This window comes from Lotus japonicus, chromosome 6, assembly GCF_012489685.1.
Source record: "Lotus japonicus ecotype B-129 chromosome 6, LjGifu_v1.2".
Classification (NCBI taxonomy): Eukaryota; Viridiplantae; Streptophyta; class Magnoliopsida; order Fabales; family Fabaceae; genus Lotus; species Lotus japonicus.
The window spans coordinates 39,894,488-39,966,245 of NC_080046.1; the positions used below are offsets into that span (position 1 = coordinate 39,894,488).

At 40.2% G+C, this 71,758-nt stretch overlaps 5 protein-coding genes and 1 long non-coding RNA gene across 6 annotated transcripts; 2 read left to right on the forward strand and 4 right to left on the reverse strand.

Moving 5' to 3' along the window:
* Positions 1-8,704: 8,704 nt before the first annotated feature.
* LOC130723549 (probable amino acid permease 7) lies at positions 8,705-13,418 on the reverse strand. The gene is made up of 7 exons (XM_057574651.1): positions 13,176-13,418; positions 12,802-13,038; positions 11,044-11,137; positions 10,666-10,880; positions 10,165-10,298; positions 9,856-10,083; positions 8,705-9,639 (listed from the first exon to the last, which is right to left on the reverse strand). Exons 1-7 carry the CDS (start codon positions 13,240-13,242, stop codon positions 9,238-9,240), a joined length of 1,377 nt encoding a protein of 458 aa, XP_057430634.1. The 5' UTR covers positions 13,243-13,418; the 3' UTR covers positions 8,705-9,237.
* A 2,195-nt stretch (positions 13,419-15,613) lies between these two features.
* On the forward strand, positions 15,614-16,468 carry LOC130725291 (serine/threonine-protein phosphatase 7 long form homolog). The gene has a single exon (XM_057576534.1). It carries the CDS (start codon positions 15,614-15,616, stop codon positions 16,466-16,468), a length of 855 nt encoding a protein of 284 aa, XP_057432517.1.
* Positions 16,414-19,400, reverse strand: LOC130724698 (uncharacterized). The gene is made up of 4 exons (XM_057575982.1): positions 18,044-19,400; positions 17,543-17,965; positions 16,773-17,450; positions 16,414-16,695 (listed from the first exon to the last, which is right to left on the reverse strand). Exons 1-4 carry the CDS (start codon positions 18,765-18,767, stop codon positions 16,517-16,519), a joined length of 2,004 nt encoding a protein of 667 aa, XP_057431965.1. The 5' UTR covers positions 18,768-19,400; the 3' UTR covers positions 16,414-16,516.
* Positions 19,401-27,249: 7,849 nt separating this feature from the next.
* LOC130722338 (uncharacterized) lies at positions 27,250-28,646 on the reverse strand. Its single transcript, XR_009013897.1, has 3 exons — positions 28,562-28,646; positions 27,776-27,846; positions 27,250-27,615 (listed from the first exon to the last, which is right to left on the reverse strand). It is a non-coding gene; the product is annotated as an uncharacterized LOC130722338 (long non-coding RNA).
* Positions 28,647-40,815: 12,169 nt separating this feature from the next.
* LOC130725292 (uncharacterized) lies at positions 40,816-42,747 on the reverse strand. The gene has a single exon (XM_057576535.1). The coding sequence runs from the start codon at positions 42,745-42,747 to the stop codon at positions 40,816-40,818; it is 1,932 nt and encodes a 643-aa protein (XP_057432518.1).
* A 10,065-nt stretch (positions 42,748-52,812) lies between these two features.
* On the forward strand, positions 52,813-54,129 carry LOC130725293 (aspartic proteinase CDR1-like). Its single transcript, XM_057576536.1, has one exon. It carries the CDS (start codon positions 52,813-52,815, stop codon positions 54,127-54,129), a length of 1,317 nt encoding a protein of 438 aa, XP_057432519.1.
* The last annotated feature ends 17,629 nt before the right edge of the window (positions 54,130-71,758 follow it).

The window sequence follows — 71,758 nt, forward strand, 5'->3', positions numbered from 1 at the left end:
CCTTTACAAATCTCGTGGAAGTAAACATCATCCTAAAACTTTTGAATTAAATAAAAAAAAGTATGAAATATACATCTAAAACCAAAGTAATTACATCAACTTTGTTCATCCAAATGAAAGCAGAATAATTGTTCAGTGCTTCCCGAACTCGGTACTCTCAATCCAAAGAAAAAATGGATGTCTCTCAACCCAAACCTATTCCTTGGCCTCTTCCTCTTTATCTTCTTCCTCTTCATCACGAGTGTAGTCGTCATTTGGTAGTGGCTCGTCACGGAGTATCAGCTCCCAAGAATGGGTCGTCGTCGTTATCTTCACGACCATCTACCCCCCACAAATAACAAATAAACAAGTAGCGCAAGGGTCAGGTCGCAAACAAAATAATCACAATCCATATCATAAAGCACAATAATCATTCGTTATGGAATTTAAGTTTTATGACAGTTAGTCAGTTAGACTAGCGCATCCTCACATCACACAACCCACCAAAACTCCTTGGCCAATCACGTACATCCGCATATGTACAATCACGTGGATTCGCAATGATCCACAAACGCAAGTCTCACGGTGACCGCAGTCAACCAAATCACATGGAGCCGCAATGATCCACAAAATCTCCCTCGCGTGCAAGCTACCGTTTGTCTCTAACGACACCATCGTTCTCATGGTACATAGTCTCACCTAGACCTATGTTCCATTAATTCTCATTTCACTTGCAAGCGATTAGTCACATTCTCTTTGTTACCGGCTCTAAAGTCATCCAAGAGTCTTAACAGTTCAACGTCGGATAAAACATAAACAACAAGAAATATAATCAACAGCAGAAGGGATTACAACTGGATGAGCGACCTTCTTAAATAAATCTCAGTCAGGCAATTATGTTAAACAATACCATTGAGCAAAATGTTCATAATTTCAAAGGACAACTAACTAAATAGGAGATGGATACAAGTTTTTCTGAAATTAAATATCACGGTCGTTTTCTAAAAATACAGCAGAAACCACAGTCATTAAAATTTTCTACAGAACTCATTTCGCAAACAATAGTTACGTTCTAGACATATCGGGGAAGAGAATTTAAAATCCTACAACTTTCTAGTTTACCACTTTTTCGTTTGAAAATCGGAACTAGGTGATATTGGACCACGAAGTTTGCTGTCCAACGCAGGATAAACATCAGGTACATCAGTTACTAAAAACGTTCTTCAGGACTCATTACTAAACCACAAATTACATTCTTTATACGCCTGGAAATCTGATTAAAAATCCTACAACTTCTTAGTTCACTGAATGTTCATTTGAACACCATAACTGAGTGATATTGGACCTCGAAGCTCGCTGTCCAACACAGAAAACTGGCAGCGTCCCTTCGGCCTCAAAATTTCTTTACGTATGTTCAAGTCTAGGGTTCCTACTTGGTTCAACCTGATTCAAACTCTAAGCCAAGAATACCTAATAAACATGGTTTTCAAGCATAAAGGTCCAGCAACATTTATGATCATAGAACTCATGCAAGACAATCAATAACACATCTATTCTCATGAAAATTCTCATAGCAAAAACCTAATCATTCTGCCCAACCTAAGACCAGCCCTTACCTTGGTCTTTAGGCTTGAAATAAGGATGAAGATGAAGCGTAGAATTCTGGTTTTTCCCTTCCTCTCTCACGCGTCTCCCTTCTTCTCTCTCTCGCTCGCGTTTCCTTCTCTCTCTCGCACGTACACGGCCGGCGGTGGCTAGAGTGCAAGCGGCGGCGGCAAGGGTGCAAGGAGGAGACTTCTCTCACTTTCTCTCTTCTGTTCTACGTGCTGCAGAGGTGCACAAGGTTTCTATCTTCAGATTTGTGTGAAAAGAAAACCCTTCCCCCCCCCCCCTCAAACCCTCTTAACCCGCGGCCTCCCCCTCTTCATGGGCTAGGGCTTCTTTTTCTTTTCAAGCCCGATCCAAGTCAACTCTAGTAATCAGACCTGAAACCCAAATAAAACCCTCCCCTTTTCTCTAAAATCAAAGGTAAATTCGAAATTAAAAAGTTATTATTTCAACAAAAATCGCTGGCACTGTACAGCCGGACCTTTGCTCACAAATATTCAATTATCTTGAGCTACAGATATCGGATTGACACGAAACCAATTGGAGAATTTAGCTAACTAAGAAAGCTACAACGCGCATGAAGGAAGATTCTCCAGAAAAGGTCGTCAAGACCTCTCAAAAATTCATACAAGGTCACAAACAGATTAGCAATAAAGTCAAACTTCACTACAAACTTCATTTTTATTGAATAAATCCCTTAGCATTACATAGTAAAGGTGAGGGTCTTACATATGACATGATCGTAAAATCCGTTCTGGGAGAAAATCATCATGAAGATCTGCTGGAGGCTTTTGGCAGGCTCGGAAAGCATAACATGAGACTCAATCCAGAAAAGTGTTCTTTCGGGATACAAGGAGGAAAGTTCCTAGGCTTCATGATAACATCGAGAGGAATTGAGATCAACCCGGACAAGTGCAAAGCAATTTAGGAAATGAAGAGTCCAAGCAGTGTGAAAGAGGTGCAGCGTCTGACAGGGCGGATTGCGGCCCTTTCCAGATTCCTCCCTCACTCGGGCGACTAGTCAGCTCTGTTTTTCAAATGCCTTAAGAAAAATACAACTTTTGAGTGGAGTCCAAAGTGCGAGGAAGCTTTCAATCGCCTCAAGGAACTGTTGTCCGCACCGCCACTTCTGTCGAAACCTATCCAAGGCCTCCCCTTACATTTGTATTTCTCTGTCACTGACCATGCAATCAGCTCAGTAATTCTCCAAGAAGTGGAGGGCGAACAAAAAATAGTCTACTTTGTGAGCCATACACTTCAGGGCGCAGAGATCAGGTACTAGAAGATAGAGAAGGCGACGCTCGCCATGCTCGTGACTGCCAGATGCCTAAGGCCTTACTTCCAGAGCTTTCAGGTAAAGGTAAGAACTGATCTACCTTTGAGGCAAGTGTTGCAGAAGCCAGACTTATCGGGAAGGCTCGTCGCGTAGTCAGTAGAACTGTCGGATTATGGTTTGCAGTATGACAAGAGAGGAAAGGTAGGAGCACAAGCTTTAGTGGATTTCGTGGTAGAATTAACACCAGAAGCCGGCGAGAGAGTAAGTACGCAATGGACGTTGTTCGTCGATGGATCGTCGAATGAGAATGGAAGCGGAGCAGGGGTCACGCTGCAAGGACCTGGGGAATTAATACTAGAACAGTCTTTGAGATTTCAGTTAAAAGCAAGCAATAATCAGGCGGAGTACGAAGCGTTAATCGCGGGCTTGAAGTTGGCCATCGAGGTTCAGATCTATAGTTTACTGGTTAGAACAGATTCGTTGCTGGTAGCAAATCAGGTGAACGAGGTATTTCAGGTGAAAGAGCCTGACCTGATAAAATATCTAGAGCGCGTGCGACTCCTAATGGGCCGAGTGCAGGAGGTGGTAGTTGAGTTCGAGCCAAGGGTGAAGAATCAAAGGGCGGATACCCTGGCAAAGCTAGCAAGTACCCGGAAGCCTGGAAATAATCGGAGTGTGATTCCGGAGACACTGGCCAATCCGAGTATAGAGGGGGAGTTGGTGGCCAGTGTCGAGCACCAGGAAACTTGGATGGACCCCATCGTGGACTTTTTGACAGGAGAGCCGGGTGAGGTAGTAAAGTACGCGAAGGAGCAAAGGCGAGAGGCGGAACACTACACGCTGATCGATGGCACGCTTTTTCGAAGATGATTTAGCTCGCCCCTCCTAAGGTGTCTGCCGCCCGGAAAGTACGAGGCCGTCATGGCGGAGGTTCACGAGGGAGTCTGCGCCAGCCACATCGGGGGAAGGTCCTTGGCGTACAAGGTCCTCAGGGCAGGTTTCTATTGGCCTACGATGAGGAAAGATTGCGCGAAATTTGTGAAGAGATGCGAAAAATGCTAGATGTTTGCGGACTTGCCCAAAGCCCCGCCAGAACAGTTGGCTACGATCAGCGCGCTGTGGCCCTTCGCCATGTGGGGAGTCGACTCCGACCGCCAGATCACAAATGAAGTTCATCCTCGTGGCGGTGGATTACTTTACAAAGTGGGTAGAAGCTGAGCCCCTTGCGAGCATCACTGCATGAAAGATCGTAAGTTTCTACTGGAAAAGGATCGTGTGTCGGTTTGGGGTCTCGAGGGCGATCGGCTCGGACAATGGGACGCAGTTTGCAAATAATCAGGCAAGGGAGTTCTGTGAGGAAATGGGCATACAACGAAGATTTTCTTCGGTAGAACACCCTCAGACCAATGGACAGGCGGAGTCAGCGAATAAGGTGATCTTGCGAGGTTTAAAGCATCGACTCTCTAAGGCAAAGGGAGCCTGGCCGAACGAGCTCCCGGTTGTGAATTGGTCCTACAACACGACGCTTCAACCACAAAGGAAACTCCTTTCAGGATGACCTACGGGGCGGATGCCATGCTGCCCGTGGAAATAGACAACGACTCTTGGCGGACAACACCACAGTTTGAGAGCGAGTATTCTTCTAACATGGCTGTGGAACTGGACTTGCTTTCGGAAACGCGGGATGAGGCTCGCGTCAGAGAGGCTGCGATGAAACAGCGGGCTGCGGCAAAGTATGACACGAAAGTCCGCCCAAGGGCGATGTAGGAGGGAGACTTGGTTCTTAAGAATCGGACCGAGAATGTGGGGAACAAGTTGAGTTCAATTTGGGAAGGCCCTTACAGAATCTTGAGAGCGTTGGGGAAAGGGGCTTACCACCTCGAGAGTTTGTATGGGAGGCGAGTGCCGCGATCTTGGAACACATTAAGCCTGAGGTACTACTACAGCTGAGGATTGAGGAAGAGATCGGATTGGGACAGGGGCAATCGACTAAGCAAGACTCATAAAGACCGTGGGATTAAAAACAAAGACATGTTCTTGTTCTCCGTCTCGGGAGTTTGTTGGCTAAAACGCCTAAATTGTAAAAATAAAGACACGTTCTTGTTCTCCATCTCGGGAGTTTGTTAACTATAACGTCTGATTGAAAATACAAAAATTGTATCAAGCGATTTCAATCACACTGAATTGCGGCAAGTGCAAGGTGGGAAAAATTCCCTGAAGGTGGCGATCCCAACACGACCTTGATGTCGAGGGATCGCTCTGGAAAAGCCGATAAGCTTCTTATCCAAACAGCCTCCCCGAAATTTGGGCGAGCGAACCTAACTAGGCTAAGTCTCAGGGAACCCACATGGCCATTGGGACCCGAGCCACCGTAAGTCCTCGCCAAGCAAAACTGGCAAGGCCATACCTAATCTTACGGGAAAAGTGTGTGAACAAAGCTTCAGTTCAAAACTGAGCAAATGTCCTAGTTAAACCCAGCACACCATCAATGTCGTCAAACGTAATTCAGACCCAAGGAGACTGAGAAGGAATCGTGGAAAATTTCAGAAAAGCGTTAAAAACAGACATAGGAAATAAAGTTGAACTAATTAACTTAGAATCGAAAGATACAATTGAAACAAATTCATGATTGAAAGGCAAAAGAAGTACTAGCATTACAATTATTAAAAATAGTTGCATTACAATCACTAAAGATGGTTAACATTATATTTCTTTCTCTTGTTCAACAGCATCCCCGAAGTCAACATGGGCAGCTTCTGGTGGATCTTCTGGACCCTCCAGCCCGATTGGGGTGACCTTTTTAAAGGTTCCCAAGGAGTCAAGGTTAACAGAAGGATGGAGGTGTTTGACTAGGGCCTTGGCGATGAAGAAGCTGCGAACACGCTCTTTGGCCGCCGCCTGGGCAGCTTCCTCTCTTATTTCCTCTTCTAGAGCCTTGGCTTGGGCGTCCTTTTCAGCCGCGAGTTTGCACTTAGACGCTAGATCCGCCTTGGCCTCGGCGAGTGCCTTACCCTTACTCGCTAGTTCCTCATGCAAGGTGGTGATCTCTTTATCTTTGGCGGCCAGGGTTTCCTCTTGTGAGGCAGCAATGATCTCTTTAGCGTTAAGGTCTCGTTGGAGCTCCTCAACCCGGGTCTCAAATCCTTCCCCTTTCTCGTTTGCCGTTATCAGCGTCAGCCTCGCCTCCTTGAGCTTTTGCAGCATCTTTATAACCTTGCCCTCCTCTGTTGTCAATTGGTTAGACAGTTTAGAGCAAGTGTCATTGGCCCGAAGGTTGTCGAAGCGCAGCTTCTCCACCTCCTGGCGGAGCTCGGCAACTTCTGCAAGAGGCCGTGCTCGCTGGGAGGCCGTGCTCGCTGGGCCACTTGGGCAAACAAGCACCCGGCGCGGAGCAGGTTAGACACGACCTCTTGGGTGACATCCTGCGGGTCCTGGCTGGAAGCCTCCCTCAATTTCTCAAGATAGGGGTGAGAAAGGAGGAAACCAAAGGGATCTTGGGAGGAGCTGCTGGAAGGACTCTTCGGGCGGTCTGCACGAAGATTCCCTCCTTCACCACCAGCCCCGGGAAAGTTGGGGGTTGATGGGTCAATGGTAGTCTGGTCGGGCGAGGGAGACGACGCGTGGACAGAGGAAGGTGATTTTTGCCCTTCCAATGTGGTCATGGTGGGAGGGGCATCTGGAGGCGGAGAAGTGCCCATATCACCATGATGAGTGGACATCAATGGGTCGCGAGCGCCATTCAGGGGGGGACCCATGACGGTGGATTCAAGTGCAACGTGTCCTCCATCTGTGCTGATCAAAGGGGTAGCTTGAGGGTTTGGCTCACCCAAATTTTTTCTCTTGGGCGAGCAGGCGCTCACCGGCGAGCATTTCCTTTTTTCCCCAACCTGGGATGAGGAAGACACCTTGGCATTCAGGAAATCCTTCAGGAGCTCGGCAGTAGAGAACTTCATATTCCCTGAAAAAATAAAAGGAAAAGTTGTTAGCAACAGAAAGGTCAAGGGGGGACATGAAAGAACATTTAAAGGGGGAACCTAATCGCGGGATTAGTTTGGAGCCTGTAGGAGCGCCGAGTAATTCAGCACAACTAAGACGGGGAAGTCGGGAGAGGATCTCGAGGGCAAAATTTTCTCTGGAAGACAGTAATGCTTTAGAAGGGCCGGCTACGGGTTTAGGGCCCTTGGTCCAGTAAAACGGGAAGATAGCTTTCCCTTCTCTTTGTGTAAATGACGAAGGGTAAGCTGGGTGAACGACGACCCGGAAGTACCGGCGAGCTAGACGGGGTTCAGGGTCACCCTGGTAAGGGATGAGTCGTTCCCCGCCTAGGCGGGGCGCCAGTACCACCCAGCCATATCCCCCAGGGATCAGGAATCCACTTCAAAGAAAAAGAAGAAGAGGGCAGTTGAAGGAACTACATCGACACTGTTGCAGAGAATTTCAAAACACCTCAAGTAAGCCCAAGCGTGGGGATGAAGTTGGCAAGGGGAAACGCTAACGTCACTCAGCACTTGGCTAAGAAATGGGGAGAATGATAGTTTGATGTCAAGGTCAAGGAACATATATTCATATACGAAAAAGAAATGGGAGTACTTGGGGTTCTTGAGTGCACGGTGTTGCCACGGGCGGTCTTAGCCCCGGCAACCTGTGGTGCGAAGGAGGTTTTCTAACAACGGGGTGCTACAGAGACCGCCAACCCTGCGGGCAAGGTCAGAGATAGAGTCATCAGTGGCAAGTTCCGAGGGTTGGTCAAGGATCCCTTGGTCAGGAGCGTTCTGGACACAACATTAGATGATGATATTCCGGAAAAGTTTTTTCATCAACTTCCCCCTAATGATATTAACGATTCTGTTAGTGAAGAGAAAAGAATGCATGCATATTAAGGAAAATGTTCCGGCAGAGATCGTTCGAACAGTTGAAATTGAATTAAAACAAGGAAAGAGAGCTTCATCACAAAACATATCAAGACGTCAAACATAGATGCAAACTCATACGAGGAACTAAATATGTTAAGATAAGATGTAACAAATTTTTCTCCCACATTCACTATTGGGGAATGATCTTCAACAGAACTACTTGAAACTTTAACTCCGAGAAGCAAAAAGTGTACGATGGACCCTGTTCTTAGCTCTGGAAATTTGTCAACTTCTGCTTTCTCAATAGGTTAATGCCCTTCAAGTGTAGTGCCAGCAAGGAAGGATCATGTTGGGGTTAAATGTGACATTCACCTATAGTATTTAAATAGTTATTTTTTTCTCATAATTTTTATAGTATCTTTTTCAACTAGTAACCATTTACTTTTCTTAATGTGTTATCATTTCTCTCACTTACTCATTTTCTCTGGTTTGGCCTTTGATTTTAAGCATGACAGGCACAACAAGCTTGGCATCCTCAACATGGTATGTCAAGCACATTTGATAGATTGGCGATTGTTGATCAACAAGATCCTCCGCAATCCTATGATGGTAATCCGTTTGGTAGTTCCTTGATTCCCCATGCAGTAGAAAACCCACCTATGCAGTTTTAAGCATGCTCAACACCAATAATCCCAATACTACATGATGCAACTAGTCAACATGGTAGAAGGCCAATAGTGAATTTTACAGGACAACCTATGAGGCAACATTTTCTATTGCATACAACTTCAGTGGGACCAAGCACTTGGATGCCTTCTATGTTAGGAATGGCTCCGACAAGTTATCAAGGACAAACCTTGTGGTGCATTGATTACTTTTTGACAAAAAATACCCTTATTTAATTGAATCTTCTCTCTATTTAATTATTCGGTTATTATAGTTATTTTTCCCGTTAAATTAGCCGAATCTGGTATGAGAAAATTAAATAAAAAATGAAAAGAAAAAACCGTGAAAAGGTCATATAGTACTGAGATTTTTAGCAACATTGTAAGTGAAAGTGGAAGTGTATGTGTAGTTCATTTATTCAGGTAGAGAACCCCTGCCCCAGGTCTTAAGCCAGAAGTGAACTCAAGTTATTCTTCCACCTTCAAAAGTCGGACCTGCTCAACTTTGTTATGCTTCCATGGCAACAATTTGCATCTCAACAACTACTTTTCAGTTTTACAGAGATGAAACTAACTAGTTTCTCAACATATTCTAAGAAACAAATGCAATTTTAAGCTCCAATCACATCTTCCTGCAACAGTCTTATAAGACCTGAATAGACATAACAGAAAAAAACTTTGAACTCATTAATGTTCCAGGCATAACTCTTTATGTGAGTGCTCAAAAAAGGGGTACCTAATCAGCTAATGCCTATGTTTAATACTGGTTTCAATGTAAGGGTAGAAAAATGCTACCATCCATAGTCTGGTTCCTTAGTTTCAACTTGCAATTCTGGGAGAAAGGCTTTGAAGCTTCTCAGCCTAGTTTTGCACTTACTATCCCTTCAATGGATCCAATGAGAGTGAACAATCCAACCATAAAGCCAACGATGCTAAAAGTCCTAAGCATGACCCACTTGCCTGTCCATGCTTGAATATTGCCCTGACTCAAGTACATTTCTACTGGGAAGTATATGGTTAATGGATAGTAGATTATGCCTGCCAAAACTCCCAAAATCTGATTGAAGTAGGGAAAGAGCATTGCAATCAAGGTCGTTGATGCAACATATGCGGTCCGGAAAGTAAGCCTGAGAAGATTTAGTTGAAGATCTGGGAGCACTGGGAGTTTCAAGAGGTATGTGTGGTTCACAAATTCACTGTCTGGGAACTTGAAACGGAGCCAGCTCTCAACATTTGCAAAAAGTGGCTGGCTATACACCTGCACCAGATCAAGATGAACATACATACATTACTTTTCTAGACAAGTGGTGGACAATGTAAAGGACTAAAGAAGCACAAATCGTGTTTGATCCATATTAAAAATATCGGCATGTTTTACATTGGCTGTTGAGGCCTAACAGTAAATCAGTAAGGACTAAAGAAGCATTGTCAAGAAATGGAAGCCGGAGCACCAACATGAAATTTAATGATGTACCTGATATGCACCAACTAGGTGGATCACTATACAAGCATTGGCAAAGTCTACAAGCCAATGAAGCTTATAGGCTGCAAACCCTGATAAAAGGTTTCCTGGTGTATCGTCACCAAAGGCTGCATAACCAAAGCACCCACATAACAGGTAGAAAATTGTTGTGACAAAGACTGATATTGTTGAGGCCTTCCTCATGGTTATGTTTTCTGGTGGAGGTGACTTCAAAGTGTCCTACAAGAATTGCAGCAAGTTATATTAGCCTTTAGGCTTTTCCTCAAGGCTGTCAACCTAAGATCACAGAGAATCACATACCTGTATTTCTATAAGAATTACTGAGAATGGATAGGAGAATGCTATGTCACCAAGAGCTTGAGCAACCAGCCATACTTTGTCAGTTCCACTGGCAGTAGTAATTCCATGAATGCTACCCTCAATATGTCCCTTTTCTGAGCATATGATTACCATAATTTTGTACATGTGTTGGATGACGACAAATAATTAGTCTCATATTGTACGCTTTCAAAGAACTTTTCATGCACAAGTCAGTCATGCCATGCCTTAGGAAAGACATCAACAAACAGGGATCAATATCTCTTGTCCCTAAATTGTGTCTCAATTTTCTGTCCCACCAATGAAGGAAATCGCCATGTCGATTACAAAAGGTACGAGTGTGGTAATTACAAACTCACATTGTGGTTTTTATTTTGATTGACATGTCAAAATTTTATGAGCGTGACAGGGAATGAGACAATGTTTGGGAACAAAAGATTTCAATCCAACAAACAGATACTAGTGAGCAACTGAGCATCATACCTTTGACTTGCGTGATGGCAAGTCCCATTCCTATGAAAGCATAAGCAAAGGACATAATTGCTGCGACAATTGACAGCCATTCAATGTCGTGGAAGTTGGGTATCTGTGAGAGAACAACTTGGATAGCCCCAAAAATAAGCATGAAATATCCTTCTGAAAAATCACATGCTGATCCATTCTCTTTGTCTTGGTAACAGCTTGATTTTTGGATTGATCTGCAGCCACAAACACAAATAGCAGTCCAAGCAAATGAAATTATGATTTAACAATATTGGTACAGTGAGATTTTTTTGGACCAGCTTCCTGTTTTACTGTTGTATGAATAATATGTCTCAACAATACATGAGAGAAAGCAATGTTTGAAGTTAATGAACACACCTCATGCTAATGGCTGCGGTAATGACATAGGCAATTCCAAACCCATATAAGCTCACATTCACAAAAACAGCAGAGGCGCGTCCACTCCCTACTCCTGTAACCACCAAATGAGGATCATGTAATAACAGTCTCGCCTATTGAAACATATTATTTAAGCTTATCTTATAGCATAAACACGTATACAAGTGTTTGAGAGAGCTTGTGATTTGAGCTTATTTTCAAAAGTTGCTCAAATTAGCTTATGGATAAGCATTAGTCTATACCTAGCTTATTTTGAGTTTATTACATAAATTACTCAACTTAGCTTATGAATAAGAGCTTATACAATAAACACATATTGCCATGAGTACTTAAGCAAGTTTACCAAATGCACAAAGTTGTTCCAAATGTAGTAGAACATTTGATCAAACATGTTATATGCAAGTCCCATTGGAAACATTTTACGCAAACTCACTCGATGTAATATTATGTATTAACACCTGATAAGCTAACACTTAATCATTGTTAAGCTTAATGCTATGAAATGGGAAAGATGCCAAAAGTCTAATCACAAATTGAATGCAACACATAACCTACCATAGCTCATCTACTACCATTGCTTTCATCACCATCACCATCACCATCATCAATTCACCATGATCCCTTCCACCAGATCTCTCGTTAATCATAACCACACCACAATAAAAGTGATATTTCTTAGTACTGAATTAGCAAATGTAAGTTGTGATTCTCAAGACTTATCCTTTGACAAAGCATCAACAGTTTTGTTTTTTTTTTTTTTTTTTTTTTTTTTGTAAGAATGGTGATTGAAAAAATACTTAGAATTTGTAATTAATTTTTTTGTAAAAAGTAATATCTAATTTTCTGTTATTTGTTTATCTTTCGAATTGAATTTCTCTCTTGTTTTTTTTCGAAATAATTTTTGAAACATAAAATAAAAATTCATCAATTTTGTAAAATAATAGTAGAAATAAGAATATTTTTTTACTAAGAGTACGACAAATAAATCAGACCACCTAATCCATCAATGATTAACTAGTTATACGAATTAAAAGCTAGCCCCACCTATAAAATCCCCCTTGTGTTCAACATTAATTAATCATGAAGTTCTGTAATCGTATATGGCATGGCGAAAGTGAAGGGTAAAGGTGTAATGCGCAAGAACCACGTGTTACCATTATTAAAGGAAGAGGAAGGATCTACACGCAACAGAAACGGCGGATATTGTTGCCGTAACACAACTGAACTAGTTCAACATGACACATGGCACTTTCCAAATGCCCCCTCAAATCACATCACATCAAATATTCAAATTACTAATTGGTCCAAGTCAATCCCATATTTTCGCTCATTTTAATTTTAATTTTAATTTTAATTTTAATTTTAATTTTAATATTTTAATCACCATCACATTTTGTTATATTTCAATATTTTATCACCACCACGTTACTCTACTCTATCTAAGTTTCAAAAAATAAATTAAAAAATACTCTACTATGTCTTATCATCAGATCATGAACCACTTGAAAATCATCAAACAGATAGCATGCGTCTTCCCAATGATAGCTCAATTGGTCCGAGCTAGGAGGAAGCATACGAGTTGGGATGGGAAGGTCCTATTTTTACGATGTATAAAAAAAACAGAGAGCATGCACATTGAAATGAAACTACAGAATAACAAACAACATTAAGAACAAAATCTGAAAAAAGAGTGAAAAATTGAGGATCAAATTGAAAATGAAACTAAAATTGAGGTACCTTTATGCAAATTAACAGCATCAAGGTAGGATGAACTCCGATTAGGGCCAAATTCAGGGCAAGGAGAACGATAGGTATCACTGAGAAGAAAAGCAGAGAAGAGAGTAATGGAAGCAAAGAGAAGAATCGCCAATGGTCCTCCGATCCATCCAATCTGAGCAATGCTCCATGCCAGAGACAACACTCCTGAACCAATCACACCTGTCACTATGTGCGCCACCGCAGTCCATACCGTCCCTGTCACAAAAATTCATTTCTCAAATGTCAAATCTCAATTCATCATATTGAATCTCTGTACTCTGTTTTCGATGAAGAGAATGAAAAATTGAAGATGATTGATTGATTGATTGATTGATGAGGAAAACAAGACGAACCGGTTCTTTTGACATCGCCTGAATCTGCGTTTTGCAAGAATGGTGCGCTGTCACCTGCTTCACTCATGGCTGCTTCTTTCTGATCAAACGCGAACACTGGATTCAGCTGCTGATTCCCGTGATTGTTCTTCTCATTATCGTTCAATTCAGTGAGGTGAATCGAGTTTTTCAATCGCGATCAGAATCTGCGTTTTCTCTGGTTCTTGTTTGTTTGGGTTGGATCAATGGAGAAAGAGATACAGAAAGATGTGGAAAGTTCTAACTGACTAACTTCTTATACTGGGAGAAGAAGAGAAGTGCCGTAATTTCAATATTTTTAATTATTGAAATATTCAATTTTATTTTATTAAATTTAAATATTTATGTGTTCAGAGCCGAGATGGGTAGTTTGGTTGATAACGCAGGCTGAGTGTGTGAGAGGTCTCCAATTCGATCCCCATAAAATACACTTTGGGGGAGGGATGATAAGTTTTAACTGTGACTAAATTACGAATCTGACGACATGTAAAAGGTGACCGGTACCTAGGGGTGCACATGGGTTGGGTTGGATGGATTTATAGGTTAATCATGATCCGAATCAATTACAATTGTTTGGGTTGGATTTCACGAGTTTTCACCCTCGGACCCGAAACCCAATCCGACGATCTTCGGGTCAGTTGGGATGGGTTAATTGGATCACTATATTAAAATAATAATAAATATGAAATATTGAAAAAAATATATTAAAACTTCAAAAAAAATTAGAAAAAATTGGTAAATAGGCTATGGTACAAAATAACATAAAAATGACACAAAACATTGTACTAAATAGCATGAAATAGTATTTCATAAATAACATATAGCCAAATACCATGAAAACAATTGCAGCAATGAAATCAAATTAATGTCATGACACTTAGAATTTAATTGTCTCCATTCTTCGACATGCCAAATAAAATTGAAACAAAAAGTGAAGAATGTGAAAAGTGAAATAAAATAAGGGGTTTAGAATTTTACATGTATGTTAGGTAAAATTATTAAAAATATATATTAAATAATATATTATTATTGTATGTTTGGATTTCGGGTTGGGTTGGGTGGATTATTCTTAAATCCGATATCCGATCCGAAGTTGACTGGATTGTAATAAAATTCGTCTTATTGACCCGTTAGCCCAATCCAACCCGCATTTCTTCTATTGGATTGGGTTGGTTCGGGCGGGTTCATTGGATCTACCCGGCCATGTGCACCCCTACTGGTACGGATGTTTATAAAAAAGATATATTTATGTGTTGGTCTTCTTATAGAAGGATTCTTATTTTTCCTATGTAAACACGAAAACAAAAAGGACTCTTGTGCAGGTGTCATGAATTAAGGAGTGCTCATAGGATTAGTTGTTTAATATTAAAAAGTTTGTGGAAAAAGTCTAGAGAAGAATCTGCTAAAGTAAGGGCTAAAGGTTCTAAATAATGCAAAAAATATTTTTAATTAGCAAAAAGGGTACTAAAAACAATATTTAGCAAGATGGGGTACTTTGTTGGGTTCCGCAATTAATGTTGCGAATTGCAAGTCTGAAAAAGTAAAAGCTGATTGGGAAATGATGGGTGAATGATGGGTTGCAGGGTGATTGGAAAATAATTGCCTTATGATTTTGGCCATGTGTGGGAGCCGCATGTTTTCTTGCGAGTCCAACTTGAGATGCATGGGGAAGGGCCACGTGCTGACTGACTGACTCGAGGAGGAAGGGCCACGTGCTGACTGATTGACTCGAGGAGGACACATTGATGGGGAGTGGGAGCCGCATGTTTTATTGCGAGACCAACTTTTCAGGGTGAATGATGGCACAATGATTCAGGTGATATGGGGCAGGGTGGCAGGGTGGCAGGGGAACAAGACAGGACCCGTGAGTCTGGCTGCATGGGGAAGGAACGTGGCAGCTCTGATTTGACCATGGAACCGCAATAAATGTTGCGAATTGTAGTGTTTTGTGGCGGTCTCCAACCCCTACAAATAGACCGCCACTCTCCCAACTCCCTCAACTCCAACTCCCAAATCTCTTAACTCTCACAACTTTCTCCCAACTCTCGACCAATTTTCTCTCAACTCTCAAAGTGTTAATTTCTTTAAACTCTCCCCCCTCAAAATAAAGGTATTTTCTCTACTCTTTCAACCTTTACTTTGAAATATTTTTTTAATGGTTTTGTTAATAATGATATAAGTAAATGACTAGTTTTCATATGTGACTTGATTATTATTACTAACTATATTGTATAACTTTTATTAATTATTAGCATTAAGTTTTGTTACTTAAATTATTTTAGAATTATTATCATTAAGTTTTGTTACTTAAATTATTTTAGAATTATTATCATTAAGTTTTATTAAATTATTTTAGAATTATTATCATTAAATTTTATTAACTATCATCTTTTATTCATTATGTTCAATAGGTATTGTAAATGGCCGACCAAGAAGTGGTCAAATTGGGTCCGAGGAATGATAGTGTGTTGTATTTGCAAAAAGATGGCAAACACGTGTCTGTTGGTGCGTGGAACCAAATAAATAGAATTCTGAAAGTGAGAAAATATCGGGATTTTCGAGATTTTATTCCCGCTGAAATTGTAGGCCACCTTCGTCAAGCCGGATTTTACGAAACTGCCTTAGCTGGGTCTCTGAAACTTGACAAAGTTTTAATATCAGCTATGGTGGAGCGATGGAGGCCTGAGACACACACGTTTCATATGCCGTTCGGAGAGTGTACTATCACTCTGCAAGATGTTGCTGTTCATCTTGGCTTACCCATTGATGGGAATCCTGTCACCGGAGTTACTTGGTGTGATTGGTCTGAGCTTGTAGAGGACTTGCTCGGAGTGGTGCCACCCGCCAGTGCTATCAAAGGAGGTGGCTTGAAGTTGGTTTGGCTGGCTGAGCAATTTAATTTTCATAATCTAGCCGGTGCCGACCCGATACAACTTATGTATGCTGCAAGAGCATTCATCTTGCGACTAATTGGTACTTTCTTACTTTGTGACCACACCGGTTCACATGTCCCTCTTAGATATCTCATTCTCTTACGAGACTTTGAGGAGACCGCAAAGTATAGTTGGGGTTCAGCCGTACTAGCACTTCTCTATCATGAGTTGTGTTATGCAACTGGTGCTTCACGTACAGAGATTGGCGGCTGTGCTTATTTGATACAAGTGTGGGCATGGCTAAGGATTCCAGGAATCGGCCCGGATCCACCGAGGTTGCACCGTGGCCTCCCACTCGCGGCAAGGTATGCACATAATTTAAATAATAAATTTCGTTGTTAATTTCATGTCCTTAAATTCAAACATTACGGTTCATTCATTTTTTATATATTAAACAGATGGAGGGACCCGGATCCGGAAAAACCAATAAAGTGGCCCAATAAAGTTAATTTCACACGCTCGGCTCCATTTCTCATTACTGATGTCATTTATCCATTGCCGGACAGCTGTGTTGTGCCCTCGAAACGCCGCTAAGCGTTGCTCGAAAAGATATGGGCAAGGCTCGTAAGCTGCACATTTCAAACAAATTTCAATATTCCATATTAAAAAAACATCGCATTGAACTAATGAACAGACGCAAACTTACCCATATTTATCAGTTCATTTTTTTGCTCTGTGTTGTGAAACCTGTTGTTGAAATTACTGGCAACGTGGCGAATGCAATACACATGATAAGCGTTTGGTGGCTGCCACCCGTTAGACGGATTCCCCACTGCTGAGAGAATGCTAGCGTGTCTGTCTGATATTAGACATATCCCTTGTTTCTTGGTGACATGCACACGCATCAGACGAAGAAACCACGTCCAAGCACCGAGTGTTTCTCCCTCCACAATTGCAAAAGCTAAAGGCAACACATTACTGTTCCCGTCCTGTGTCGTGGCAATAAGCAAAGTTCCACTATACTTTCCGTAGAGGAATGTGCCATCAATTTGTATCATTGGCTTGCAATAGTTGAATGCGTCACAACATTGTTTGTACGTCCAAAACACTCGACCAAATTTCTTGAAATCAGGAACAACATTGCCATACTGGTCCTTATAGTCAGTTGTGACAAACTCGTAATGGGATCCAGGGGAAAACCTCAGCATATATTCCAACCACCTAGGGAGCAGGTCGTAAGACTCCTCCCAATCACCGAACACGCGAGCAAGTGCTTTTTGCTTCGCCTTCCAAGCTTTAAAGTATGACACCATATAATTGAGTTGACCACTTATCCTCTCTTGTATGAGGGAAATAGGGATAGTTGGTTGGGCACTTACCATGCCTAAGACATAAAAGAAAAATAATGTATGTTAATAGCAATTTCATATTTGTAAATGTGTAGCGAAATAATAATCATATGTAAGCAATATATACCAAGAATGTAGTTGGACATGAAGGTGGACGTCATCTTCTTGTGGTCTTGAGAAGTCATCGCATTTAAGCACGTATGCGAACCCCCCCATTTGGATATGATCCATTTACCAATTTTCTTGGATAGATGTGCCCTTATCCTCCACGGGCAGCCATCTACGGATTTCTGACACTTTGCAGTAAAGTACTCTGGCTTGGATTCACTCATCTTATAAGTTTGATTTAGTCTAAAACAATAGTGTAACAAGGCATCCTGTACAGCACGCTTGTTTTCAAAAATCAACCCTTTACATAAGTCATCACCTAGCTTCCATGATCCATTCACATCCGTTTCAGAATAAAAATCAGTTTCTTCATCTGGGTGATCCCAGTTAATATATGTATAATGCGAAGAAGCACTCCAGAATGGGGCCGTGTTTGGGTGGCCTATAAAATTATAGAAATATATCAAGTACCATATATTTATAAAAAAAACGCTTGATGAGATATGTTGATTGTACATACCTTGAGTTTCAACATTGACATTCACTGGTGCCGCAGGTTGATCAGCAGGATGAGGTGCCATCCGAGGCTGAGGATTAGCGTGTCGGTCTCCCTCATCGTCTGTGTCAGACTCGTCACCTCCTTCTTGCATTCTTTCATCTTCATTGTGGTCATCGTCTGAAGGAATGACTTCACCGTCCACATTATCATTGTCAAGGCGGTAGTCATAATCATCGCCCAAATTAACTGCGACATCCGAAGGAACGACGATATTGGTCTCTTCAATACTCATAACGCTAAAAGGCACAGTATATGGTTCTGCAAGAAGCTCCTCATCAACAACATGTCTACCACCGTCTTCAGTGGGTCTCGGTTGAGTAGACGACAGATACGTCGGCACTGACATTGATGAACTTCCAGCTTCAGTAACTTCAACATACAGCTCCAGCTGAACCATATATGACTGCTGACTAAATGCATCCATCATGACTTGAACATCAACATTATCAACTATCTCAAAATGCGTAAAAAAAATGGGATTCGGTGTCGTCATAAATCTAGAGCTGACTCTAGAAATCATCTGGTTCCTTTGCAGCTTCAACCTTTCGTGGATTTTCTTCTTCAAACGGTCGAAGGTAATGTTTCGCTTCAGATGCATGGACCTTCTCCGACCTTCGAATATGGCACCTTGGTCGCCATGGACAACCCTGCCATCGTAATACACAAAAGTAATAACTTGATCCATTGCAAAGGTTTTTTTCGTTACAGAAACGTTCTGAAATGCAGGAGATTGAAGTTTTGAAAATATTGAAGTGTATTTTTCGTAGAAGAAAGTTATGAGGCTCAGGAGTTAACTTATAGTGTTTTGAATTCGCAAAAATAATTGAGAATCCAGTCAATCTCGCTTATTTTGTCATTTTGTATATCCTGGATTCGCAAAAAAAATTGAGCATTCAATCTTAGCCATTCCTTTCCCTCCATGTCAGTACTGCCACCTGAAAAGCACCTGAAAAGCACTTGAATTCGCAGGTAAAGTCGCGACACCAATAACGTGCAACCTGCCACCCTGCCACCCTGCCACCATCATTGACCATCATTCCAACTACATGGAAAACGCAAGAAAACTTGCGAATCCAATAACGTGCAACCTGCCACCCTGACATGGAAAACGCAAGAAAACTTGCGAATCCCACCATCATAAAGCAATGATTTCCCCAATCACCCTGCACCTCCCAACGCAGTCAGACCTTTTTCAGAATAATAGATGGAAACGCAACAAAACTCGCGAATCCCACTAAAAGTACCCCATCTTGCTAAATAAATTTTTTCGTGCCCCTTTTTGCTAATTAAAAAACTTTTTTGCATTATTTAGAAAAAAAATTCCTACTCACGTCTATTTAAATCCTCACTCACATCCTCACATCCTCTCTTCTCACTCCTTACCAGGGACGGACGTAGGTTGAAGGACAGTGGGGCAAATGCCCCCATGAAATTTGTGAGCAATACATTAACATATACTCTGGTATTATAAGTTGCCCCCACCAAAATTGCTAATGCCCCCATACTTCTAGAGATACTATAACTACTTGTTATATACATTGGATAATTCTTTTCTTTTCTTAATTTGTAACAGGCAAACGGCTAAATAAAATAGCTTCTATAAATCACTTGGTTTCCATTTTTCATTACTCTTTTATTTAGCTACAATTAAATTAATCATATTATCAGATTTTTTGTCACTTTGCTTTTCATTTTTGTGCACATTCAAAATAAAAAGATATACATGACATAAATATGTAATTTTACTTGATTCATATAAAAAGAAGGCAGTTGATGCACAAAACTTCTGCATGCGTGGGTGCACTAAGGGTTTGATCACCTGAAATTTTTACACAAGATGGTGTTTTTAGGACTTGGACCTATGACAATCACGTGTTCTAGTCTAAATAACCTCTTGTGTGATAAAATAAAAATTGGTTTTCAAAAAGGAATTTGTTTGCAAAAATCTTACTTGGTTAAAAAATAAATGAAGCCTCAAATATTTGACAAACCCTAATAAAAAAATGTTGGTAAAGTTTTTAAGTAATATTGCCCCCACAACCAAACATTCCTGGATCCGTCACTGCTCCTTACCTCTTTACTCCACCACCACCGCCATCATCGCCGTCGCTACCACCACCACCGCCGCCGCCAGGCCACCACCACCACTGCTACCACAACCTCCATCTTCTCCTCTCTCATCTTTCCTCCATCAATGTCGTCGTCGTTGTTACCATTGTTTTTAATTTTTTTTTCCTGCAATTAAACGCACTTTAGAGGTGGGTGACTCGCTTTACGCACATTTAAAGTGCGAAGATAACATACTTTTAACGTGCGTTTAACTGCAAGTTTCAACAAAACTGATATCAGATGATTTTTAAAAATTATTAGATCACCACAGTAAATCAAAATAGAATATTTTGAGATTTATGGTGGAATAAAAAAATTGAAATTCAAAATAAAATACCAGATGAAGGAATTTGGGTAAATTTCACACAGCTTAGGAATGTAGGTGCCAAGGGACCAATTACGTTTTATTTTCTTCAACTTTGCAATTGGCCGACTTCACATTCGAGACAAAAAATTGTCAAATTTTCCAAACCGCACTACTCCTAACTGTGAACCGACTCCTAGAAGGTGTTGGAATTTGGAGAATCTGACTTCATATTTGAGCTCAGAATGGTTCTATTACCTTTGACTAAGAAGTCTCAGTCTCAATTCCTTCCATAAATTAAACAGAAAAAAAAAGAAAAAAAAATGTGCGTTCCGCTCGCACTTTGAAAGTGCGTGGGTAATGCAATAACCCACTTTGAAAGTGCGAGCAAAAAAATTTATAAGAGGTCTTTTTGGATTTTACGAATTTAACAGGGTACGAATAGATGTTAGGGAGTCCGAATAACATTTCCCCTGAAAATGTTCCTAGAAAATGACTGCAAACTTTTTTGTTATTTATTTTGCTATAAATTCCAAAAAAAAACATTAAAACGCTATTATGGTAAGAGTTGTGAAATATATAGTTCGGGGAAGCGAAGGTTCAGGGATCAATCCTTACGGGGTACAATTTATCTTTTCGATATAAAAAAAAAAGTTCATATCATGCGTAATATTATGAGTGAATTATTTTATATTAAAAGTTCTTTCTCATTTTATGGTGATTTTGGGCGAGAAATTAGTCTAATAAATTTGATGACTGTGGAAATACCTTGGTCAAGACAAATAAATTGTTTTCTATTGTAGGTAATGTGGAAAATAGGTTTATGCCTATGTTACCAAAATATTAACTGAAATGCTTCATGGCCCGAATAGAGCTCGATGAAAACAAAGAATGTATCTAAGCTGCATATTCGGTTTACTTTTGTTCTCTGTCATTATTATTATCGCTAATCCACTTTCCATTTTTTTCACCATAGTCTTTTTGGTCTTGCCCAAGGTACCTCCTTGCTCGAATTGTTTTTTTCCCTGATTAAAAATTATTTATTTTATGTTCTCTCAAAAAGAGATTATATTTAGTCCCCCGTAAGATAGCTTAAGTTTTTTTTATAGACAAATGTTAGTTGTTAGAAATGTTAGTTAATTAATTCATCATCCTCATCCGGATTCGAACCTAGGACCCTTCACCCTTCATCCCACCAAACCCTTATGTCTCTAGCTCTTACCACTTGAGCTATCCTTCGGGGACATGATAACTCAAGTGGTAGGAGCTAGGGGACATATAAATTGGGTAGGGGAGGTCCAAGGATCGATTATGGCGGGTGCAATAATTTTTTCGATGTAAAAAAAAAAGAGATTACTAATTTATATTTTAGAGATTTTAAGAAAATAATAACTTGGTTTACTAAAATCACTCATTTTTATATTATCTCTCATCTCATCTGTTGTAATATATTTTTCTAATTAATAAGCTAATTAAAGCATCTTTTCAAAATAATTTGTTTCCAACATTTTAAAATATAATGATTTTTCAAAAAATTGAAACTAAAATCTCAGAAATTTTGAAAAATGATTTTTTAAAACAAATAAGTGATGATTTAGTAAAAAATCCGAATCAAACGCACCCTAAATAACTTAAAAGAGTGAGACTTTACATAAAGAAAAGAAAAAACTAAATATTAAAATATTTCTTTATTTTTAAATTCTAAGTTCTATCTTTGTAGTTCAAAATTAAACAATACTCGACCCCTTCTTTTGAATAGAAATTCAAATTTTCATCCCTTTTTTTTTTTACGGTAAATTTTCATCCCTATTGTATAAATTTGTTGAATTTCATTTATCATCAAGTAACATAAATTAAATTTAAAAGGTTAAACCTGATATACAATCATAATTTAAAATTAAATGATTGTCCCAAATTATTAAAGTTTAAATTTAAATTTAATTCCTTATCTATTTTTAATTCAACTTCAAATTCATATATTATTTATTATATTTAACTTTTCATCCTTATATATTTTTCCCAAATTTATTTGTAATTTAAATCATATTCAAGTTCAAAAGTTAAATCTGATATGCGATCATATTTTCAAATGAAATGATTTTAAAAGGAATCTGAGCAATTAAATGAGGTATGGCAATAATATTATCTAATATTTGCATATAAAAGATTGCTTATTTTTTAAAATATTTTTTGGCATTTGATATGTTGTTAGTGTTGGTTAGTGAGCCATCTGTAAGGCGAAAGATCTAATTAGTGCTTGGTTTTCTTTTTGATTGGGTAATAGAGCGACTTCCTTTTGATTTTGCTATTGGAGTGGCTTGAGTTTGCTTGGTGAGGTGTGTTAGAGTCCCATATTGGCTAGAGATGTGGCCAAGCAATTGCTTATATATGGTTGTGCAAACCTTAACTCTTGAGCTAGCTTTTGGGTTAAGTTAGGCCTCCTTCATGGTATCAGAGCCAATGGTTATTTGACCATGGGTCTGGGCCCCTATCCTAGATCCATTTGTTGTGGAGACCTCCCATATTTGGGTCACCCGTTTCATTCCACGCTCCAGATGTTCTACACTGGGCGTGAGGGGGTGTGTTAGAGTCCCACATTGGCTAAAGATGTGACCAAGCAATTGCTTATATATGGTTGTGCAAACCTTAACTCTTGAGCTAGCTTTTGGGTTAAGTTAGGCCTCCTACAGATGTGGCCATGGATTAGATGTGATACCATGAAGGTGGTTCCTTTTGTTGATATTCACGATATTTAATTGTCCTTTGCGGATGTCATTCTGAATGAGCGGATTAATTGTAGCTGGTTGTTTACTCAATTGCCTCAGGATGTGCGTGTTTCTATATCCTAGTTCTGTTTTGTGTTGGATCCTAGTGTATCTGACAATTTGGTTTGGGGCCAGTTGGATGGTGTGTATAAAGCTAGCTAAGAGTTGTTATCATTAGCTCTCTTTAACGGAGGATTTTCTTATTTTGTCTTATCTTGGAATAGAGTTTGGCGGCTTTGTTTTCATGAACACATTCACTTCTTTATCTGGGTGGTGGGTCATGAGGCTCCTCCCACTATTGCGCTTTTATGTCATAGAAGGGTGTTTGCCCATGTGTTTGCAGCTTATGCCACTCTGAGGAGGAGATAATTTTGCATTGCATTTGTGATTGTAAGAAGGCTCGAGTTGTTAGGTTAGCTTCTGGATTTGCCTCTGTCACTCATTTCCGGACTATAGATAATTTTCACGTTTAGTTTTCTATTATTAATCAGAGTGCATTGTAGGTCTTTTGCTCTTCTGGCTTGAGCTATTTGGAAGTGTTGTTGTGAGATTATTTCTAATTGTATTTTTGTTTAGTGTAACTATGTTCCTTTCCTTGATAGTAATTTACTAGCTAATTTCACTTTTGTGTTTCCCGGCCATGTTGTTTTGTCTTAAATCTAGGTGGCTGGCTTGAGAAGGACCTCCTGCAAATTGGGTTGCTTTTAATGTTGATTGTAGTTCCATGGTGACCGTGGGGTCTTAGGGTTTGTGGATTGGTCTGAAATGACCTTGGTGGTTGGTTTAGAGGGCTTAGTAGTAATATTTGTGTTTATGATATTCTCAATTTGAGCTTCTTTCTATCTTCCATGGATTAGATGTGTTGGAATGCAGGTTATCGTATGGTTGCAATTTTTTCAGATTCCTTGCATTCTCTTCAGTTGAAATGATTTTATGAAGTTTCATCGATACATTTTCATCATTAGTTCTATTAAGAAGCTCGTGTCTAGTGGTGTATTGTGTGACACCCTTAATTTTATATTAAGGAATATAATCACATAACTTTACTTATTTATTTAGAATAGTAAGGACAATCATAATAGCTTTATTGAAGATAAGCTAATACATCCATAAGATATTACAACACAAGTTCTAGTCTTCATGCAAGACACATTACATAAGTCATCGAATATAATACATATCACATTATTTATCTTCTAAATAGCGCCCATGATAACTATCGAGACAATCATCACACCCTGGGCAGGTACCTCATATAAGCTAAGGTTTCTTCTCTGAAAAAGAACATGAAAGTAAAGGAATGAGAACTTTACAATTCTCAGTGATAACGATATCTACTCAAAACAAAACAAAAAACAAAAACTTAAAATCTTAAATCATATATCATTTAGATCATCATTCAAACATCTTTCTTGGTCTCATATCACCATAGTTTTCATATTATGTCTTCTGCATGTTCCAACTGCGGCTTAGAGCTCTATCCAAATGCAAGGGCGTCCCCCTGCCTAGGAACCTGTGTTCCAGGAACTATGCAACTAGATCACCTCAACTGCTGGAGGATCATCTCTTAAGTGTTTTATACCAATTCTCATCATAATAACACATGATACATTGTTATTCATATGAAAACAAGCATTTTATTTTCAGAGAAAATCACCACAATCATATAAATATGCATTCATGAATAATAGTGACTAGAGAGACGGCAGTGCCGACCATTTTGGCTCATAAGAACAAATTAAAAATAAGAAAAAGAATACAAATTAAAAGAATTAATATATAAAGTGCATGCAGTAAGAATGTGTAATAGAGTAAATTTAAATAGAATAAGCGTTAGCCTATAAGAAAGGTTACCCCTTAAAGATAGTATATATATAATATTGTTATAAAGTCATAAGGTATGTTCTATTCTAAGAACATAGAGATAGAGTATAGTCCCTAATGTGAGAGGATTGCGATGTGAGAATCTTAGAGAGAAAAAGTGTAACCACTTAGAGAGAGAATGTCACTGAATTTCAAGCTTGTTATTTCTCAAATGAGCTAAGAGTTCCTTACAACTGGTAGCCGCACCCTATTTATAGGCTTGGGGTTGGACCCAGTGCCCCTGATCGCTCGTGGTGGGTGATAAGCGCATAATTGATGCACTTAATGTGTGTATTTCTAAGCTTCATTATATACATTTTTGTGCTTAATTGTTATGACTTAGCCATGTTTTGACCATTAGTGCTTATTTGGATTAATCATGGAAAAATTCTATACTTTTAGTTTCTGTGACTGCTTTGCTAGAACAGGTTGAATCTGAAGCTACGAATATTAAAATAGGGCGAATAATATGTTGTTGGAAAGCTAACTCGAAGCCCTACAATTTTCATTTTCAAAACAATTCCAGAACCAGCCTTGAACTTGGTATTAATTTCCTTGCAAAGTTGTTGTCGCCAATCCTGCGAGTCTGAAACAGTCTGCACTAAAATGATCATATCTTGGGCTACATAACTGCGAATTAGGATCCGATTGAAGGCCCTCGAAGCTGACTTAATGGGATACAACTCTTATGTTTATCTTGATGGAAGATTCAGACTTCTTGTGGGACCCGCGAATGCCTGGGCGTTCAGTAGCTTACTCCTTTATGTGGGCCCGATTTTGTGAAGATTTAGAAAAGATTTAGATAATAAGATTGTTACTTGGGGGGAGAAGTTGATTATTAGTATAAATAAGTGAGGTTTAGGCTTTTGTTAGACAACCTCCTATCTCTCCTTCTTTTCTAATATGAGTTGCTAAACTCCCTAGTTAGTCTTAGGATTATTAATATTCTCGTGTTTGCAAACTTGAGGTTCTGTTCTTAATGGAAATTCCTTCTTTATTAATTCTCTTCATCTCTATTTCTGATCTAGGGTTTGCTTAATTCCGTAGTTTTAGAAATAAGAGTTGATGCATGTTCGCTTAGTTCATGTTAGTTCGTAACTGTTTCTTAATCGCTTAGTTTAGGAAACTGAGAATTGATTTTCGCTTAGTTAATCAACTCTCACGAATTAGGGAAACAATGAGGAAGAATTAATCTTTTGTAACCGATGAAGGTTTGTTGCACTTGAATGTTATAATCCGAGGACTAACACTTTCTTTTATCTGAATTAAATCTCTTTTAATTTCTGTTTGTTACCTTCTATCAAATCAATCAAAAAAATCTCCTTTTTAATTGCTTTATTTTACTCTAATATCAATTAATAATTTATCAAGTCCTTGTGAGATCGATCCTGGTGTTCATCACCTTGTACTGCATTCAAAGCAGAATACTTTGGCACGCATCACGACAGTGCGTTCGTTAAATTAGCGCCGTTGTCGGGGACTTCGGTGATTATTAATTGTTCTTAGAGTATTTTTTTCGTTTCTAGTTTAATTTATTTTATTTTTATATTTATTATTTTTATTTTCGTTTTTATTTAAAAAAAAGACCAGCGGTTACTATTAGATTTTATTTTATTTATTATATTTTATTTTATTTATTAGATTATAGGTTGTTTTTGGTTTTATATCTTCTATTTTATATCTATCTCATATCTTTTATCTCAATCTCATATCTTTTAATTCTCTTTTCTATCCTTTATTTTTTAGAGCATTATCTTCTTTCTTCTTTCTATATCTTTTCTCTCTATTATTTTATTTTGCTATCTTTTCTATCTTCTTTCCATTTAATATTATTCTTATTATTATTACTACTAGTGTTTTTTTACCCGTGCGATGCACGGGGAATATGTCTGTCGTATTTGATACGTGAATCAATACGTTGATTATTTAAAATTTAATAAACAAAGATGAAATAGAAGAGTCTTAAATGGTAATTAAAGTGGACAAAAACATAAAGGCGATAGAACAAATCATAGATATAATTCATTACCAACATATTAAACAACATATGAAATAGAAGAGTCTGAAACGCTAAGCAAAGTGGTGAAAAAGTCTTATATTGAAACACTTGTTTGAAATTTGTGCGATTGAATAACTAATAAACAAAGATGAAATAGAAGAGTCTGAATTGCGAAGCAAACGACTGATTAACGACACTTTTGTGTGGAACTCATTGTCTGTTGCAGTGCGATCTAAAGATTTAATTGTTTTAAATGTTGCCTCCAGTGGGATAGCTTCTTTACTGTTGTCCGTAGGGAGAACTGCTCATTCCATATTCTCAATATACATCTCAATAAATGAAGTCTCCACGTGCAACCTTCGTCAGGGATCGCTTAAAGCAGAATCGCTCCAAAAGGCGAGTCTTATTATATGGGATGAGGCACCAATGATGAACAAACATTTCTTTGAAGCGTTGGACAGGTCTTTTCATGCATACATTGACCTACTGTACACTGAAAGGTGACTTCAGTAAATAAATGTTCAAGGGGAATAAATGAATTCATGCATCATACTCAGAATTTAGTATTCTTAATACTTTTCACAAATAATACAGGCTCTGATTGTTAAATGTTTGACAAATACTTAAATTTATCAAAATGAAATCACATTTACCTGAGTGAGGATGCATCCTTAAAAGAATGAAGACTGTTTTAAACCGACAGTGTCGGGGCTCCAGTTGTACTCTGCTGACATAGGAAGTATATAAATGCTCATATTTACCTCCACATGTGAAACAAATTGAAGTTTCTTTGAGCTAATGCTAACTAAAGACTCCACACTCCACAACAGTTCTAAACTACTAATCTAAAGTTTTCAAATTCAACCATTTGGTTTCTTTCTCTCTTTCACTTTCCATGATAACAAAAGTTAGATATATTTAATTAAGTGAATCCCAGTGATAAGACATGATTTCTTTTTGGGTCAAAAGTGTTGAGGCATGCTTCAATAAACCAAGGGCACCATTTTTGTAATGGGCTTACTCAATTACACTGCAATTCACAAAAGTAACTTGACACTAAAACAAAAAAATGAACAATGCAAGGTTAGGCATCAGTATGAGACCTCAACATAAACCTGATGCCAAGTATGCTAATCGCACAACTTCAACTTTGCCTTTAATTGATGAACATGGAAATAAATTATTAATATAGAAGGAACATAACATTGAATATAAGGAGAACCAAATTGGACAAATGTGACGAAAACTACTAAACTGAGTGCACATGAATTCCTTCCTTTATAACCTTATAGTGTTACCAAAACGCAAATGCTACAATTCCATATAAGTTTTGATTTCTCAGCTACAATTAATTATATTTCTGTTATCACCGTTATTAGGTAGAAGCTTTAAATATACATTGCAAAAGTACAAGAAATACTGAAGCAAAGAAACCTTACCATATTTTCTTTAAGTAGTATCGTGTATATGGTCTCAAGTTCTGATCTACGACCATCAAACTCTTCAATCTTTATAGGTGCCTGCAAAACTGAACAAATGTGTCAATTTCGAAGGACCTACTCCTGCTGATTGCTTTTTAATGTGTGAAATGCATCACATCAACATGAAATTTGTAAGGCTTAGGATTCAAACTAAAATTATGACCCACTCACCCCGGTGCGGCAGATCGTTTGGTAAGAGGAAATTCTGCATCTCAGGTCCTCCGCAGTAAAATGAGCTACTTGTGGTGGTAGTTGAGATCCTGGACACACTGCACATTCCCTTCATTTATTCTATTGCTCAATCACCACAAAGCACCAGCTGCAATCAACACATAGCAGCAGAAGAATATCACATTGTGACTGGAAAAAAAGTTTGTACTCGGTAGCTTTCTATATAAATCAAGAAAATAAAATTGAGGTACCTCTTTTTTGTAGTCTTGTAAAGTCTCCTGTGTGTATCCATTCCCGAAGTAAACCTTGATGTCAACATCCTGATGAAAAGAAAATAAGTTTTAGGGAAGATGACAAGAATACACTTTTCCTCGTGAATTCTTAAGCAACAATTCAACAGCGAAACACAATAAGTTTTTGTGAATGATGTACCTTGTCAAAAATAGGGAATTCAATAGCGGATCAAGGAGAGAGAGCATGGAATGAATAGCTTCTTCTTTCCTCTGCTGTCATTCATTCACCAAAGTTAGATCAAACAAACATTGAATCAAGAGATTGCAACCAAATTGGACAAATGTGATGAAAACTACTAAACTGAGTGCACATGAATTCCTTCCTTTATAACCTTAGAGTGTTACCAAAAAGCAGGATTGTTCAAAAATCATATGACATACACAGAATTTTCAAAATCACATGGAATCCTCCCTTCCAAACGATTGGAAGGTAGATTGCGATCTGCGAGTCTGGTAAAAATTAACTTAATGAAAAGTAAAAGGTAAAATTATTAAAAATGAAAGCATAAGTACAAAATACCGGTCCTTGCAGATCTTGGTAGATAATCCTAAAAGAATGAAAGCACATGCTACAAGAAGCATAGGCAATAGATTTATGTCCAATCCTGATATAATGTAGTAGATATTCATGAAGATAACAATACAATTCTCAAGAGATAAATGTACCCTGCTTATTGGTAAAAACTAAAATAGATCATGATTGAAATACATGCAACATAAACCATTTTCTCCAGGCTATTTTGACCATCAATTTCCTGATCATTTAAATGCTAGAAAGCCATAGCAACTCAACACATAAGCATATCAATAAAACAAAATAGAACCAACCTTTTTGAACTCTAGATTCGGCCAGTAGCAAAATGGCTTAAAAAACAGCAGCATGCCAAATAAAAGAATAAAAAACATGATAGAACTGAACATATATATTGATTGAAGTATGAGGAAGAGAGAACTTACAGTTACAGAAGACATTGGGATCTAAATGTCTTCCACTTCTCTTCAATCTCACAACACCGCCGAGAGGAAATCATCATAGGGAGAAGATCGCTGCGGCGGTCAGGAAGACAGTGAGTGTGACGGTGATGGTGGTTTCGATGTCGGAGACGAAGGAGTGCGAGCAGGTGTTGTCCCTGTCCATTGCGAATGGATTCATGTGCACAACATAAGAAAGAGGTAAACAGTCAATGTTCTTATAGGAGAGTAACTCATACCCAACGTAAGCTACTCTTGTTAATTTGTTATGAACCAAAAATCCTTCACAAATTCGTTCGGTTAAAAAAAAAAGGAATGATCAAGAATACAATACCTTGAGATCATCCAGAGAATAATCATTCTTGCATGAAAACATTTCATGCCCAGAATTCCCACACCTTAGGAAAACGATTAAGCTTTTTAGAAGCCCTCATGTACTTCTCTGGACAGTCTTTAGCACGGTGACCTCCTTTCTTGCAAATATAGCAATCGTGTCCCTAAAGGAGCATCAAGCAAGTTAAAAGCCAAAAAAATCAAGGTGCGTTCGTTGGAGGAGGAGAACCCACACTCTCCATGGCAACCTTTGGTAACCCCATTAGTGGCTTTATATGCAACTTCTATATGCTTTCTCAATCTTAGATACTTATGGCAAATCTTTTAAAATTTTAATATTTTATGAAAAAGTTTCTTAGATTTAAAATTACCTTTAAAAAATCGTTTCAAGATTTGTTATGGAAATAAATTTTAGGTGAAGAAAAAGTTTGTTTTTAGAGTATTAATTAAATTTTATGGTATTTTTATTGAATTTTCAGATTTTTATTTAATTAAGAATTTTATGAGTTTTTATTGCGATTTGTTAGTTTTTATTAATTAATTTTTATGATATTTTTCTTGAATTTTTATATTTTTATTTAATCTAGGTAAATCTTAGATAATTAAGGCAAATCTCTTAAAATTTTAATATTTTATGAAAAAGTTTCTCAGATTTAAAATTACCTTTAAAAAATCGGTTTCAAGATTTTTTATGGAAATAAATTTTAGGTGAAGAAAAAGTTTATTTTTAGAAACATATATGCTTTTTTTTTAATATTTTTAATATCAAATGAGAATTAATCTATGAGTGACAACTCATCAAATTGGCTTGAGAATTAACCTGAGAGCGACACGTCATCAAATCAGCATTAGAGAAGCTCTTCTTTTCTAATATATATTGATTGATTTGTTTTGTTTCCGTATACTAACTTTAGTTTTTTCCGTTTCAGAGATAATTACGTTTTTTGTTTTAGATTTTTTTATTTTTTTTTATTTTAGTTACTAACGTTTTAATTTTCTTTTCCACTAACATTTTTTTCCTTTTTTTTATTATCTTTGTTTGTGGTGAAATTTTATTTTTTGAAAATAAGGGAACAAGTGTTGGTTTGTGGAGCTTTTGCAGTGATGGAAGATAAACTTGATGAGCTAAAAGCCAAACTCGACGAGAGCCATCAACAACAGTTTGAGTCACCTCAATGTTATCCACAAGAGAGTTTTGAAAATATTTGGTGTGACCCACCTTGCTATCATCCACAAGGGCAATTCCAACAGCCTATTTATGCACCACCATGCTACTACCTGCAAGAGGAATTTCAATATCCTTTTCATGATCCACATCATTCACAAGAGGAATTCCATCAACCTTGGAATGATCCACCCCAATTTTTGGAAGACCTTTCAAAGCAATATGGAGCAAACCAAGCCCAGTTTCAACAACCTCGACACAAGGAACCTTCCATATTGGAAGAAATTCAAGACATGTTGAACCAAATGTCTGCAAATCTCAATGCAAATGCTTATCAACACCTGCAAGATACTGCGAATTTACATGCTCCAGTTAACCAGCTAGTTGCACACGCTCCCACATTGCAACATGAAGTTGATACGGAGATTGATGATGAAGTTAATCCTTGTGTTGATACTCATCTTGATGCTAGCACTGATGGTTCTGGTGATGTTAATGAGTTTGAAGTCAATGTTGCTTCTGATGCTGATTCTAATGATGAAGACAACAAACAAGAAATACATCTCCCTCTTCCACATAGAACTTATGAGAGTGAGAAGATGTATCATGGTGAAGAAGAAAATAAGTTGTTGGATGATTTCAAGAAGTGTTTTGCAGTGAATAAATTTAAGAAGATGGATGTAGAACGTGGATCTAAATTAGCAATTTTTCCACATAAGCCGCTTTTAATTAATCTAGACATTTTTGAAAAAGTCGTGCTTATTGGAGAGTCTGTTGATTGCAACCAATCAATTTCCATAGAGGAATATGTTTTGAAACCTCTACCGAAGCTTCCAGACAAAGAGTTGATTGTTGAATGTACTGATTTTTCATTTACTCTTATTTCAGGTGATACACATGCTTGGGAAAAGTTTTCACTCAAACTGAACATTGTCATGAGTCACGCTGAAGGTGCTAGAGAACAGTTTGAGCTTGTTAAGATTGTTGCAGATGAGATCCCTCCAAAGCCACGTGACTTGTGGATTGTCGTTGTTGTGCCTCAAGACTATGAGCTTCCGCTTAATGCAAGGCCTCCACCGGACCCAGGTGATAGCATTTTCAGAGCATTACCAGGTTTCATGTCTTGCCAGCTCCCTTGATCCCTGGTTTTTCCTAACCTTTCTCTTTTATTACACTTGTCTAAATTATTTGATGATTTATGCCTCACATTGTGGACAATGTGTGATTTAAGTGTGGGGGTGGGAATATTATTTAGAAGTAGTAGAACCTCAGTTAGGATAATTTGCAATTTTATTTTAATTTATTTGCTTTGTTTTTATTCTTTTCAATAAAATGGTTCACACTTTTTCAATGAGTTTTAGAGATGCTGAGTTTGTGAGCAGTATAACCATTTCTTTTTTGTTAAGTTTCATGTCTCTCTTGGATGAAGTTACTTGTATTTTGAGTCCATCATGATTTGCATTGAGAATTGATTTGTTGGATTCATTGTGTTATATGTTTGCCATGTGAGGACTACCTTGTGAGATTTTGGACCAAACACTTGAATGGTAATATCTTTGCCATGATTCTCTTCTTTCTTGTGTGATTTCCTCATGTTTATATGCAGTGCAGAACTTGACTTGATTATGACTAAATTTGTTGTTCATGTGCATACATTGAAGTGATAAGGCATTCTTTTTTAATAAGCTAAAAAGCTTACCTTGCATGTTTTAACCTTTGTTTTAGCCCCTTTGAGCCTAATATCTCCATTCTTTTGCAGCTCATAACAAGCCTAAGTGAAAAACATTGATGATACCTTACCTTTGGGAATTTAAGAGCTTTGGAATTGTTTTGAGAATTAGTATTCAATAAGTGTGGGGGTGAATTATTTGAATGCATGGTCTAAGTTTCTCTAAAGAGGTACCTTCTTTGTGGATAAATTGTAAGCAAGAAAAAAAAAGTTCAAAGAAAAAAGGAAAAATGCAAAAGAAGAAGGAAAAAAGAGAAGTTACAAAGTGAAGGAAGATACTCATTGCAAAAGGAAAAGGAAGTGAAAGTTACAAAAAAAGAAAGTTGTGAAAAGGAAGAATGTGTTAATTCTTGGGGTTGTGAGTAAGTTTAATTTGAATTATTCTCCATTGCTCTTATTTTTACTAAGGTTTTAACTCTGAATATCTTTCATAAATCCTTCCTTGACCTTAGCCTCATTACAACCTTGAAAAGTCCTTTGATCTTTGTGTGCATTTGTTCAATTTAATTGATGTGTTAGAATCTTGTCAAGCCTATGATAGATGCATGTTTTCATGAGATGATGAGAGTTGCTTAAGCATGATTCAACACAAGCCTTAAACACTTGAGAGTAGAGAGTATAGCACTTGCTTCCAACTTTGATGTTCAAATTGTAATTCTTGTTGGCTTGGAATGTAGGTGATGAAATTCTTGTTTGTCCAATCTATGAGAAAAGTGAAGTGGTTATTTTCTTGCTCATAAACCTGAATTTCTACTTCTCAAAAATAAGTATGAGCTGAGTTTTTATGTTTTATGAAGTACTTGTTATCATAAGTGATTTTCTGATTCTTCGTTGAGTTAAGTTTTGCCCCGGAGTGCAAAAGGTTAAGTGTGGGGGAAATTGATAAGCGCATAATTGATGCACTTAATGTGTGTATTTCTAAGCTTCATTATATACATTTTTGTGCTTAATTGTTATGACTTAGCCATGTTTTGACCATTAGTGCTTATTTGGATTAATCATGGAAAAATTCTATACTTTTAGTTTCTGTGACTGTTTTGCTAGAACAGGTTGAATCTGAAGCTACGAATATTAAAATAGGGCGAATAATATGTCGTTGGAAAGCTAACTCGAAGCCCTACAATTTTCATTTTCAAAACAATTCCAGAACCAGCCTTGAACTTGGTATTAATTTCCTTGCAAAGTTGTTGTCGCCAATCCTGCGAGTCTGAAACAGTTTGCACTAAAATGATCATATGTTGGGCTACATAACTCCGAATTAGGATCCGATTGAAGGCCCTCGAAGCTGACTTAATGGGATACAACTCTTATGTTTATCTTGATGGAAGATTCAGACTTCTTGTGAGACCCGCGAATGCCTGGGCGTTCAGTAGCTTACTCCTTTATGTGGGCCCGATTTTGTGAAGATTTAGAAAAGATTTAGATAATAAGATTGTTACTTGGGGGAGAAGTTGATTATTAGTATATATAAGTGGGGTTTAGGCTTTTGTTAGACAACCTCCTATCTATCCTTCTTTTCTAATATGAGTTGCTAAACTCCCTAGTTAGTCTTAGGATTTTTAATATTCTCGTGTTTGCAAACTTGAGGTTCTGTTCTTAATGCAAATTTCTTCTTTATTAATTCTCTTTATCTCTATTTCTGATCTAGGGTTTGCTTAATTCCGTAGTTTTAGAAATAAGAGTTGATGTATGTTCGCTTAGTTCATGTTTGTTCGTAACTGTTTCTTAATCGCTTAGTTTAGGAAACTGAGAATTGATTTTCGCTTAGTTAATCAACTCTCACGAATTAGGGAAACAATGAGGAAGAATTAATCTTTTGTAACCGATGAAGGTTTGTTGCACTTGAATGTTATAATCCGAGGACTAACACTTTCTTTTATCTGAATTAAATCTCTTTTAGTTTCTGTTTGTTACCTTCTATCAAATCAATCAAAAAAATCCCCTTTTTAATTGCTTTATTTTACTCTTATATCAATTAATAATTTATCAAGTCCTTGTGAGATCGATCCTGGTGTTCATTACCTTGTACTGCATTCAAAGCAGAATACTTTGGCACGCATCACGACAGTGCGTTCGTTAGTGGGTCAGTTGGGCCTCTTAGGGGAGGCCCAAACCCCCTGGCTCACTCACCGCCCTGAGGCAAGCGCCCTTGGGCGAGGGCTCCTGGGTCTCACCCAGTCCACAAGTCCACAAGACACCGAGCTCGAAGCATGAGAGCTAAGAGTGTCTTAATAATCAAAACTAACAAATGCAAAACCTAGTGATTAAGAATGATTGCCAACATGGCATAGTAAGTAAAGCTAAAGCCAGTCTCCGGTTCCCTTTACAAGCCCCTCCGAGTCCACGAGTCCATAGGTAGGCTTGCGGCGACAGCGCCTGGTTCTCTCACCCGACTCCAGCTGCGATCGCCGTAAGTCACGGTGGCCTGACGCGTGTAGGCCACTTGTAACGTACTGAAGAAGTGCGAAGGTAAGTGAATCTGCAGAATCCCAACTGCTGCCCTCGAAACGTCCCCTCAAATCATGATAAAGCCCGTCAATTTGAATTTTAAACCAATCAGCTTCAACCGTTGTAACTTCTCATTTAATGCGCCGCTTCCGCTTCCCCAAAATCCCTCAACTGCAATCATTCCTCTGTCATCATGGTGCACGATTCTCCACCTTCTTCCCACGTCCATCAGCAACTGTCCACAAAATTCCCCCACGCGTCTCCCCTCAACAGCCACCCCCTTCCTATAAGGACGTTATTACCTCACCCTTCCCTTCTTTTACATCCTCAACTCCTAGCCACCCTTTTTGTTCAAAAAGGCCCTTCGAAAAATTGCTACTCCGACACCGACGGTGGTCCTTATTCCGGTGAGTATCTAGAACCTCAAAAGTTGTTTTCATTTCTTCCCTTTTACCCCAAACTTTGCGCTCTCCCCAAATGGCATCAAGACGCCAAACCAGGAGCTCCTCCCGTGGCGCTACCGTCGCTACAACCTTACGGTTCGTTCCTCCGGCCGACCTTCCCCCTCCTGGGGGAATCCCTCTTGACGAGGAGGACATTACCACTTTCCGACTTAAGACCTGGGAATCTTTACCACCCCCCGCCCTTAGGGGTCTTCTGGCCGGAACGATTCCTAACCAGCCGTCTTCCTTTGAGCAGTGGAAATCAGTTTGTGACCTCTCCTCGAGGTCCGGTGGTTTTTGCCATAAAAAGTCCCTCGACAACATTCTTAACTACAGCGGCTGCTCGGCTTTCGAGCGCCCTTGGCTTCGCCGCCCTTACCGTGACGTGAAATACCCTCATTTTTTCTATGTGCACGAGTACATGTTCACCAGTCTGGGGATCCTGTTTCCCCTTTCCCCCTTTATCTGCTCCCTGCTGCGCAGCGTAAACGTCGCTTCCTCCCTACTTCACCCTAACAGCTGGGCCTTCCTGCGGTGCTTCAAAATCCTCTGCGACGCAATCCAACAAGAGCCAGAACCCTCTCATTTCTTTTACTTTTATGGTGTGGCCATCGAGCCATCGCCCCCTCGCAGCTGGGTCTCCCTGGTAGCCAGACCCAACCGCCAACGCTTCAACCCCATTTGGGCTACCGTTACGGATGACCTCGCCCGCGGGTATTTCAAAATCGTGGTGTCCCACGAATACCCCGAAATCTTCACTTTAAGGGACGACACCGCCCGCTTCCCTTTGTACTAGACCAAGGAGGCGTCCCAGATAGTCGACCCGCCCGAGGGTTCTCTAACTCCCGAAGACAAGACTATTATCAGCTTCCTAGCCAGACTTCCGGTCCTAGACTGCGCTCGAGTGATTGGTAAAGCCAAGATTTCGTCAACTCCTGCCTATTTAGGTTTCCCGTCCTTCCCACGATTTGTTCTTTGCCCTTCACCCATTTTATACTCTCTTTAATCCTGCTGAATTTTCCTCGTTGCTATTTTATTCAAGGAAAATGAATTTTACTAGTGCAGACCTTTTGGCTGCTTTCGAGTAGAAGAAGGACGACCCATTTCCCCCTCGTGTCAACCTGAAAGGCGACAAGACCCCGTCCCCATCTCAGTTAGGGGGCGAGGTCAGGAAACGGGCGTCTTAGAGTCCTGACAAAGAGGCCTCTCAACTTTCTCCCAAGAGGCAACACAGTTCAACCACCGTTTCTCCCACTGGCGGGAGGAATGTCCCGACTTCCGCCTCCAGCGAGCTCGGTGGACCTTCCAAGACAGTTCCGGCTCCTTCATCTAACGTACGGGGCGAGCCAGTTAACAAGGCCTCCGCCGGCGGGACTGTGGCCCTGCCGCACGCCGGGCAAAGCTCAACCTATCCACAGGTTCAGCGCAGCCGCCGCCCCAGGTCACAAGCCACTCCAACCCCTGGTTCCTGGTAACCCGGGAATGCCGATTACCCTCTCCTTCACGCTGGCGCAAGCTGCGAGGATGGATGATGTAGTTCAAAGGTAGGGTTTAGACAAAGTGTCTGAGGGCGCTTTGGCGACATTGCTCCATGCCTTTCACCGCTACAAGTGGGTAATCAAAGATTCCAAAGTTTTGCGGCAAGAGGTGGCCTGCCTTCACGCCCTTAACTCTAAATCTGTTGAGGAGCGTAAGGTACTCCTGGCAAAGCTAGCTTCCCAAGAGGCCGCCTTGGTTGAGCAAATCAAGCGATCTGAGCAAATCAAGCAGTCAAAGGAAGACTTGCTCGTCTCCAAAGACCAAACCATTTACTCCGTGAGTCGGAACTTGAGACCCTTCATGCGGAAATGGTTAAAAAAGACGAGGCTTTGGTCGCCACACAAAACCAAGCTCAATATGACGCAGTAGCCCTTGAAGAGAAACAAAGATCAGTTGCGGCGGCAGCTACCGTCTTTGAATGTGGTCGCGGCTTCTTTCTTGCCAAGGCCCAAATTCAGCGTCTCCACTCCCAGCTGGATCTTAACGCCATGGGGACGTTCAAGAAGGTCACCTCTGCTGGATTGGTTGGTCCCGAGGATCCTCCGGGCTTTGTAGCTGAGCATTTCCTGGACGATGAAGATGTGGAGCAAGACATAAGACATTAATATCCCTTAGATTAGATATGTAATAGAAATTTATTATTATTATTTTGAAGGACAACGCTTGCAATCCTTTTGTCTTCTTTTAATCGGGAATAGTTGCTTTGATCGCCCTTTTTCCCCTTTTTGCGCATCGCCTCGCCATGTTTTGCTGGTTGTTCGTTCGTTTTCATTTTCTGTTAAAACTGCCTGAATTTTCCTTTCAACAATCTTGAGGTTCTTCGGTTTGGTCAACAGATCTGCAAATTCCTAGCTTTCATTCCCGAAGCGTCTCGTTTTCCCATCCTAACGAAGTGTTTACCACCGGCCAAAGAATTAATGACTAATGACAGTTTCTAGTTTCCAGGCAATAACTTCATGAGACTATTCTTAGATATAAATAGCATTAGTTGCACCACCTTCGATCCTCAAAATATCAATAATCTTTCCTAAGAGATGGCATCTATGGAGACTTTGTTGAGCATTTTGAGAGAAGAAGTCTTCAAGCAAGATTTGTACCGCGCATTCAGGATGAAGACGACTGACAACCAGCGTGTCAGGAGGTTGACACGTCTCTTGCAAGCGAAGAATCCAGATCTTATGTTGGAGGTTGGGCTTCGTATTTTCATTGATTTGTCAGAAAAAATGTGGGACCTTTTGGAGCGCAGTTCAGAGGTGGACATGTTGATATGGGGTCTTGAGATCTCACTGTCAGAGAATGAAGAGGAAAAGAAGGAAGAGAGGGAGGAGATCATAGCGGACTTGGCCCCACTGAAGACTTAGAGGAAAAGTCTTGACGCGGACCTGGCTGTCATCCACCGTCGATACAACAGAATAAGGGAGACCCCACTATTTTAAATGTAACTCAAATATATCCAATGAATAAGATGACTTTGCTTTATGACGGTATGATTTAATAAATGAATGAGAAAGTAAATAGTGAATGAATGAACGAATGAATGAATGAACGAGTCTGGCGACCCGTCATGTGTCTCGCCCTACGTTACATCGCCATCTCGCGCATCTCCAATGCTTAGGTATGAGTTTCGTTTAGCGATATTGAGGGTGTGCTGGTTTTAACTAGGACTTTTGCTCGATTTTGGACCGAGGCTTTTGTTCACACGCTTTTCCCGTAAGATCAGGTGTGGCCCCACCAGCCTTATTAGGCGGGGACTTACGCCGGCTCGGCATCTAATGTCCGTGTGGGTTGCCCAAGGCTTAGCCTAGTTAAGAATGCTCACCCATGTTTTGGGGAGACTTGTACTCGCCCATATTTCGGGGAGGTTCTTGGGATAAGAAGCTTATCCGCACACGTCGCCAACGGGTGGCAACGGTTCGCGCCGGACTTTCCGAAGCGAACCCTAGACATCAAGGTCGTGTTGGGATCGCCACCTTCAAGGAATTTTTCCCACCGGGCGACCGCTTCAATTTAGTTGAAAGTTCGGAGTATTACTGAGAATATCCTTTTGTATTTGATTCTAAAATAGATTTTACACTTTGAGGGATGCCTCATTAAAAAACTCCCGTGGTGGAGAAAAAGAGTGCATCTTTATTTTTTGTCCTAATTCTTGCTTTTTCTCGCAGCGACCCTGCTCCATCTTCTGCCCACCCCGATCAGAGCACCACGTCGAACACCCCAACCTTCAAACCTGATGTGCTTGCTTTCTCCTCCTGGCTCTTGTGATGCCAGTCCCTTTGCCAGACCGCCCTGTGGTAGAGAGGACCTTCTTCTAACTCGCCTATTTGCTTGTCGCGCTTAGCTGGCCTTGAAGGTTTAAAAACCGGCGATCCCACTGGCCCCGGTATCCTGCCTTTACCTTTTCCCTGTTCTCGCGGCGGCGCGCTCGGTTCTACTTTCGCACCTTCTCTGGTTTGCCTTGTGTTTGCTCAAATGCTCTCCATCTGTTTTGCTCGACGCCTCCCTGTTTTAGATTCGTTTGAGCCGCATCTTGCGTCGCCACCCCCTTTTCCCTGCTTTCCCCCTCGCTCGCGCTTAAGAGAGCTAGCTTCCTAAACCCGGGCAATCCCCAGTGCGTTGCATCTTTCTGACTCCAATTAAAGAGGTCAAAATTGTCCTCCACCAGTTTCTCCAGACGCTTCTCTTGGTTAGCCGTGAGCATGGGCTCAATCGCCAGCACTCCTCTGCTAAATTTGTACATTTCCAAGTCTTCGATTACGTTCGCCCAGTGTTCCTCGGCATGGGCACCAGTGAACTGCCCATTTCTTCCCGTCCTACCGTCTAACCTTCCCTGACCTTGGCTGCTCCTTAGTCTCTCGCTCTTTCGAGCAACCATCTACTCCAATCTCCCTACTCTGTTCCGTCTTGGCCTTGAAAGTCCTGCTGGCTTTGACCCCCTTTCAGGATCTCGATCTCGTGGCATCTGTGTCCATCACTAACTCCCTTCTTTCCGTACATACTAAGACAATTATTATAGCATTCTCTCGCCCTACGCTGATTCACCACGATCTTTCCCACCTTACCACAGATCAGTGGGTACTTCACCGCCAGGTGAGCCGTCGAAATTACTGCGCAGTGGCGGTTTAGAGTGTTCCGCTCGATGATGACATTGTATGACGCCACAACCATACCAAATACCTTACACGCAGAAGCTTGGCGTTCTCGTCTATTCCAAAGATCGTGTCTAAATCTAGGTATCCGCGCACCCAGACCCGCTCCCCCGAGAAACCTACCAGAGTCCCAGTGTACGGCATCAGGTCCCTATCCGTTAGTCCCAATTGCTCGAACGCATCGCCGTAAATAATATCCGCAGAACTTCCTTGGTCCAGAAGTACTCTTCGCACATTAAAGCTATTGATCCTTACCATTATTACCACATGATCATCCCTATTTGTCTTAATTCCCTGGAAGTCCGCTGATGATATCACTATGTCCGGATGCCGAAAACCGAACGAGGTCACATACTCTTGCACTGATGCTACCGCCCTTGCATGCCTACGCCTTGCCGAGGGTGTGTCTCCGCCTCCACCGAAACCCCCGACGATTGTATTCACCGTCCCCACTAGTGGTTTGAGATCCTTGTCGAAGGTTTCTTCAGGTCCCTTCCTCCTTGTCGTCAAGGTTTCTTTCTCATCTGTTGTTAGCGTTCGTTGGTGGCCGTCCCGCCTGGACCTGCCCTGTTGGCCTTTGCCTGGCCCGAGGTTAGTCATTTGCGATCGTCCTGCCCTGATCAATCTCCCGATCTCTCCCTTCAACGTGAAACAGTCGCCAGTGTCGTGTCCCGCCGAGCGGTGATACTCGCACCATTTAGCTCTACCTATCGCCCCCCGTCGCGAACTAATTCCTGCGCTACTTCCTTCAACCGCATGTGTCGCCTTGACCTTCCGGAGCAGCTTCCTCAATTCCGCATTCGGGTCCCTCTCTGCCACTTCAGGCCGGCGAGGGCCAACGGGTTGCCATGGGCGGCGACGCTCGAGTTTTTCTTTTTTCGAATAAAGTTGCGCCTTGGCGAGGTCTTCTGTTTGGGTGACCCTCTTATCCCTCCGCGTACGGCTCTTTTCCTTTTTCCACCCTTGTCTCTTCGACGATATCATGTCCCTTAGCCCGCCAACCTTTTCCGCCCTCGCCCGCTTTCTCTTAAACGCGTCGTCCTCCTCATCCAGGATGTAGGCGTTCGCCCGGGCTCGTATTTCCGTCATCGAGCGGGCTGGCTTTCTACTCAACTTGCTATTCATATTTCCCGGCAACAGTCCATTTTTGAAGGCGCGGGCGCAGGCCTGTGGCTCCAACTCCTCGATCTTTATAGATGCAGCACTATACCGCTTCATATATTGCTTCAAGGTTTCTCGCTCCAACTGACGGACATTGAACATATCGTCGATTGTAACCTGCTTGATCTTGCTCGCGGAGAATTGGACGAGGAACTTGGACGAGAAATCACTGAATTTCGCTATGGACCCCCGAGGCAAAGTCGTGAACCAAGCCATTGTTGTGCCTTTGAATGTGGATGGAAACATCCTGCACTTCATCGCATCGGAAGCTACGCTTATCACCATTTTCGCACTGAAGTAAAGTAAATGGTCCTTTGGATCAGTTCCTCCACTGTACGCTTCCAGAGCAAGGCTCTTCATGTTGTCTGGGATGGCCACTTCCCTCACTACCGCAGAGAACGGTTCGAACTCTGCGACCGCCTCTGCTTCTCGTTCTCCTTCGTCTTGTCGCTCGAGGAGATAATATTCCAACTGTTCCTGCAAGTAATCATTCCGCTGTCGTATGTCATCAATGTTGCGAGTCAGGCGCCTCCAACCTCCGTCAGCGATTGGAGCCTGAGGTAGCGGTGGTCCATCCCCTGAGACTTCTTGGGAATCCTGTCGCTCTGGTGAGGCCGTTGGAGAGGGAAACGGAAGCGTCGGAGAAGGAGGAGGAGGAGGCGGTGAAGGCGTAGGAGGAGTCGATTGCTCAGGTTGTTCGCAACGAACCTCTTCTCGGCGCGGCCTTCCTCGTACACGACACATGGGGAACCGCGTCTTTGCTCCATATCTCCATCACGGCGGCGTCTACGTGTTGTCATCAAATTCCGATCACAAACCAGGAATTCAACTGGAAATACAAAAATTAAAGAAAATTCTCCAAAAGATCAAACTTCTCTCAACGAAATCACAATCCACGTAGTCTGGAAATCGAAATCTACCGATCTCCACAGACGGCGCCAAATGTTCTATCCTAAGATCATAGAGATAGGGTATATTCCCTAATGTGAGAGGATTGCGGTGTGAGAATCTTAGAGAGAAAAAGTGTAACTGTAAGACCTGGATTTGCAGAACAAGTTTAATTTCCGACTCACGCGTAGAATCAGTGTAAGCGTGACAGGAGTTCATCGTTTGAGAAAGATTAATGAACAACCAGATTTGTTTCGATGTTTCCAATCTTTCTTCAGAACGAAGTTTTGTCGTTTGACCTTCACAGCAAAAAGTAGTTTTTCGGGACAGATTAACTTACACCGCTTTTGGGATTTTAGAGATCGTTTTTCCCAAATGTTAGAGATTTGTTTGAGTTCTGGAATTCTATCGCCAGAATCTCTCTTAGAATTCACCGATGAACGTGCTGCAAAAATCGGAATCGCGAAATTTTTATTTTCCCGCGATTTCACCTTCCTATAAATAGTTAAAAATTCAAAATATCTCCCAAAACCGCCAAAGGAGGCCGCGAGTTCAAGGGGAGAAGAGGAAAGAAAGATTTTCGCCGAAACTCGACCGATCTTCGCGCAGTTCGTTCCTACTTCAAGGTATCGAGGTAACTAGTTTGATTCTTACCTCTGATCATCGTTTCTACTGTTTTTTTTAGTCGTTTCTGTGCTCAAAGTTTCGAGCTTTTTGTAAAACTGTCTGTTTTTCCTGATTTCTCTGTTGGGGTATCTTCTCTACATGCCCAAGAGCCTAGAACACTCGCCGGTATTCGCCGATTTTGATCGAGTTGTCAAGGATCTGAAAAACTGTTTCAAAACCCTTTTTGCGCACATTTTGAAACTTTAATGTCGAAAAGTCGCAATCTGACTTCGTGCCTTTAGGATTAGTTGTTACAAATGTCGTTAGGAACATCGCTGTCAAATTTGTTTTCCGAAGTTTTAACTTTGAGGTTTTGAGCTTTTATTTTGGACCAAAACGCCCCTGAATAGCCGTATTTCGATCCGATTGTCTGAAAATTTTTCCGACAGTTTCTTTGCCTTAGTTTTACCCTAAAAATACCTTGTAATCAGATTAGATCGAAGAAAAATCGACCCCCCTAATTGTGCATAGTGGCCGAGAGCATGTTTGTGTGGGGGGGGGGGGGAGTTTTTCGTTTTCGAAAACTTGTCTTTTCGTATCCGATTGTTGTATTCTGAATCTTTAATGCTTTGTCTATTTTTAATGAGTTGTATTGTGATTGAGCTAATCGATTTTGTTTGGATTTCTGCTTTGTTTTCTCCGAGGTTCAGTTGAAGGAACTTTGGGTTTCTCAGAGAAATCGTGTGAAGGAAATTTAGACCACGAGGCTGGAGCAGCTCCAGGTTAGGGCAACTTACCTATTAGCTAATATTGCATGATAGGCGTCGATAAATTCGACTTATGCTTTACTTTGGTGTTGATTATGATGATGAACTAATGTTATGATGTTTTCCATAACTTATGATATTGAGATGTTATTGAATTGTGCGTTTTGACGCGACTTCGGAATGGGAAATCATTGAACTGGTTATAGTTGATGTTTCGGGTTGGGGAAACAACCCTAGGCAAGTCCAAACGTGGGGTTTGAGACTTAGCCATTCGTTGGTATTCGTTTGTAAACTTAGACTTTCCCCGGGAATTTCTTTTGGAGGGTTTTTTTGGAAAACTTAGAATGAATAGAATTTTGAAAACTAGAGAGTTGGGAAACTTAGACTTTGAGAAATAAATTCATAACTTGACTAATTCGATTCGAAACAATTTTTATTAACGATTAAACATAGGAAAACTAAAAGGGAAAATAATTGCGAAAGACGGCGAAAAGTCGACTTTTGATGTGGGTTTTGGAGAATTGGTGGACACCTCGGGGGTGAGCCACGGTGATGATTGAAAGTCACCGAGTACTCTAGTACTCTTGTTGTTGGAGTTGTGTTGTATTGACCGACACTAAACTCTTGGGTTTTGAAATTGGGTTTAAGCTAAACACTTGTGTTGTGAGGACGATTCGATGTTTGGCTAACCATATTGCATCATGCATCATTTGGTGAAGAACGGGAATGCTTCATCATTCGGTGAAGAACGGGAATGCTTCATCAAGAGTGAAGAACGGGAATGCTTCACTAGTAAAGAACGGGAATGCCTTCATCGAAGAACACCTGAGCGTATCTTCGGCATAGCGGGCTGATCCGACTATGCATGGGTTTGTAAGTGACACCCGAGCGGAAATGGTTAAACACTAGGCCGGTGTTAGGACTGACTCGATGGTGCCCATCCCACTTGAACCATCCGGATCATATTGATTGCATTTCACGCATACATTCACTCTAACTGGAATTGTATGCTATTTGATTTATTGAAGCATTGTTAGAGCCAATAACATGCTAGGATTATCTATATGTATATATATCAACATATATATCTATACCCGAAATCACATGTTGAGTGTATAATTACTTATTTCCGTGAGTTGACCCTAGCGCTTTGGCTTTGGTTTCATGTTTGTGTTTGGGCGGTCGGCCTGCTGCCAGATGTCGATGGCCGACTGGTTTTCGATGGTCTCTCCCTCGGGGGGGATCAGGTTTGAGTTGGAGGACCGGACTGACGAGCGTGGACGTCTGACGAAGGGAGTTTTACGACGCATGGAGCTGAGCTTCAACTTGCCAACTTCAGTTCGCTGTGGACTCGGTACTGGAAGGGTAGGTTTAGGCAGGCGTCATATTTTGTGTAGAGCTCTGATTCGTTTTGCTTTTGGGACAGGGTAGGTTCCCGACGCATGGCTTTTCGTGTGGTTCTCTTACTGAGAGATCACAGTGAGTCAGTCGGACTGTAGGGGTCTTTGCCTAGGCCATTTTGAGGCTGAATTTCTCCTAGTGGATTGTAATTATAACTTTCTCACTCACACTTCTAGATCTGTATATATTTGCCTGCGGGCACACTACTTTGGAGTCAATGCGAGTGCGCGTGACGTGGGAGTGCAGCTGAGGCTGTACATGTTTATATTTGATGTACATCGATTAGTTTAGTTTGTTGGGTTATGTCTTTATTTTCAATCGCTTTAATTTAAAGGAATCAACCGAAACGAAAAAAAAAATTACATGTTTTCCGCGTAAAGTTTATTTTTAGTTACTAAAGTGACACCTGGAAATCGGGGTGTTACAGTAACCGCTTAGATAAAGAATGTCACTGAATTTCAAGCTTGTTATTTCTCAAATGAGCTAAGAGTCCCTTACAACTGGTAGCCGCCCCTTATTTATAGGCTTGGGGTTGGACCCAGCGCCCCTGATCGCCCGTGGTGGGTCAGTTGGGCCTCTTGGGGGAGCCCAAACCCCCTGATTCACTCACCGCCCTGAGGCAAGCGCCCCTGGGCGAGGGCTCCTGGGTCTCGCCCAGTCCAAGGTAATATAGATTGGAATAGATTGGAAGAGAATATAGTATAACTATAATAATGAAAGACTCTAGTTAAAAGAGACTTGGTACATTTACACTCATTTTATCTTTCATCTCATCTCTACCAATTCTATCCTTTGTATCATCTATCTTATCTTACATTTATTTCTCTTCTATTTCTATCTATCTTTTGCGGGTAAGATAAATTTACTTGTCTATCTTATCTTTTGCTTTTTTCTATCTTACTAATTGTAAAGTTAAACTATTCTAGTCATAAAAGAAATTATACTAAATTTTTTATTTTCTAAGTGCAACATTGAACTAAAATACTAGTTTTAAATACTTAGTTACCAATAAGTATATATTAAACAAATCGGGATGTTACATATTGTTCGCTTGCACACTTTGAATTAAGGAAATGCTGCAATAGATTTTTTAGATAAGTTGGGGGCTCAGTCTTTGGTTGAGTTTTTTCTCCATGATTACCCTTCTCTGGGTCTGACTAATATCCTTTGTAAGGATTATCAGGGTGTTATTATGTGACACCCGGGGCCGACGAGGCGGGGAGTGATCGCCAAGTGAGGCACTGGACACGACACGGATACCGCGACACGGCTAAAATCCAAAAAGTTAGACACGAGACACTGCTATATATACACACACACCTTGGTATATTTATATGAATCTCTTGTCATAAAGCTTAGAAAATTGCTTTGAGGTTTTCTTTGTAAAATGGCTAACTTGTCTACAAAAAGAGCTAATCTATCTGGTTTTCACTCTCTTATTGATCATCATCATTGAAAATGTCTTTGACTCTAGTTCTTCAAGTGATAAATTAGCAATTTTTTTCATGCTTCACTCTTAAAATAATACAAGTGTCCTAGAGGTGTCCAGCCAAGAAAATGTGCCGGCTTAAGTGTTCGAGCCGCAAAAAAATGCATTTTTAATCGGACACCGCAAAAAAACACATGTAAGTGTCATACGAGTGTCGGTGTTGTGTCAGTTTTCGACATCAGAACACCATATGTGAGAGGTGTCTGTGCTTCATAAATTCTCTCTCATCTTCCACTTCCGCACTCAAGGATGACAAAAGCAAGGCACAATTTTTCAAATAACTCATTGTAGACTTCGCTCTTTCTATTCATTTACATAAGACACCTCATATGTATCTTACCTAACAAACCACTTATCATCTTTCATCTCCCACTTTTTCCCTCACAGAATGTGAAAGCAAGAGAACTTTTTTCAATTTATTCATTTTAGACTCCACCCTTTCTCGCTTATTCACATAAAACATCACATACATACTTGTATATTCAGTTATTTGGTATAAAAAAAAGAGAATCCATTAATTTGGAGACTGGATCCATATCCTCGGATTCTTTTCAGTGAAAACGTTTGTGTTTTGCAAAGTGTGTAAGTGTAAATAGAGTGTTGGATTGGTAAAGTAAAGTAGTAAATCAAAATAAAAACAAATATTAAAAGGAAATGAAAATCACAAAGAATTGAAAAGATTCTTCACGCAGTTATATGTCACTTGAATAAGATGGATGTGTTATTTTTTAGGGAGTTTCTTCAAGTAGTAATATGCAGACCCTTATTACATCGTACTTACTACTATTTATAATGAAAATTATATACTAATTATAAACTGCTAAGTTATAAGATCTTCGCATGTATCACGCAATGTAAATAACCACTTAACAATTGCTTCATTTCCTATAGATCGTGTAACTACTCCCTTGGTGTTTCCATGTCTCTAGCTCAAAATATGCTCATACTTCACTGGATGTTTATGATTTTCATTTGGTCTTGGAAGAATGAGGCTTCGAACTTCAACTTGGAACTTCAACCTGATACAAACACTTAGCAAATTTGTTGACTGGAATCCAAAAACTCCCTCTAATGGCCTTGACCTATGACGAACAAATGTCGCGGGTGCGTGCCAAAGTAATAAAACTTATTAGTGCAGTACAACATGTAACACTATAATCGTTCTCTCCAGGATTCAAGTGGATTATAAAATTAATTTAGAGTTGAAAGCAAGTAAAAGAGGAGGGTGTTGGTTGGTCAATTGTCAAGCACTAAAATAAAAGGTTGGATTATTAGATAAGTACGACTCTGTCCATTGGGAATTTCTCTACTACATGATGAGTAGAATGAATTTTAATGAGAAATGGATTTCTTGGATAAAGGCTGCATAGAATATGCTAGTGTTAGTACTTATTAATGGGAGCCTAAGTGAGGAGTTTGATATGGGAAAATGAATTCGTTAGGATGACCCAATTGCCACTTATCGACTCCTAATAGTGGTTGAGCACTTAAATGGATTACTGAAACATGCAACAAACTTTAACAAGTTTACTAGGTGTAGTTTTGACAATAATGAAGGGTTGGAGGTGTCTATCCTCCAATTCGCAGATGATACCTTGTTTAATGGAGAAGCGATAAGGCAGAATGCTTTCACTCTAAAGTATATTCTCCGCTAATTTGAAATGGCCTCAGATTTGAAGTTCAATTTCCATTAGAGTAATTTGATGGGAGTTGCAGTGGAGGATAAAGAAATGCAGTGCTGGCGGCGATTCTAAATTGCAAATTGAAGTCCCCCTTCTTGTATTTGGGGATCCAAATTGGTGGAAATCCTCGCATAATGGATTTCTGGAATCTGATTCTATCAAAGCTTCGAAGCGGATTATCTAGATGGAGGAGGAAAAACTTATATTTCGGGGGACGCATTAGTTTGATCAACAACACCTTGTCTTTGATACTTTTCTTCTATCTCTACTTCTTTTGAATGCCTACAAGTGTTGTAAAGGCCTGCAACCAAATAATGAGAAGCTTCCTATGGGGTGGTGAGGAGGAGGCCCATCAGAAAATAGCTTGGGTTAAGTTGGACTTTGTCTCTAGACCCAAGAATCTTGGGGGCTCTTGGCATAATGAATTGGGAGGACTTAAATAAAGCCTTACTTAGCAAATGGAGATGGAGTTTGTGCTTGGATAATTATAGTTTATGGGCCAGAATAATCAGATCGAATTACAACATTTAGAATGAGACTGTAAGAGGATCGCATAGAAGGCATGCATCTGTATGGTGGAGAGGTTTCCAGAAATTTTGTTTCGATGCCCCGAAAGGAAACTGGTTTAATGAAGGCATTATAAGAAGGATAGGTGAAGGGAACTGAATTAGATTTTGGCATAATACCAAGACAGGATTAGAGGCCCTATCAATGAATTTTAAAAGATTGTTCCACTTAATCACTCGATCAAGCATATGAGCTACATGTTAAATGTCAAATGGAATTTGAACTTTGTTGGCAAAGGGATCTTATCGATAGGGTAAAGATGTGATTAGATGAGTTTTTAATTGAAGTAAGTTCGATCCACCTCAAGAAGGGAGTGTCTGACGTGTGGATTTGGAAGAACAATACAAGTGAAGGCTTTACTATCAGATCAGCTTACCTATTAATCAGAGGATATGAGAAGCCCAAGCCCGATCTTTAAACATATCTGGCAGATGTTACTCCTCCCAACATCAAGGTGTTTGTTTGGAGGGTACTATGCGGACGAATCCAAACAAGAGTGGACCTCTCAAAAAGGGGGATTACATTAGCCCGTGATGATTTGAAATACCCCTTTTGTTTGGCAGTAGATGAATCGGTGGAGCATCTTCTTTTCTCAAGTCAATATGTTTATGATGCGTGGAAAGTTTACTATAGATGGCTGGGCGTTGTAACAATACTCCCTTGTGAGAGGAAGGCACATTTTTCACAACATATTCATGGAAGTTGGAACCAGAAATAGAGGTGAGCGTGGTGGGAAAGTTGGAGTGTGGTGCCTAGGATAGTTTGGATTATGAAGAATAAGATGGTCTTCTATAACGAGACGCCAGATTGGACAAATGCTATGAATGTAATCCAGTGGAGGTCGTGGAACTGGATCTCATCAATTGAAAAGGATTTCGCTGCTCCCTCTTTGAGTGGATTTCGAATCCATGTCATGTGTGGCCTAAATTGGACACCGGAGGGTTTTCACCCAAAGGAAAGAAATCTACTATCTCAAGATTCAGAAACTACAGACACTCATGAACCCACAACTCATAGTTCTCTTCCTAATCTACCCAGTGTATTTCTATGTAGTATATCGACCTTAGTATGAGAGCTCCTCTCACTTTCCTCAGCCACTTCCACAGAGATTGGTAAGAACAACAACAAGTAGAGTTTTAACACCCAAGAACACAGAACTCAACCTTGCCTTATAGAATTAATGAGCAAGGTGAGTTCACCACGAACACAAGGACTAGCACAAAACCACAACCCTATAACATTTGATCTATTACACTCAATAGCTTCGGTAGCCACCACGTTTTAGGTCTTCACATATATATACTTCAGCAGCCTCACTAGGGTTTTCCAAAACGCTGAAGCAGTATTCCAACAGTAACAAATCAGAATGCAATCTTCCATAAATGTTGATTGCGTTCACATGTCAATCACCATAAACACAATAGGAATCAATCCCTTAATCAGAGATTATTCCAACAATAAAACCAGCCCATAAAATAGCTACTTAAAGCGTAAGTAATGACAATAAACTCTTCACCAGATTTCCAGGGCACACATAAGCACTCCAAGTCATGGACTGATGTCCTGTGCTACACAAAGGCAGATGGCACTACATTCTTCAGTCAACATCATTGTTTCATCAACCTCCTTCAAACTCCTTCTTTTGCTCAAGATGTCCTTCATAAACTTAGAATAAATAGGCATTTGTTCCAAATCATCGGAAAAATGAATATTGATATCGATTTTCTTGAAAACATCCAAAATTTTGGAAAACTTCTTGTCCATGTTCTTCTTGGCCAATGCTTTAGGGAACGAAACCTTGCTAGTTTTAGGAGTAAGATCAACTTTCTCTCTCTCTCTCTCTTTGATAGGGACAATAACCTCCCCCTCAACTATCTCTTCACTTTTTTCTCCCTCTATTTTTTTCTTCAATTCATTCATCACTCTCCCACTTCTAGTGGTCATAGCAGAGGCATTCGATAACCTAAGGTTTTTATTTTTCCACCGATTTTAAATTTCGGTTAAACAGTGCTCTAGGAGCAAAAATAGCCTTTTTCATACACTCTCGACGTTAGCCGGGTGTGGAAATGGCTCGTGCTATCACTTAAACTGACTATAGTACCATCCTTAGTCATTTCCTGAACTTTCTTCTTCATTAAGCTTTTCAATTCGTCAGACATTAGTTAGGTTCCTCTCACACTTACACGACAACCTAGGCATGAGTCGAAATTAAATTAACTATTCTAATTCTAAAAATGTGGGTCTCACAGTGATTGTGAGAGAAAGTGAGAGGGGCTCTCATAATTAAGGGGAGGACTAAGTACAAAACATTGGGTAGTATAAGGGGACATGGGTATTAAGCAAGGTTTGCTTCTGCAAAACCATTGTACCAATACGCTAATAATGGATTTGCTTTCTTGGGTGAAAACCCTCCAAATGTAGGTGATATTGCACGAAACTGGGTTATCATCTCTTTGTGTTAATCTTAATGTCTTATTGATTTTATTACTGAACTGAATATTGTGTGTGCCATATGTTGTACACGATGTCTTGGACATTAAGTATAACATTTTTCCTACTGTTGACGAAATTTCATAGAGAAACCCACTTCTTGTAGGAGCAAAACCTAACACCAGAATGAAAAAGAACCTCCCTAATGAAGGAGAAGGATCCCCCAAGGGAGAGAATGCCCCAAAGGGGAGAAGCAGTCGTTTGTTGAGTTAACCCTAGTGCAACAGTGATAGAGATAGAGCTAATAAAGTAATACACAAATTCGTTAATCTCTTGAATAACAACAAAGTCACATGGGCTAAGCCCACATTGAAGAGATTGGTTTCAGTTGGCCTATGCTTGTAGTACGCTATAGGCCCAATTGTATCAAAGCATTAGAAACTCTAAGATATGTCTTCAGTTCATCACAATTATTATTCATTATTGGAATGGAATTTAATTAACATTTGAAAAGTTGATTAATTAACTTAAATGTAATTTCCACATGAAATTAAAATTCTCAACTTAATGTCCATCATTAATCGGTTGCCCAAATAATAATGCCAATTCCCTAGCATTATCATCAATGGTTATAATGAAATTTTCATATTTCCCAAAGGAATTAATTTATTTTTGGAACATTATTCTATTGAAATTATTTGCCTCAAGACCTTTCCTTTTCCGGGATTTTATTGTCCAGCATTGCCAATCACCCTATCAAAATTAAATTTTATGAATTAACAATTTTTATCGTAATTCGGACAATGACTATTTGAAAGTATTTCCTTAAGATAATTATAAGCAAATCAATAAAAATCTCTCATTAAATAATTTTAATACTTTGTATTCTATTTATAATATTTCTACTTTCCATTATCAAAAGGATCGTATAAGAGCCACAAAGAAATCCTAGGTCATCCATTGCTCTTTATCTGCAACAATGTCACCTTACTCATCCATTGCTCTTCTTATGCTTTGCATTTTCGGAGTTTGCCTCACTGAGTCTCTAAGTAATGGCTTCAGCGTTGAACTTATCCATCGTGACTCTGTAAAATCACCATTTTATCGTCCAGCAGAAACACACTTCTTACGAGTTTCCAATGTAGTGCGTCGTTCCTTCAAGGGTGCCAGTCCTTTTAGAAAAACTTCTTCCCGTACAAATACTATTGAATCAGATGTAATCCCAACCACATTTGGTGATTACATCATGAGTTTTTCAATTGGTACTCCACCGTTTGAGGTTTATGGTACTCTTGATACGGGAAGTGATGTTGTCTGGATTCCGTGCAAACCTTGTAAGTCATGTGATGAAAGAATCAAACCTTTAATTTTTTATCCTTCAGAATCCAAAACCTACAAAACCTTTCCTTGCTCCTCCACCACATGTCAATCTTTAAAATATTACACCACGTGCTCCTCTTCTTCAGGCACATGTGGATATAGAATAGAATATATGGATCAAACAAAGTCACAAGGAGATCTTAGTACAGATACGGTTACCATGAACACCACGAATGGCTCCTCTGTCTCATTTCCTAGCATCTTGATTGGATGTGGACAGGACATAACTGGGATTCAACATACAAGACAAGCTGGCTTTGTTGGCCTCAGAGACGGACCTTTGTCTTTCACAACTCAATTGGGTTCTTCCATGAAAAGAAAGTTCTCCTATTGTATGGCGCCTTTATCTTTGGCGTTTAATATCTCAAGTAAACTAAATTTTGGTGATGCTGCTATTGTTACTGGACAGGGGACTGTCCCAACGCCCCTAATCCTAAAACCCGACTATACACTAACATTGGAAGCAATTAGTGTGGGAGATAAGAGACTTGATATAGGGCCCTCCTTTGGGTCTAGCGCAGAAAATATCATAATCGACTCTGGCACAACATTTACATATTTGCCCAATGATTTCTACAACAAGTTGGAATCAATAGTGGCTGATATTGTAAGTTTAAAGCGTGTTGCATATCCATATCCAGGTCACTATTTGAAATCAAGCCTATGCTTCGAAGGCTCACTAGACACATTGAAGGTTCCTGTTATCACTGCACATTTTAGAGGTGCTGATGTCACGTTAAATTCTTTCCATACTTTTCGTCCAATGAATAATCGAGTTGTGTGCTTTAGTTTTGCCTCGTCTAAAGATTTTGGGATTAATATCTTTGGGAACATGGCGCAACAGAACTTTTTGGTTGGCTACGACTTGCAAAAGAAAATTGTCTCCTTTAAGCCCACAGACTGCACAAAGCACTGAGTGAATGGCGGTCTATGTTTCCCAACATTAGTTATTATTGAAAAGTAAAACTATAAATTTATTTAAAAAAGGTATATCATGAAAATTGTCTCCTTTTATATTAGTTTATATTTTTTCTTCTTTATTGTTTGTTTGTTTTTAAACCAATAAAAACAAATCTTAACATTTATTACAAGTTAGTAAATTTACCTCTGCCTCGTACAAGAGTTATAAGTATTATATATATATATATATATATATTACGAACATGTAACTTTTTAAATTTTAATCATAGGCTCTCTTAAAACCATTAAAAATAATAAGAATGAGAATATATTTAGTGAAAATGTTATTAAGGTCTTTATATATATATGATCCAATTTGTGTTTACAACAAAAGCTTTATTGAATTTAAAAAAGAAACATGAGAACAACCCTCTCAAGATATATATAGGGTAGTATAGAAGATCATGTTACGTCCCCCTTCCAAGAGTGACGACTTCACCCAAATTCTATCACCTTAGGAGCGAGCGACGCGATGTTTTTTTTTGTCAAGTTACCGCTAATCCTTGCTAATTATGTTCAAAGCTCAGGGACTACTAAGACCGTCTTCAGTCTAAGAGTTCCCTTCTAACCCATCAGATGAATGACCATGAATCTAAACCAAACATATAAGTGACAGAATGCTAGCATCACACACACAATAATGTTCACATGACAGAATCAAATAGAGTGTTCAAAAGAGGACACACATATCCCCACTAGGCATCATAGAATCGAAACTAAGTAATAACAAGAACTGATAGGAACTTGTTCGGACCATACGCTTTACTCCCCATTCATCTCCTCTTATGGATCCTCTTCCATCTCCCCGCTGTTTCCCTCCGCCTGCACTGGTACCGGTACCCTCTCCCCCAAGCCGTCTGCTCTCAAGAACCTATGACGATAAATCCGGGCGTCTCAGGAAAAATTGGGTGAACGCACTTATTGGTCTATCTGCAAGTGTACAGATACCTCATGGATTTAAGCCTAAAGCTTGTAAGTTTCGAAAGCAATAAAATTCTGAAATTGAGTTTGTTTGTTGCTGACAAAGAAATTGCAAAAGAGCAATAGTTAAATGTTGAAATTATCAATTGATGAAAATGTCTTGGGTTATCGATCATCTAATCCACTCAAGTCTACCTATCCTATGCATGTGAAACCTTGATTCATTCCTTGTTTCTTTAGCCTATGTTATTGATTCCTCACATAAGCAATTCTCTCAAACTAAAAGTTAAGAACAATTCCTTGTGTACTTAATCATTCATTTGAGGTTTATATCATGCAAATTCAGGCCAACAAAACCCAACCCTTCCTCTATTCCTCGTAGCAAGCATAGAAGGATCAATTTCAATTCATGTCCCTAAACTACAACAAACTTATGTTATGATTATAGTCTCTTGGGAGGAGTTGTTCCAAAGGTTGTGTGCAAGGTTTCTACCTAGAACATGTGAAAGGAAGATTGGTGGTAAGGAATCTCCTTTCTAACACCAAAGGAAGGAGAGTCCACCTAGGACTATAACTTAGGGCTTCTTGGGAGACAACCCAAGGTTCTTTTATTTTGTTTGTTTGGTTATTTTATCTTGTACGATGAGAGAGCATGCAACTCAATAGTGGGAGGCAGTTCTGTAGGATAGAGTTGGTGTGAGTCCATAATGTTCTAACTTTGACCCTTCACCATAAAATTTCCCTGGAGGATCCTGACTCACTCGTACTTCTTGGTTCTGTATTGATTTCACTCTTTGCATGCTTTGTGATACTTGTACTATTCTTGAGACTTTTAGGTTTTTGAACTTTAGAGTTTGTTGGCTTGAACATTTGTCCCTAGTTGTCCCTTTTGAGCCTATTGAAGATTTCTTTGTTAGCCAAATGTTTGGGGCGGATAATAAGTTGGAACTTGGGGAGTGTTGGTCCTCGATTAGTTTTGGAGCTAAGTAAAGTGGGAAATGTCTCTTGCCCCAAGTGAAAAAGAAAAAGAAAAAGAACTCCTAATCAAAGTTAGAGTGTCAAAAAAAAAGGAAAGAAAAGAAAAGAAACTTGAAAAAGGGGTCAAGAGACTTGTGCTCTTAATGTTTCTTGTGAGCTCTGGGGTTTATAATTGGACCACACTAAATATGTTGTGAAGTCGTTGTCTTCCTTAGGGACCAACCACCTTGTGCATTACCTAGCCAACATTTCAACCATTGTGAACTTGAGTGAATGATATCCAGAACTTGTGAACTGCTTGTGTGCTCAGTGCACTAAATATATATCTCATCCTAGGAATCTTAGATCTAAATGCTTCTCACAGTGAACTCTACACTCTCCTTTGTCTAAAAGTTGCATGAAGTGGATTGTTGTGTCTTTCTCTTGGAACCGGCTGTAGTTGCTCATTCCCCCGGTTTGTGTTAGGTATTCCTTGTTGAGCACATGTTTTGGGAGCATTTCTTGCGTTTGAGGGCAAGCGAGTTGTTTTGACGAGCTGTCGTTGAGTATAGTGATGTGATGACCCTTGTTTAGTAGTGCTTTTAGGGTCATTTCTTAGTTTGTTTTGAGTCTTTTTGTTGAGTCTCATGTATTGTTGAAGGTATGAAAAACGGTAGAAAGGGGGGGTTTGAATAACGTTTTCAGTACAAAACTTCCACCTTAAAGATTTTGGCAAATCTTTCGAGAACTTAAGTGCTAAAGATAAGAGATAGAAAAGCACACAAGGATTTTATCCTGGTTCACTTGATAAATCACTCAAGCTACTCCAGTCCACCCGTTAAGGTGATTTCTTCCTTCTTAGAATGAAGGCAATCCACTAATCAGGTAAGAGTTACAACTGCACTTGAAACCTACAAGTGACTAACAATTACACTGACTTAGCTCACACTAAGATTCACTCTCTTAGTCTTCTCTAGGATCCGATCAACCTTGATCTCCTAAAGGAACTAAACAAACTGTTTATCAAAGAATTGTTTACAAGAGATTTGCTTCTAAAAAGCTAATTGTAAACTCAATGAATTTCAGATGAAAGAAAGCTTAGAATATTTTGAATATGTCTTGCGCATGTGAATGCTTCTAGCCGCTTCTTTCAATCTTCAGCCTCTATATATACTCCAAGGATTAGGGTTGAGCGTTGCATGGGAAATGCTACCGTTGGAGGGCAGTTCTGGAAAATCCAGCTTCGGCTGTGGCTGAGAACGTTAGGTAGGTCGTCAGGAAGGTACACTTGCTTTTGTACTTGGATAGCGACTTGACCTTTTAACCTAGGAGACTTCTGATCAGGGGAATACTTCATATTGGAACTTGTGAAGCCGGTTGATCAGAGTCAGAGGGAAAGCACAGATCCTCTGACCATTGTATCTTCTGATTCTGAACTCAGAGGGAAGAACATGGCCTTCAGAGTTTCTTGCTTCTGGACTTCAGAGTTTCCACTATTCAGCTTCTGGATCTTCAGAGTCTTCTACACCATCAGAACATCTGAACCTTCAGTGTTTCTTGGTTATTAGAACTTCTTGATCTTCAGAGCTTCTAGCGACTGAGTCCACATCAGAGTTTGTATAGCTTCAGAACTTCTGAAGCTTTTCCACTGTTCATACTGAACATGGTGAATGCAAAAGCGTTGCTTGGGTTACCCTTTATACACAGTGCTTCTGATTTGTGTGAGATTGAGTTGAGGTCAGAGCCTGTAAATAGCACACTCAGAAAAACACGTTAGAGTACCACAATTGTTCATATCAAAAGGTTAACTTGTAATCATCAAAACATAGAGTTGTACTACTGGATCAAAACTTGATCTTACAATCTCCCCCTTTTTGATGATGACAAAACTAAAATTTTTGATGAACAATTCTTAAACATTAAACTGAATTCACTCAGAGTTTAGAGATATAGAATAAGACTTATCCTGATGTGAATAGTTTATCTTGCTCATTCTGAATTCAAGTCACTGCTTGATTCTGAGCTTAGCTCCCCCTGAATCTAATACTTGATGAAAACGTTAGTAAAGTCTAGATTCTGAGCTAAAAAATATAAGAGTTCAGAGTGAAAAACTTATGACATAGATGAAAATCGAGTAATCAGAGCGCATAAGTAATCTGAGTCATGGACAAGGTATCAGAGTCTTGGGTATCAGAGTCAACTTAGAATCACTTCAGAAGAAGTGAAATGTATTCCTTGTATTTGCCCAGTGACACATCTATGGTCATGAAGGTGGAACTCTTAAATTCTCCAAAAGAAAAAATAAATCACACTAACACATCTTACACATCAAAAACTGGGTTTACTCCCCCTTTTTGTCATAAGCAAAAAGCTTGGGGTGTGAAAAACTTAGCTTGAAGTACAAGGTACTCCCCCTTAGAGAAGGTCTAAGTTTAAAAGAAAATGAAAACGATGTAAGAATCAGAGTTAGGCGAAAATAAATAGAAGAGTTAATGCAAGGGATGAACGTTTACCACCGGTCAAGTGAGTAAATAGAAGGGTCAGTTACCAAGAACTTAACCTCGAGAAACTGTAAGAGCATTAACTTTCAGAGAGAAAGTGAAGCCTATAAAAAGCGTTGGAGAGAAAGGTAAGCTTCACACCTCGAATAATTTTCAGTAAAAAAAATGGCATCATACAACGTAGCACTAGAAGAGCTGAGGAAGAAGGCCTTTGAAGAGGACTTGTTCCTGAACATCAGGCATCCAGAGGGTGCAACTACCATCGCGGAGCTGACACGGACACTGCTGGAAGAGGACCTGCGTCCAGAGTTGGAGAGAGACCTGAAGGAATTTCTTGCCTTCGTGGAGGAGGTGCAAGAACTCAGCCGGCTTGAACTCAAGCTGCTGGAAGAGAAAGAGAGTTTGGAAGAGAAGCTCAAGACTTCAGAAGAGATTCTGGAGAAGGATGAGCTAAAGGTCAGACTCAACAACATCCAGCATGTACTGGAGCGTCTGGAGAAGGATAGGTCAGAGCAGCGCCAGGAGTGTAGAAGAATGAGGAGAGATCCTCCATTCTAGACTTTTTAGAGAAGTGATGTATGATGTAAACACAAAAAGATTATGAATAAAACGAGATTTTTGCAAACATATGTGACACAAATATATATAAGGATATGCATATATAATCACAAACGAACAAATTAGCATAAATAAGTAAAAAGAAACAGAGTTGAACAAAAAGAAAACAAAGTTATCGAAAAAGAAGAAAAAGAAGAGATCCTAAAACTAAGGTTTGTCAGTGCGTCGCAGAAGTTCCATCATCATTTGCTTCATCTCAATCAGCATGGATTCATGAGTATCAAGACGTTGTTCCATGATGTCGAGTCTGGATGAGCTTGTCTGAGTAGAGCTGGAAGGAACATTCTGAGCAGCTTGAGGATCTGGAATGGAAGCAGAAGCAGCAGGAGTAAATACAACTGGTGCAAGTCGCTCTGCCTCAGCCTCAGCTTCAAGACGCTCTGCCTCAAGTCTGGCTTGTTCAGCTTGAGCTGCTGCTTGACGTGCAGCTTCTTCTGCCTGTTCTTTCTTTCTCTTGGCTTCTTCAATTGCTTCAAGAAGCTTATTTCTCTGTTCTAGTTCGTGAAGAGCCACCCTTCTAGCAAACCTTTGCTTTGCAGCCTCAATGCTCTGACTGCCCTCTGTATGCAGGAGCTGCATCATAATCGGAACTTGAGCCACTAGCCAAGTGCTCAGATTGTTCCACTCATCAGCCACATTTTCAGCATTCTCACTGAGATCAGTCTGACCGTGCACATTGCGGAGCCTCAAAGAGGCTTCATGATAGAAAATATTGATGCACTCAGAGAGAGATGTGGGTTGAAGGTGAGTATAGGGAATTATGGAGAGGTTGGGTGATTGCTGCTATGGGCTTCAGAGGCACCTTGTGGAGAACCAATGTTAATCATGGGAGCATTGGGTTCAGAGGTTCCAAGGTGAGGGTCTGAAGTTTCAACCAGAGGGTGAGGTGATCTAACCGAGGATTGGTTAGACACTGATTGTGCAGGTTCAGGGTCTGGTTGAATAGGCTCATGTTGGTCAGGGACAGGGTGAGCTTGTTGAACTAAGGGGTCTGCCTCTTGGATAGGATTGGCCAAGATAGGTTCATCTGGGTCAACTAGACGTTCAGGTCTAGGGCTAGGATATCTCCTAGGGCTTGGACAGGTAAGGTAATACTCTTCCAAGGCAGATACCTTTTCTTTTCTAACCTCCATGAATTTTCTAATTGATTCAGAGGTATTGGAGGGAGGAGAGTCAATAACATTGATTGGGAAGGATACAGGTGTGAAGGCTGTTGAAGAGTCTGTATCCGTGGTTCTGGCAGCAGGACGTGCTGATGCTCTGGGAACAGAGTGATCAGACGTTCTGGGTTGTGGTTCTGTTTGGTTGGGCTCAGGTTGGTCTTGGACGATTTGTTCAGAAGATAATGGGTCGTATGGAATGGTAAGGAGAGAGGTTGGATCTTCTGACCTAGAGGTTGGGTTCTGAAGCAAATTCCAGAGTGGTGCTTCAGTAGGAGAAGGTTGAAAGAAGGAAGATCTTGGGGAATGTGGTGGAGAGGTGGTTTGTGCGGCTGGTTGGGATTCAGGAATAGGAGTGAGGGGATTTGAGGAGTGTTGAAGCAAGGCAGAAATAGGAAGTGCATCAAATAAATTCAAATCATCATCAGAAGCAAGTGCAGGCTTACTTGAATGTGCTGATGATCGAGTCACTCTGGCAGGAGGTTCAGTCCTTCTGACCACTGCAGCAGCTGGTTCCACCCGAGTAGGCTTCACCACGATTCTGACTTTCTTCTTCTTCTTCTGGGGAGGACCATCCTCACTATCATCATCATCACCATCATCAGGCTTTCTCTTCGTCTTCTTGACCGGAGGGACATCAGATTCCTCTGAGGATTCTTCCAAAACCATCTTCCTCTGAGCTTTCCTCTTGGGAGGAGAAGGAAACTCTGGAGCTGGTGGTAGTCTGCTGACGAAATCATCAAGGTGAATTTCGAAACCTTGAGCCCTGAGGTCTTCAACATAGCATCTGATGGCTTCAGGATGGTCTGCTTGTGTCCACAGAGGGTAGTCATTCAGAGGCATCCTTCTGCTTCTGATCTCAGAGGATGTGTCTTCACGAGCAGGAGCAATCTTCTTCTGAATTAAGCCCATCTTCTTCAAGGAGTTCGCAGTGAAGACATCACTGACAATTGTGCTCAAATCCTCTGTGCAACCAGCATTGATCAAATCTTGCACCAAGTTGCTTTCAATGAGAAAGTCTGAGAGCAGCCTCCCAAAAGGGATATATTTGATTGCAGACTTGATGGAGGCGGTGGTGCGAGACTTCCTGATGCATTCCTTCAAGTAGGAGAACAGGAAGTAGGGAAGGCAGATCTTCTCCTGATCTTGGATGAAGAACAACATCGCCTTCTGGTTGAAGTTGATGTAGTCTGGAGAACTGCCCTTCGGTCTCTGATTGATGCAGTTGAGCAGGATCTTGTGCCAGATCCTGAGTTTGGGGTGAAGGTCCATCACCTTGTAACTCGTCTTGCCCGGTTTGAAAGTGGTGTACAGGGCCTTATTGACTTTGTCTTTGGTGCTGGGTTTCAGCTTGGATTCCGTCAGTTGGAACCGATACCCATAAGCAGTTTCTGCTCCTAGCAGATTCACGAATGACTTTTCAGTGATGATGATCTTCCTGCCAAGAATGTGAGAGACCACTTGAGTATCATCGCAGTCTGCGTGCTTCCAGAATTCCTTTACCAGTTTCTCATACAACGGTCCTCGAAGGCGATTGAAGTAGTTTCCCCAACCTTGAGCTTGGACTTCAGGACGAAGATCAAACCCATTTGCAGCCAGGTTGTCGAGGTCGAATCTCCATTCTGCTAGGACTTGGAGTTCCTCAGGAGCAAATACGCAGTGAACGGCACAGCCCCGTTCTGCAATTGGAACAATCTGCTCTTGAGCTTGAACTTGTTCTTGTGCCGGGTTCTCAGAGCCCCTTTGACCCGTTGCCAAACCGACTACCATGTGAGGGAACTGAGGTGCATCTGCAGTAGATCTTCTGGTTTGTCTCACCATTTTGAAGAGGTTGAAGGTTTGAGGTAGAAGATGAAGTTTGAAGGATGAAGAGAGATCGAGAGAGAAATCAAGAAAGAGGCGGTTTTGAAAAGCAGAGAGTGCGAGAGTGAAAACCGGAAGTGAACGAGAACGTGTGTGTATAGTGGGTTTTATCAAATAACCGTTGTTGATTCAAAAAGCACTTTAAGATCAACGGTTGAAAATTAAAGATAGATAGTAACAGTAAAATACACAATCACACACAGGAGATAAGCATATCTACACGCAATCATAACAGACTGTCACACGGGCACAAGGAATTATGCATCAGAAATTCTGACACACGTGTTGTTGTCTCAGCTTCAGAGTCAGTACCAGTGGGCACACACACTCTGATTGAGTTACCTTCTGGACTAGACATCTTCTGATCAAGAAGTATCATAGTCAGAGGTTCTGATCCATCTTCACTCTGGACAAAAGTCCATGTTTAGATTTTTCAGAATAAAATTAAATCTATCCTCTGCTAAGGGCTTTGTAAAGATATCTGCCCATTGATGGTCAGTATCAACAAACTTCAGAAGAAGTACGCCCTTCTGCACATAATCTCTAATGAAGTGATACTTTACCTCAATGTGCTTTGCCCTTGAATGCAAGATAGGATTCTTGCTCAACGAGATTGCAGCAGTGTTATCACAATAAATTGGGATATTGCTCTCAAGGATCTGATAATCCTCCAGCTGATGTTTCATCCAGAGCATCTGTGTGCTGCATATTGCTGCTGAGATATATTCTGCCTCTGCAGTTGATAGTGCAATGGTTGATTGCCTCTTGCTTGCCCATGAGACTAGATTGCTTCCCAGAAATTGACAATTTCCAGAAGTACTTTTTCTCTCTGTTCTATCTCCAGCATAATCAGCATCACAATAACCTGAAAGCTTATACTCTGATGTTTTCTTATACATCAAGCCAAGGTTAGTGGTGCCTTTCAGATACCTTAGGATCCTCTTAACAGCAGTTAAGTGGGTTTCCCTTGGATCTGATTGGAAACGAGCACATAAGTGAACACTAAATAATATGTCTGGCCTAGATGCAGTTAAGTATAGAAGTGAACCTATCATTCCACGATAGAGCTTCTGACATACTTTACCACTTTTATCTTCTTTCTCCAAAATGCATGTAGGATGCATTGGAGTCTTGGCCACTGTAGATTCCAGCATATTGAACTTCTTCAGAAGTTCTTTAGTGTACTTGCTCTGATGGATATATGTTCCTTCTGGTGTTTGATCAACTTGTATTCCCAGAAAGTACTTTAATTCTCCCATCATACTCATCTCAAATTCAGCCTGCATCATCTCAGAAAATTCTTTGCATAGAGATTGATTAGCAGAACCAAATATAATATCATCAACATAAATTTGCACAATTAAGATATCATCTTTATAAGTCTTGCAAAAAAGAGTTGTATCTACTTTACCCCTTACAAACTCATTCTCTAGAAGGAATGAGCTAAGTCTCTCATACCATGCTCTGGGAGCTTGCTTCAGACCGTAGAGTGATTTCTTCAATTTGAACACATGGTCTGGTTTCTTTTCATCTTCAAAACCTGGGGGTTGATGAACATAGACTTCCTCTGAGATATAACCATTTAGGAAGGCACTCTTTACGTCCATCTGATGTAGAACTATGTTGTGATTTACTGAGAAGGAGATCAACAGTCTAATTGCCTCCAGTCTTGCTACCGGAGCAAATGTTTCAGTGTAGTCTATTCCTTCCTGCTGGCTGTAGCCTTGAGCAACTAGCCTTGCCTTGTTTCTGACTACATCTCCTTTCTCATTTAGCTTGTTTCTGAATACCCATTTCGTTCCAATAACATGAACATTCTCAGGCTTCTTCACTAAGCTCCAAACATCGTTCTTGGAGAATTGATTCAATTCTTCTTCCATTGCCAGAATCCAATCCTTGTCCTGAAGAGCTTCATCTATGGACTTGGGTTCAATTAAGGACACCAATCCTTTCAGACTCAGCAAGGTCTCTTCAGAGGGTCTGAAGGCAGATCTGGTTCTGACTGGTTCATCTTTGTTGCCCAGAATCAATTCCTTAGGGTGAGCTGCAGTGATTCTGCTCTTCTTCAGAGTTTGTGAGTTAGAGGTACCAGCTTCTTCCTCTGGTTCATCTTCCTCTGGCTCAACTTCCTCTGGAGCTTTGCCTTTGTCAGAAACATTAATGCTTAAATCTGCAAACTTTTCAACTAGCTTTGACTGGTCAGAGTCAAGCTTATCATCAAATCTAACATGAATAGATTCTTCAATAGTCTTAGCATCAGTATTATAAAATCTAAAACCTTTAGATCTATCAGAATAACCAAGTAATAGACACTTAGAAGACTTAGCATCAAATTTATGCAATCTATCCTTAGTATTGAGAACATAACAAACACAGCCAAAAGGATGAAAATAAGAAATGTTGGGTTTTATGTTCTTCCACAATTCATAAGGAGTCTTATTCAGAATTGGTCTCACAGAGATTCTGTTCTGAATGTAACATGTTGTATTTACTGCCTCTGCCCAAAAGTGCTTAGCCATGCCAGTTTCTTGGAGCATGGTTCTAGCCATCTCCTGAAGAGTTCTGTTCTTCCTCTCAACAACACCATTTTGTTGAGGAGTTCTGGGACAAGAGAAATCATGTGCAATTCCATAGGAATCAAACAGACTTTCAAACTTGTCATTCTCAAACTCTCCACCATGGTCACTTCTGACACGCACAATCCTACAAGCCTTCTCGTTTTGCACTTGAGCAATGAAGGTAGAGAACACAGCATGAGACTCATCCTTGCGGGTTAGAAACTTTACCCATGTCCAGCGGCTATAGTCATCAACGATAACCATCCCATATCTCTTGCCACCTATAGACTCAGTTTTCACTGGTCCAAACAGGTCGATATGCAGAAGTTCTAACGGCCTTGAGGTTGAGACAACATTCTTTGCCTTGAAAGGGACTTTTGTGAATTTGCCTTTCTGACATGCTTCACAAAGAGCGTCTGAAGCGAACTTCAGATTGGGTAAGCCCCTGACAAGGTTTAGCTTGCTCAGCTGAGAAATCTTTCTCATACTGGCATGCCCTAACCGTCTATGCCATACCCACTGCTCTTCATTAACAGACAGAAGGCACTTCACATTCTGAGCCTCCAACTCAGATAATCTGATCTTATAGATGTTGTTCTTCCTCTTGCTGTTAAATAGAACAGAGCCATCGATCTGACTTACAGCCCGGCAGGACTTTTGATTGAATATAACATCATAACCCTTGTCAGCTAATTGACTTATAGACAATAAGTTATGTGTTAAGCCGTCTACCAATAAAACATTATCAATGCATGGACTACTATCTACACAAATAGTACCAGTACCAATAATTTTACCCTTTTCATTTCCTCCGAAGCCAACTTCGCCTCCAGGCTTAAGTTTCAGCTCTCGGAACATACGCTTTTCTCCCGTCATGTGACGCGAGCATCCACTGTCCAGATACCATGATTGGTGTTTCAGTGGAGCTATCAAGGATATCTGCAACATAGATGATCTTGTCCTTAGGTACCCACTTTCTGGGTCCTCTTTTGTTAGTTACCCCAGAGGTTCTGATCACCTTGGGTGTCTCAACATAATATTTTAAAGGAATATTTGCATGATATTTAGTCATAGAGAAAGATCCCTTTTTAAGAGGATGTTTAGCAACTTTAGCAGGTACAGGATCAGGCAATATGGTACCAGAGGGAACAAAGCATTCATACAAGGATTTAGCTTTAGACACAGAAGGCTCATTTCTAATTGGTTTAGAATAGCCAATGCCATGCATTCCATTTCTGCTTACGCCATAGATCATTGAAGCCATTAAGCTTCTATCCACGCTTTTTGCTAGGAATCTTTGAAAAGACTTTTCATACTTAGATTCATTTCTACAATCAGAGGCATCACAGGCAACAATTTCTTCTAACTTCGCAATCTGGTTCTTAAGCACAGAGTTAGAATTTACCAAAGCATGATTTTCATTTTTCAAATCAGAAATAATTTTCTCATGTTCAGAAGGAGTCTTGGAAACAGCAGATAAGTTCTTTTTCAACTTTTTATGCTTAGACAATAAAGAGTTATACTTATCCATGATATCAGACAAAGCATGTTTCAGTTCAGAGGTAGAGAAAGAAGCAAATACCTCATTTTCATCGTCTGAGTTAGGATCTCCTTCTGATTCTGAGTCAGAGTCAACAGCTTCCTTTGACTCTGCTTCCTTGTCTTTGACAATTGCCATGAGTCCTTGGACTTCACCATCAGAGTCAACATCCTCTGACTCTGATTCATCAAATGTCACCATCAGACTCTTCTTCGTCTTGAAGTGCTTCTTTGGCTTCTTGTCTTTCTTCAACTTTGGACAATCACTTTTGTAGTGCCCAGATTCTTTGCACTCAAAACATGTGACTTCCTTGATTGAAGACTTCTTCTGGCCTGAGGACTCATACTTTCCTTTTGCCTTTCCAGAGCCTTTGAACTTGCTCTGCCTGTGCTTCCAGATGCGGTTGAGTCTCTTGGAGATCAGAGTCAGCTCATCTTCATCAGAATCTTCTGATGCTTCTTCAGATTCTTCTTCTTCAGCTTGAAGAGCCTTTGACTTCTCAACCTTAGCCTTTTCAGATTTGGATTTCAAGGCTATGGACTTTTTCCTCAGATCTTGCATCTCTGAGCGTTTCAGCTCATGGCATTTCAAAATGCTGATGAGTTCTTCTAAACTCATATTCTCAACGTCTCTCGTGAGCTCTATTGAAGTCACCAAAGGCATCCAACTTTCAGGAAGACACCTGATGACCCTTATGACATGATCTTTTGTTGTGTAGCTCTTGTTGAGAGGTCGTATGCCAGCTACAAGCAATTGAAATCTGGAGAACATTTCTTCAATGGACTCATTTGGCTCCATGATGAAGGATTCATACTTTTGGATCAAAGACAATGCCTTTGATTCTTTGACTTTCTTGTTTCCTTCATGAGACATCTTCAGAGATTCAAAAATGCCTTTAGCAAACTCACGATCTGTAATCTTCTGGTACTCTTCATAGGAAATAGCACTTAGAAGAATTGCTCTTGCTTTGTGATGTTGTGAGTACAGCTTCTTTTGATCTGCAGTCATCTCTGACCTTGGGATCTTCTTGCCATCTGCATCAACTGGACGCTCATAGCCATCCACAATAATATCCCAGAGATCTGCATCGAAACCCAGAAAGAAACTTTCCAGTCTATCTTTCCAATATTCGAACCTTTGACCATCGAACATAGGAGGCTTTGCGTTGTAACCATCTCTTTGAGTTTCACTGGTGGTGGCAGCCATTGTTTTTCACACCGGCCCGGATCACTGAACACTGTTAGGTGTGGTACTCAGAACTTGCGCTCTGATACCAATTGAAGGTATGAAAAACGGTAGAAAGGGGGGGTTTGAATAACGTTTTCAGTACAAAACTTCCACCTTAAAGATTTTGGCAAATCTTTCGAGAACTTAAGTGCTAAAGATAAGAGATAGAAAAGCACACAAGGATTTTATCCTGGTTCACTTGATAAATCACTCAAGCTACTCCAGTCCACCCGTTAAGGTGATTTCTTCCTTCTTAGAATGAAGGCAATCCACTAATCAGGTAAGAGTTACAACTGCACTTGAAACCTACAAGTGACTAACAATTACACTGACTTAGCTCACACTAAGATTCACTCTCTTAGTCTTCTCTAGGATCCGATCAACCTTGATCTCCTAAAGGAACTAAACAAACTGTTTATCAAAGAATTGTTTACAAGAGATTTGCTTCTAAAAAGCTAATTGTAAACTCAATGAATTTCAGATGAAAGAAAGCTTAGAATATTTTGAATATGTCTTGCGCATGTGAATGCTTCTAGCCGCTTCTTTCAATCTTCAGCCTCTATATATACTCCAAGGATTAGGGTTGAGCGTTGCATGGGAAATGCTACCGTTGGAGGGCAGTTCTGGAAAATCCAGCTTCTGCTGTGGCTGAGAACGTTAGGTAGGTCGTCAGGAAGGTACACTTGCTTTTGTACTTGGATAGCGACTTGACCTTTTAACCTAGGAGACTTCTGATCAGGGGAATACTTCATATTGGAACTTGTGAAGCCGGTTGATCAGAGTCAGAGGGAAAGCACAGATCCTCTGACCATTGTATCTTCTGATTCTGAACTCAGAGGGAAGAACATGGCCTTCAGAGTTTCTTGCTTCTGGACTTCAGAGTTTCCACTATTCAGCTTCTGGATCTTCAGAGTCTTCTACACCATCAGAACATCTGAACCTTCAGTGTTTCTTGGTTATCAGAACTTCTTGATCTTCAGAGCTTCTAGCGACTGAGTCCACATCAGAGTTTGTATAGCTTCAGAACTTCTGAAGCTTTTCCACTGTTCATACTGAACATGGTGAATGCGAAAGCGTTGCTTGGGTTACCCTTTATACACAGTGCTTCTGATTTGTGTGAGATTGAGTTGAGGTCAGAGCCTGTAAATAGCACACTCAGAAAAACACGTTAGAGTACCACAATTGTTCATATCAAAAGGTTAACTTGTAATCATCAAAACATAGAGTTGTACTACTGGATCAAAACTTGATCTTACAATTGTTTCATGCATTCTCATGTATTTTTATCTTTATTAGTGTTTTTGCTTTGTTTTTGTAATTATGTAGTTTTATAAGGGTCTTTCTTGCATTTTAAGTAAGTTTAGGACTTGCATGTGTTTTCTATTTAATTGTGAGGACTGTTATGCTTTTAATCCTTTGAATTTCTTGATATTTTCCCTTAGCTTGGGCCTTAAGTGTTTCAGTTGATAACTCAGGAAGAGGGAAGGCCAAAGAGCATGGGGAATTGATGGAAGCATTCAAAGGGGGGTTACAAAGAAGATTTCAAGTCTTTTTGGCGAGCAGCTGGCGCTCAAGCTGCTGTTTTAGGTGTAACACCCCGATTTCGGTGGCGTCACTTTAGTAACCAAAAATAAACTTAATGCGGAAAAACGTGAATATTTTTTTTTCGTCGATAATATAAACAAGACTGAAATGAATAAAACCCAAATGCGAAAGACAACAGAACTAATATACAATATATATAACATCCCCCGCTGTAAGTAGCGACCTCGTCACGAGTAACCTCCAGTGACGGAAAGAAGAAACGTGTAACGCCCGTAGGCAATATGTACAGACCAAAGAAAAAGGTAAGTGTCCGCAACACCATCCCTCAAAACTGAGAATGAGCTGGCCCATCGGCCTAAAATAAGACCTCCTAAGCCCAACCAACTCTCTGTGATTCCCGTAAAGAAACCACACAAAAAGCTATAGGCGGGAAACTACCCTGTCCCCAAAGAAACAAATGATGTTCAGAGCTAAGACTCTACTCCTACACTAATCCTATATCGAGGAGCTCACACCAGCACTAAAACCTACATCCTAGCATGATCGTCGTCCGAATTCGAAATCCAGAACGACCTAGTCTATGTACACCATCTGTCCTCCTCTCGCTATCTCGATGCGCTCCTGTTCCAGCGTCTCAACCCTAGTTCCTCCCCGAAGGGTGAACCATTGTGAACCAGCCCGCCAAAGACATCTGACAAAGGGCGTAGTCCGCCAAAACACACAGAAGACGCGAGGGTCAACTCCAAAGAATTACGTAAATAATAGCACCGATAGATACAGATAATAGAATAGCCACTTAGGCTTATAGCTAGAGATAGCATCCTAGGGTTGCATATTCCATAATGAACATAAATGACTGTAATAACAATTAACATGTTCCAAATAGGATTAACAAGTAACAATCACACTCAGCAACTAAGTTAGTATGCATGTTGCATGATATGCAGATGTCGGTTAACCTAGTTAACCAAATGCATTCCGGAAACGGATGGACATCAACGGATCAATCCTAGCACCAGCAACGGTGGGACCATTTCTGCCCGCGTGCCTCTTACTCCAACAACAACGGTAGTCAGATCAGCAGTAAACCCGAAGGTCTGCCATTTCGGTCTGCTACTAAGAGTCGTCTACAAACGCTCTGTCGCGGAAATCCGGGTCTTATGACCATTTTGGAAATCCACCGAGGTCCGGTAATCACGCCGTGTATTAACCTCCCATGTGTGCATGAATGCAATGTGATTAGCCAAACAACGTCTCCGACCTCACTCGACACGTCGCCACGTGTTCTAGCTAAATTAAAGTCTCTAAAAGCTTACCCTAAGGTAACAGTCGATTCTGCGACAAAATACAATAATCATAAAATGAGTGCAAACACTCACGATAACTCTTCGGGTCATCAATGCTCTCACGAAGTCTCACGCTTCAGTGGAGTCTCACACATTCACAAAGTCTCACGCTTCGGTGAAGTTTTATGCTTTCACGGGGTCTCACGCCCCAATGAATTTACACACTTGCACGAAGTCTCACGCTTCAGTGAAGTTCCATGCTATTCACGAGGTCTCACGCCTCAGTGAAGATCCATGCTTTCCACGAGGTCTCCCGCCTCAGTGAAGTATCACGCATTCACAAGGTCTCACGCCTCAATGAAGCTTCTCGGCTCATCCCTTGGATGGCTAAACAAACTGCTCCCAGAGCACAAGAGTATCAACATACTCAAAACTTCTAAACATTCTCAACACTTGGGATCCGACGACACCTCTCGCTTTCCAAAACTAAGATTTGCCTCCTAAGCTTCCTTTCGAGTGTATTATCATTATTTGAAGATTTAGAGGTTGTTTAATGTCTTATGAGTTTTCTTTACAAAATAATATCCTTTTAGTCTTATCGCAAAACTTATAAGTTCTCGGGATCTCCTAATCCCCAAATGACTCCAGAGAATGTCTCGATCCATGAAACACCATAACAAGGCCCGAATCTCATTCGTCCTATCAAACTTTCTCAAAACTCTCAAAATAAAATCGGCATGACCTGCCCGCTATTCTCACTACTCAGAATCTCAGATATCATCGAAAGTCATAATTAAATCATCACAGTCAACAAACATGTCATATATCAATACATCTCAGAATAAACACGTAGCACTTAGCATATAAAGCATGCACCACACATCCTAGATTACCCACATAGCACATAGCATGTAAGTCAATCTCAAAAACATTCAGTAGATGAATCATCTACATTGTCAGCCGAAGCCTCAGAAAACATTTTTCCAATCAACCACAAACAAGTGCATAAACAGTAAATCAATGTCGAAAGCATCGAACCTAAGCATTAACTAGAGATTCAGTGAGTAGCCCTCACCTGCAGATTCTCCAGGGTTGTCCTCGAAAGTTCCTTCACAACCAGCTCCTTGTTCTTCAGAGAAATCCTCAAAAGAACCTTTAGAGTAAAACCACAAAATTCTATCAAAATTATCGGAAACTAAGCTATCAATACTCACTAAGGTTACACGAAGTAGTACATACTCCGAGGTACGATAATCTAGCGCGAAAGGACAAGTTTTTGAAAAAGAAATTTTCCTCCTCCCCCTCTATAGCTCTCGGCCACTATTCACAAATAGGTGGGTCGATTTTTCTTCGATCAAACTTGGTTCCTATGCTATCATTAGCCGTAACTAAGGGTATTCTAAACTCGG

Coding starts and splice junctions, on each gene's coding strand:
- LOC130723549 (XM_057574651.1), bottom strand. CDS start 13,242: ATGAGTGAAGCAGGTGACAGCGCACCATTCTTGCAAAACGCAGATTCA. Junction 10,881..11,043: donor ACCGCAGCCATTAGCATGAG/GTGTGTTCATTA, acceptor TTGTGGCTGCAG/ATCAATCCAAAAATCAAGCT. Junction 10,084..10,164: donor TAATTCTTATAGAAATACAG/GTATGTGATTCT, acceptor CAATTCTTGTAG/GACACTTTGAAGTCACCTCC.
- LOC130725291 (XM_057576534.1), top strand. CDS start 15,614: ATGGCCGACCAAGAAGTGGTCAAATTGGGTCCGAGGAATGATAGTGTG.
- LOC130724698 (XM_057575982.1), bottom strand. CDS start 18,767: ATGGATCAAGTTATTACTTTTGTGTATTACGATGGCAGGGTTGTCCAT. Junction 17,451..17,542: donor CATGTCCAACTACATTCTTG/GTATATATTGCT, acceptor TTTATGTCTTAG/GCATGGTAAGTGCCCAACCA. Junction 16,696..16,772: donor AAATGAACTGATAAATATGG/GTAAGTTTGCGT, acceptor TGAAATGTGCAG/CTTACGAGCCTTGCCCATAT.
- LOC130725292 (XM_057576535.1), bottom strand. CDS start 42,747: ATGTGTCGTGTACGAGGAAGGCCGCGCCGAGAAGAGGTTCGTTGCGAA.
- LOC130725293 (XM_057576536.1), top strand. CDS start 52,813: ATGTCACCTTACTCATCCATTGCTCTTCTTATGCTTTGCATTTTCGGA.